Here is a 72,089-nt window from a genome sequence, read left to right on the forward strand (position 1 = left end):
CTCTTTGTTTTTCATTTAGTGCTTGCTTTTATAGATATTGAATTATTGGATTTTCTGCATCGAAAGCTCTTTATTTAATTTTTTTAACACTTTATCTTCAGTGACTCCTCCTCATGGCTTCTTGTTTTATTACTTTTGAAGCCATAAGCCTTTAGTTATATATTTTAGAGCCAGCACCATCAATATAACTTAAATGTTGACTGTTTTTTTAGTTAGCCCTCCTCATATAAGCCTTTAAATAAGACTTGTTCCTGTATTTTGTATTCGGAGAGCATAAAATATGATTTAAACATCCATGAAACGCAGCAACAGCACCAGAGGGGTCAGCACAGGTAAGATTTTCCACACAAAACAGTCTTTTGTCTCCCTTGATGTTAATAATTTACATTATAACTAACAGTTAACATATTTAGAGAAATTTTAAACCACATTTTCTTAAAGGCGTTTACTTTTCCTCGTGATTCATGCCTTAACAGCTTCTATGTGAAGATGAAGTTCAAATAAGGATCTCCGGTTCTTTGCCCGGCAACAGCTTCACATTTTTATGTTGCATAAATAAAGATTTCATTGTCGATCATATGTAGCCGCCAGTATTCAGTTCTGCAGTAAAAAGGCTTTTATCCTTTTTAATTTTAAAACTTGCAGATTATATGATTTGCAACCGCTGTAAAAGGAAATCATATGATATAAATTATGTGTTGTTTTATAAAAGTCCGCAGAGATTTAAGTTCCATATTCTTTAAAACAGTTTAAATGTCTACCTGACTTTATTAATAATAATAGGTTCCACAATTTAGCTGAAGAGTTGTCTCTACTTTTTATTAGTGCTGGTTTATAAAGAGATGTCATAAAGTCACTCTTGATGCTCATCAGACACATGCAGGAGGAGGTACAGGCCGGAGGGACTGCTCTGCATTTTCATGTCCAAAGTATTAATTTGTAAATTGTTTTCATTTGATATTTAAATTTGGTTTTAGATGAGGTGATGTGCTCGTTCGTTGGCCAGCAGTGGAGCTGTTGTGGGATAATTTACTTGTTTACTCCCCCTTCCAAAATAAAAATAAATAAATATCTATATTTTAACAGCCAGTAATGGAGGACTGCAGTACCGGGCTTAATCTGAGCTGGATCCTGACAGAACCATATCCAGGAACTTTTATTTTGACAGGGTGCCTTCCGGTAACCGTTTGCTTGGATCCAGTAACTCTCAGGCGTACCATTAATAAAGTTATGAACAAATCTGACTGTCTTGAACAAATAAAACCTAAACTGAATATGCAATCTTAAAATAATCACATAAACACTAATTTTAAACATAACAGCCACTTACAAGCTTCCTAATGTCACATCAGAGCTGCTAAAATAAGTATTTCTGCTTCTACCTTTCAAAAAAAATATCTGCACCTAAGAGTCCCTAATGGTCAATTTAATCAAAAACAAAAACTTATAAATAAACAGCAAAACTAAATTGCAATTCAGTTTTACAATTTAAGTGGGTCATTAATAGAATTTTGATTATTAAAATACAACGAGATAAATATTTGCGTATATTGCATAAACATATATACATTACGTATATCAAAACAATTGCGCCAATTTGTCAAAGATCAATTTACTTTCATTTTATAAGAAGAAGTCCTCATTGTACAACTAAACAACCAAAAATTGAAGCACATGAAGGCAGTGGAGATACTAGAGGAGCAGGTGCGAGGATGCTTGAGAGAAGCAGAGCGTGCTCTAATCACACAAGGGGAGCTGTTGGTCAGGATACTCCTTGTTGCTCTCTAAGATAGTTATTGAATAAAGAGTTTACAAATGTAGGTAAATGTAGCTGTTTAACAACCTGTTAAAATGGACCAGAATGCAGGAAATGGCATCCACTTTATTCAAAAATTTCTCGGAGATGAGTCCCCGACCCCCCACCTCCACCCCCCGGCCTCCATTTGCATTCCGGCCTCGTTTAGTTTTTAAATGAAGCACGGCTGCAGCAGTATTTGTATGTGTAGTTTGTCCTCTTGGTTTGTGATATTCTTTATTGACTCTCAATTTTGCCTCTGCTGTAAACAACAACAAAGACTATTCAAAACTTTGAGCACCTTTTTTATGTTGTCAACATTTTTTTTAATGCAATTTAAGAAGAACGTCATTTTAAAAATGGTGGACGTTTAATGGCAGTAACTATTATGCAGTCCACTTTGCAATTTTGTCATTTGGCCTTTAACCAACCCGTAGGCTACACGTATACAGTTCTGTCTCTAAATGTTGCTTTGACATTTTAAGTCACCTACATTTTAATTTTTTTTGTTATTTTGCACAGAACAAAAGTATTTCAGCTGCATCAAGCCAAGCAAAAGACCAAGGTGCTCCACATGGTCATTGTCAACAGATCCCTGATGGGGCTGAGCACAAGTAAGAACACACATACCAGCTGCTGATGTTGCAAAAGGCACAACCATATAAGTTTTATTTATTTATCTACATCTTTATAAGTTAAACTCAAAATGTACAAGTGATGAAATGTCCTGATGGTGAAAGTTAATAAGATGTTAGCAGTTAAATTTCTCCCGTTGTTTTTGTATCAAGTCTGGTTTTGTCCACCTTACTGTATTTGCAGCCAACCTTAGACTCATTCCTGAATACTAATGGTCATCTGCAGCTTGTTATTGCTACAGTACACTGCATTTCATAAGAAGGACCCTTCAGCTCCGAGGCGTGCGTTGCACAAATGTGTAAGATAATTATCGGCTGCTGCCATGCTTCAGGGCTTCTTCTCAGGTGGATTATTCAGCCTAGATTTATCTATTCCGGCTCATGTTGTTGCAGATAACGAATTCCCTGCAGTGAATAGAGTTGCTTTGTTGGGGGAGCCATATGGAGGCTGCTGATGTTGCCACAGATAATGGATTTCTATATAATAGGTGAACATATATCTATCATAAGCTGCATTTCTGTGTTGAGCATGCAAATTCTGTAAAATCACCAATAGCTTTATCTATGCAGTAAGAAATGGATGACTGAAAATCAGCTCATATGCTAATTTGTACAATTTCTTTAAAATTATGGAAGTAAGTTTTGGCGTATGCAACAGAAGTTATGAAACTAGTAGAAGCAGAGAAATGATGACGTATCGCTCATGATTAGTTGTGCAAGCTTCTGGCAGTGATGATAAAAAAAGATGATGCAGTCCTCATGTTCTGCAGGTGGAGAAAACAAAATGATCTGTTGATCGCTCTTGCAATGCAACTGTTTGAAATTGCCGTTTCCACAAAGAATAGCTGTTTGTTCACAGCAGGGAACTGGTGTTTTTCTCTGTCCTGCAAACTTGCAGCTACAGTTTATTTGCAACATATTTAAAGTAGAATTGGATCTTTTTTTTAAATTGAAGATCGAGTCATTCATAGAAACATTGCCGTACGTGAGGGGAGAAAAAAAAAGTCCAACCAAATATCGATGCCTTCCATAAAAAGAAGGACTCTGTTGTGAGTCAGCTGCAGTGATACTCTGCAAAATTATTCGTGGAACATTTGTTTGAAGCGAAGGCCAGGAGGAGGAGGAGGAGGAGGAGGAGGAGGAACATGGGAATCAAAAACCTTGTTTTGCTGTTTTCCTGCATGCCTTTGCCAATAAGAAAAGTCTTCCAAGGAATGAAACTATGTACATCAAGGCTGAACAGGGTTAAGCTTTTTATTTGTGCGCCAGTAAAGTCTGTGAAAGTTGGCCAGTTTTTAGTCTTCGTTGGGTTAATTTTTGTGATCGTCACTGTAATGTGCTGTAGAATAATCTGGAAACCTGGTTTTAGACGCTTGAGTTTTTTAATTCGACTTTTGAATCGTCCACATTTAAATTGTTCGCCCTGCATGGCCTGCACATGCATGTTTGCTTCAAAGCTTTTTGAATCATCTTTTCTAAAGTGGGAAGTAAAAATCTGAAAGGTGCTTTTCTTGCATTATCATAAGTGCCTTAATGAACCTTATACAGAAAAACCCAAGAAGACATTCAGCTGTAAAGAAAATATGTTGTGGACTACCAACTGTTTGGACCTAGGTCAACTGGGAGCCCAAGTCACATGAATTATGCATGGCGTCAGCTCTCAGGCATACAGCTCTGTCTGTGCTGCCACTGTTCATGCCGGCTGAGTTGCAGAGATCATAAGGAGCAGTGCAGGAAAAGACAACGAGGAAGGAGGACTATATAGGATGATGCTAAATATGCATGCATACAACATGCATGGCATGCTTAAAGAGGAAGGTCGCTCAAAATGTTTAAACTCTGGTATTCATTTATAAAAATGTCCATTAGTTTTTTTTATTTAAGGATGATTTTTGGAATTTGTTACACTTGTATGAGTCTAAGTTTACACAAAAGCCACAGATATGTTTCATATGAGGCTTAAGCAGTTGTTTAAAATAAGGTGTCATTTATTCTGTATTTACTATATTTTCTGGTGTATAAGTCACACTTTGTTGACTATTTTGCATACCCTGCGACTTATTTATGTTTTATTCCCCCTATTTATAAACTGATTTTTGGCTAGATATGACAGTTTTCATTCATTCTGACATGGAAAATATTGAACAGGGCCATTTTTAGCCGCTAGATGGCACTCGAGTAGTATGGCCTGCTGTTGTGTCATGTAATAGGTAAAAGTGGCTATTAATGACACAATCAGCTTGCCATAGCCTGCCACCTTCGTCCAGCTCTGGGATCATGCATGGAGCAAATGTCAAATCAGCTTCATTTCGCTGCGCCGCCCCGACGAAATGCACTAATTTGACCACTGAAGTGCATTTATTAAGTAAAAGTTCAACTGAGACATGTTTTACTATAATGTTGAGCAAACAAATAATTGTTTTAGGTGCTTATCTTGTTAAATTTCAAAGAAATGCTCTGCGTTCCTCCTTCCTGATTTCCTCTCTGTCTGCGCGCTCCCAAAGGACCGAGGCAGCGAATACTTTTTTTTTTTCTCTCTGTGCTCCGGTGAAGTCGGACGTGTCTCCCGGTGCTCCGTCCCCCTGATCATCTGGTCTCTCAACAAAATTGATCAACTTTTCCCAACAGGAGTCAAAGTAAGGAGGACCCTCGACATAAACAAATTGGAATCATGATGGCAACTAGAATTCTGCTGTTTGGCTTGGAGAAATCTGGATTGTCTACAGATTCGTCTGGATGTGTCGAAGCTTGGCAGCACTCAGACTGAATTATGTGGAGCTGCGTCAGAGCTGGAGCAGGCTGATATCAGAACTGTGAACTTTCTGGCAGCAAAAATACCGTCTCTCCTCGTGTTTTCATCCCTTTTCTCATCTAAGCAAAAATATGTATCCGCTTCGTGCACTCCGCTCATCTTTCGGACGACTGTACGTACATGTTCTTGTTGTATCTCGGTGCAATGATAATAAAGCTGATTCTGATTCTGAAATGTAGCTGATTTGCCCATTAAAGTACATTTATTAAATAAACGTTAAACTGAGACACACCTTTACTATAATTTTGAGCAAACAATTGTTTTCAAGTGTTAATCTAGTTAAATTCTTGTTAAAATCCTCCCATGCACGCTCCCGCGGCCGACATTTGGTAGCAAATCGATTTCTGGCACAACACCGGCCCACATTTCCAGGTTGTCAGCGGTGATGTGTAAAAACGCAATGCGTCAGTAGTGACGCATAATAGATGCAACTCATACGGCAGAATGACTTATTTGTTTTTTTCCATTTTATTAGACATATTTGGACTGATGCGACTTATAGGGCGGTGCAACGTGTACGGCGGAAAATATGGTAAACATAAATTCTTTTGTCAATATGGGTGCATAAAGAACAAAAATGTGCATGGTGATGGGAGGTTTCTGCCTCATTCTCTGTGGATTGAAGCTGCTTTGCATTCTGGTTGTTCTTGATATGACTGAGTGTTATGGTCTTCCAAATGGCTGGGGGTTAAACAGCACATGATGTGGGCGAGGAGAATTTCTAACAATAATGAGGGCTTTTCTTTGCATCTTTCAATGAAAATGGCCTCCAAGGATGGCAATGAATCCCTCTCTGACTCAGCCATTTTCATCATCAGGATCTTACTGTTAGTCTTGATGCTGTTTCTCTATAAAAATGTGATGTTGATTATAAGGAAGCTTTCAATAGTGCTCTGGTAAAAGACGGATGTAGGGGGAAATTCTCACATTTCAGCCTTCAAACAAAGAGCTGCTAAGAAATCCCAAGTGATGCAGACATTGCAAAAATTTCTGCTGCTGGGTCTCTACACAAGAAACACGGATGAGGGTGACATATAAATGACTCTGAAGTCACAATCAACTCTCGAGTTTTTCAGATATTAATGTAAAATTTACATACCAGCTCAATTGTTGCACCATTGCTTTGTAAAATGTTTCATATTTGTTGCTGTACATTTTAACATTATTCTATCATCAGCAAACTCAGTAAGGTGATTTATGCTCAATTTGGCTGTATAGCCATGTTGTGAGGAGAATACATAACAAAGGACTGAGTACAAATCCCTGAGGGACTCCTGTGCTCAGTTTGATGGAGTATCATCAGTTGTTTGATAGAAAGTCTAGATCCAGTCCTAGATTTTTCAGTCCCACTAAAGAGAGATTCACTGTAAAATGAGTAGGATTGTTATATTAAAAACTGATGATAGATTGTCACACAGAATCCTGACACCCCCCCCCCCCCCCCACACACACACACACCCCAACACATCAAGTCAAAATCATGCAAGCTCAAAACGCCATCTGATCTGACTTGGTTTGTTGGGGTGGGGGTGGGGGGTTGTCAGGATTCTGTGTGACAATTTATCATAATTTTTTAACATAATAATCTTACTCATCTTGCAGTGAAGCTTTCTTTAGTGGGACTGAAAAATCTAGGACTGGATCTAGACTTTCTATCAAACAACTGATGATATTCCATCAAACTGAGCACAGTCCCTCAGGGATGTGTACTTGGTCCTTTATGTATTCTCCTCACAACATGGCTATACAAAAACAAAATCATGCAAGCCCAAAACGCCATCTGCTTTGTCATTTATGGGCAAGTTGTTACCATTGTAGAGGTACAGAAGTTGGCTTTAAAGCATCCCATAATTGGGTGTCCAAAGTTTTTCATGCTGGCAGAGGTCAGTGCCACAAGCCTGTACCGTTTTTTTCTTTGTATAAGTTGCTGTTTTTTGCATAATTTACAAGCCCTGAGATTTATAGGCCGAAGCAACACATTTATGGATTTTTCCCCATATTCATAAACCATTTTTTCGCTGAGATATGACCGTTTTCATTCATTCTGACTGAAAAAAAATTGAGCAGTACCACTTTCAGCCACTTGATGGAAGCAGAGTAGTAAAAGTAGTATGGCATGCTGTTGTATCATGTAACAGGAAAACGAGGCTATAATGAAAAATTCAAAGAAGTTCAAAACAAAATCTACTAGACTTTATTCATTATACTTTATACTTTTTTTCCTTGAACTTTTTTGAATTTATCATGTCCTGGATGACTAAAAATCTTCACCAGCTTTTAATGATGCAATCGGCCTGCCAATGCCTCTCCACCTTGGTTCTGCTTGCTGCTTGGACTGACCGTCAATCCAGCTGCACTGCCCAGGCGAAATGCAGCTAATGTGACCCATTAAAGTGCATTTATTAAGCAAATGTTAGACTGACACACATTTGCTATTATTTCGAGCAAACAAATAATTATTTAGGTGCATTTCTTGTTAATTTTCAGAGAAACGAGCTGCGTTCCTTCTTCCTTTGCGCGTTCATGGAGCACCGAGGCAGCAAACTATTTTTGAAACGCGGCTGATTTGACCATTAAAGTGCATTTATTAAGCAAACATTAGATTGATACACATTTTAATATAATTTTGAGCAAACAAACATTTGTTTTTAAGTGTTAATCTTGTTAAAGTCCTCCCGTGCACGCTCCTGTGGCCACCATTTGGTGGCCTATTGGTTTTTGGCACAACACCGGCCCACATTTCTGGGTTGTCAGCGGTGACGCATAATAGATGCGATGTATACGGCGAAGCAACATATTTATGGATATTTCCACTTTATTAGACAAATATGAACAGATGCAACTTATAGTGTGGTGCGACGTGTACAGCGGAAAATACGGTAGTCACACAATCGAGGTTCAGTATTTTTATTCGTCACAGATATGATCAAGGTAATTTTAAACTGTGCAGGTACGGCAGTTTACTGGAGAGAACGATCTTGGAAGATTTATGTAAAAGCATCAGTCTTTCAATGTGTGACCCAGTATATTTGAAGCTCCAGCAGCGTTGTGTGGATTGATGCTTTGACTCTGCTAGTTGAGGGAAATTTAAGTAGAACATCCAGTTCTTAGTCTCGTGCTGCGTTTTTCTTTTTCGGAAGTTTGGATTCCAAGCGAAGCCATGGTTATTAAATTATGTTTGGGATTATTTAGAGATGGTTGCAATGACGCTTATCTTGTAATGATGACGAATAATTTTGTTCTTGTAATAAAAAAATATATATTCCAACTAAAGAAAATATCTTTATCATAGATCAAATTGAAATTCATTGCTTTCTGGCAGAAACCTTGCGTCTCTAAAAACTATTTTTGAGGAAATGGAAAAAAAAAATTTTTTCATTTAATTAACAGTGTGGTGAAAGTTCTCAAGCTTACTTGGACACTTCTCAATAGTTAGCCAATGAAACTGCAGAAGTGTGACCAGTTGGGTTGATATATGAGGAAAAAAAAAACTGAACTTGATGAAAATTGGAGAAACAAGGTCATGGGTCCAAAAGCAACAACTTTAAGGAACATCAGCACATTTACATGACGTACCTGGTGTAGATGTATATCAGCTCGTCTGTGTGGAAACCGCTTCTACAGTGAGTATAAAATCTGATATTCTGTTTATTTCCATGCAACAATATAAAATGAATATTCAAAATATAAAAATGAAAAGACACATTTTTGGGCACACACTGAATTTGTGGGTTTTTAAAAATACATTCATCTTAAACTGCTGCAAACGAAGAGCTCTGAAAAAGATGCACCTTATTTTTTAACCAAATGCTGTGTTTACTTTTTGGTAGCCGAGTGCGAAACAGCAGCCACATTGCTCGAACAGCTGACTGAAAGTTATATGAATGAAGTGATCCTTGAAGACAGGTGGGGGTGGAGGCAGGGACCAGACAAATGTCATGATAATCGTGGAAAAACTCAAATTGAGCAAGATGTGGGCGCCCTGCAGAGCAACAGAAAGAAAAAGCGAGGGAAAAGCTTAAAAGGAAACGGACGTAGGTAGAGGAGTATGCAAAAATACCACAGTGAGTGCTGGACAGATTGGCCATCTGGACCTCTGAGCTGACAGTTTGACATGTTCCAAGAGCGGCAAACATGGAGCAAATTAGCCAAGTCATGGCCCCCCTCCTGTGACATGCAACACATTGCGCAGGAAGCCTAATTAGAGGGCTGGTGGGACTCGCAGTGAGCGTCACCGTGAACAGAACGATCGAACAGAGATCAATGGTCTGCGCTCTAAATTAATGAGGCTAATGTTGATGTGACAGCCTTTTCATGGGGAGATCTACGGGGAGAACTTCCACTCTTGACTGGAGACATGGAGAAGTACACAGAACGCACGAGAAGCATCGTTGAATATTTTAATTTGACCAATTAATATTGCTCACCGGTAAAGTCATCGTTTTAATTAGAAAAGATTCGGTTGAAAGTGAACAAAGGATACGGCTTCTGACGTAGTATCAAGAAACTCCAAGCATACGTTTACATTAGAAAATTATTTTGCTTTTGTATAAAGATAACATTTAAAGGTTGAAACTGACAATCCACAACTCAGTGGGTCTCAATTACCAAAAAAAAAAAAAGATACAAGCCCACTCACAACCGTGAACAACAACACACGTAGTCCTTAGAGGGGAGGGCGAACTGGGTGATTATTCTAAGGCAATGGTTCCCAACACTTGTCCTTGAGGAACTCCGTCCTGCATGTTTCCTTGATATGACTCTCCTGATTCTAATTAATGGGTGATTAGCCAATCCTTAATTTGAGCTGGATTCTGCCAGAACAAGGTCTCTTATTTTGACAGGGTGTGTTCCAGTAACTGATTGCTTGGATCCGGTAACACTCAGCCTTACTAATGATAAAGTTATGAACAAATAAGACTTAGATTGGAAATGTAAACTGAAAGTATTTGCTTTTTTTTTTAATTCAGACGTTATTTATACAGGTTAGTCTCATTGAGCCACAAGGACTCATTTACAAGAGGGACCTGTTCAAGACAGAACACATTGTTTACTGTTTTTGTTGTCTGTACGTTACGTCAACAATAAACTATAGTAAAAATGCAGTTAAAATAAAAGTAGTGTATAAAACAATAAACCGGGGTGCGGTAAATGGTACATAAACACTCATTTTAAACACCACTTATGAGCATCTACTCTTAAAAAAAAATCACCACCCCTAAAAGAGTGGTGTGGGTGAGTGCTGAACAAGCTAACCAAGCAGTTGTATGTGGGCAGGAGCTCCCAGACGGGTGTCTGGAGTTTTTACATGTGGAGTTGGACAACAACGAGCAGGAAAAGAGTCTGGATTGGGTCCAAGCCCAACTTACTTGATGGTTCCATCAATTAAGGGGGAGGGAGCGATGATTCTTGACAGAAGGGGAGTGTTTACAAATGTAGTTCGATGTATATGTTTAACGACCCGTTAAAATACACCAAAATGCAGGAAATTGCATCTACTTTGTTCAAAAATTTCTGGGGGAGGACCCATAGACCCCGCCCCCTCCCTGCTGGCTCGCCCAATATTTGCGTTCCATAGATTTGCTTGCAAATTATGCCCTGTGATTAACCGGCTTCTGCAGAACTTGAAGTAATTAAATCACTGAATCAGGCGTGTTGGCGCAGGAAACAACTGAAACATGCAGGATGGTGTTCCTCAGGGACCAGTGCTGGGAAACCACTGTTCTAAGGAAAGTCAAGCGTGTATTAAAGAAAAAAGTTGTACAATATAAAGCAAAGCTGACGGTTATCTTTCAAACGAGCTTCCTGCCGCTGCAAGACCATTTATTCACAAAGACAAACATGTTGCACCCAAAAAGCCACTTCAGTAGCAAAGCACTGCTGGACATGGAAGGAGTTGAGGCGTCTTTGTGTTTTAAATGGATTTCTGAAAAAGAAATTAAATAAAAACAGATCCCGGATCAGTTCTGATGGACTTAAAGGTGAGCCAAAAGCAAACAAAGATCCAATTGGCTCTTTGGTATTTGGTGCTCAAACACATATTTATAAAGTACAACAACATTATAAACATTAGAATTGTAGGAAATTACATTTTCATCACTGATTGGAGCTTTTTTTTTATTCTTGCCTCGTACTGTCCTTCGATTGAACTGGATTGTTGATGTGTATTTGCATTTGAAAAGAATTTAGGAAACATTAAAGGGGAAAAAATAGCAAACAGCATTTTTCACAAGCTTCAAACAATATTTCCAGATGCTGCAAAACTTTCACCAGACGAATTGAATTCCTTTTTACCGATGGGTGCTTGGGACTCTTAGTAGTTTTCTGCTCCAGTGAGGCACCATCATAGCATAATTATAATGTTTTTTATTATAAAAGATTCTGAAAAATTATAGATTGAAGCTTTATATTGATTCAAAATATGGAAACTAACTTCAAATTCCACACAGTAGCACCATCTTTGATGCTTTTACTGGTGATGCGTTGCCTTCACGCTTATTGTACACTGCCAAGTGGTCCTTGAGGAAATGAAGAACCATATTGTTTTTTATACAAAAAGATTCCAGTTTATTATACTTGTTCCTTTAGGAGTCATCTTCTAAGGCTCTGCTGTTCTCCTCACATTAGGAAAACAACCACTAGTGTTTGTGATGTGAGCATCCTGGAACGTGCCAAAGCTGAGGGACCCCAAAACAACCAAAAACATAGAAAACTATTTAAAAAAAAAAAAAAAAAAGCTTTTTCTCCTCTTCTCATTGGTCCATTGTCGTTTAAATATCTTCTTGAATTGGAATGACAAGATCCAGGTTAGTTTATGTCTCTTTGATTTGTGGCAGCCTTGCAGAGGAAGTTCTTTCGGAGAATTAATGGATTGTAGGCACATCTAACCAGGCTCCAGGTAGCGGGCGCGGGCAGGTGTACTCATTCTGCAGAAAATAAAAAAAGATAACAAAACAAAGTTAACACAATTGAACAGCTGCTCTCTGCTAGTTGAGCAGTTGGTGGTAATAATGTCAAATTAATTGCGGTGCTCAGCGATTCATTAACGGTACAACGTGATTGTGACGGCGCCGCCAAAGCAAATAAAGGAAAGCAATTAAGTTGATAAAATCCCAAGTGGTTAGACATGTTAATGGGCTGTGGTGGTTGCTTCACAAAGCTCTTATTATTAATTTTGAAAACAATAATTAATTTAAGGAGAAAATCGTTCAACTTTTTTTTAGGTAAATTTGCACACTTTCACTAAAAACTACTTTCAGTTAAAACCTGAAAAGACAAAGTGTGTTAGTCGTTGCACCAGAGAGCAGTTTTACACACATGGGTCAACAAATGGGCCGTTTAGACCAGTCAGGTCTGAGGAACGTGGTTGTTTTTGGTCTGTTAGTCTCACTCGACTATCATAAAATTATTATTTTCCTCCTTAATACTTAAAAATTAAGAAAGCTGGCGTCAAAACCTGAAATACAGTTATTAATCCATTATGGTTTGACTGTGTTCCTATAGAACTAACAAGAAATCACGAGACCAGTTGCAATTAGGCCTGTCGTGATAAACAATAAATCGATTAATCGCATGATAAATGAAAATTATCAACTCATTGTAATTTATCAGTTTTATAATTTCTTCGTGTCTCTCTTTCTACTGAAGACACCGGATGAAAAAAGCTCAACTCCGGTGCTCGTCACTGACCCCTTCCTTTCTCTTTACTCTTTAAAATCCATTTTAACTGTTCAAAAATCACATTTTTGGATTATTAAAAGCAGCTAAGCTGAGAAGCTAAGCTAAGAGCTAAGCTAACAGGCCGACCTCGAGGAAAAAACCTCCATCATGTTGAAGCTCCAAAACTTACAGTTGAAACCCTTGCCTTTGTGTAAAAAGTAGTTTTTCTCTGCAAAAAGAAACTGAGAACTTGTTTACTTTTTTTTTTTTTTATTATTATAAAGCTTTGTGTGGAAAATGCTGTGCTAAAGAGCTCAAACCACACCGAGCGTCCGCCATTTTGAGAACCAAAGAAAGGAAGCACAGCCCATGTCACGTCAAGGGGCCTCCCTCCCATTTTTGTTCAAGAGACACGCTGCTCGCTCCCTCACTATCCATCCTTCGGTTCAAACAGTCTTGTACTGCCATCCGGTGGTCGAAAAAGGTACTTCACACAAAACAAATTAAACATTTCTTCTTAAAATTGTCAATAATTACTAATTATTGTCAAATTTCAAACAATATTATCGTTTATCGGAATAATTTCTGAGACAATAAATCGCCCAGCAATATTTGTTATCGTGACAGGCCTAGTTGCGATATGCGGTTGACCTGACTGTTGGGGACTTCTTGTTGGATGTCCCTAAAGCTAGGTTGAAGACTAGAGGTGACGGAGCCTTCTCTGTGGCAGCACCCAGACTGTGGAACAGCCTCCCTCTGTCTGTTAAGATCTCTCTGTCAGTAGATCAGTTTAAGTCCAGACTGAAAACACATCTGTTCTCTCCGGCCTTCACTCAAATTAGTACCTGACCGACTCGAGTTTTGGGGAAATCGCAGCAAATATGCAATAGTTGTCTTGGTTTTTATTAGTACTATTGTTTTATTGGTATTTTACTGCTTCTTTTATCAAAGTTGTATTTTTATTAAACTCAATTTGATTTCTTTTATCATATTTTTATCTACAATGTTGTGATTCTTGTGAAGCACTTTAGTCAGTCGTGGTTGTTTTTAAATGTGCTATATGAATAAACTTTGAATTGAATTGAATTGAAACCTTTAGAGGTTTTAGAGTCAAGTTTCTCAGAAAATTTCAGACATGTTAAAACCTCACACACCACGTGACCTTGCATCTAACCAGAAATTATTTCCTAAGATTTGACTCAAAAGGATCGTTCCTTAAAGCCGTCGCACCGCAGCTAAATTGCCAAAGTGGCCGGTTACTAGAGGATGGATTTGTTTTTCAATCATTGGATAACCATCTACCACTGTTTAACTTTTAGTCTCGATATAGCTAAGCCACCTTAGTAAACACAAAAATGGCAAGTATTCAGCTGATTTGACAGATACTTGGCTAAAGTTTAGCATAGCAGTAGCTGGGAGTAATCCTTGAACTATGCTTGGAACTCTAATTAATGATATTTGTTAAAATGTGGCCATTGACTAACAGAGTGAAATGTGTCAGCAAAATATCACATAGATGATGTCAAGGAACAGTAGGTTCTTTATTATTTGAACATCCCTGCTTTTTGTTGTTTTAAAAGGAAAGCACACCGTGATTTTCTTAATTTGCAAATGACAGCTCAAGTAAAATATTTTATGTCCATATGCATGGCATGCAACTTAAAAAAAAAGAAGTTTTATAGCAATATCTTGATATAAATGTGTAAATCTTTAAAGGTGAATGCATCCAGTAAATGACTAAACTGTAAGCTGTTTAGAGTAAATGCAACTACAGTTTAGTCTAAATGTAATAAACTACATCACCAGTAGAGCAAACATTAAAGTAATTTATAGTAACCACTTTATAAGCAGCGTAGAATAAATTTCACAAGATGAATTTAGATCACAGACCATAATAAGCTAACCATGGTGGGTGAATACATCGGCACCTTCAAATGTCAGAGTTTGCCCACAGAACAGTTGCTGAAATGTTGCAAATTAGTGAGATTTTGACATTTTCTTTTAATTTAAGAGCGCCGGGCTTTGAACTAAAGTATGCAGAGGCACAGTCAACCTTCTCATTCAGGTCTACTTCCAAGTAAACCATTCCTTTACTTTTTATGAGTTTTTATGTGTCACAGGTAGAGGTCAACCAAAAGTAGTTTCACCAAAATAAGACCAGACTTTTGTTGGGACAAGCAATTTCTAAAGATTTCCAAAATAATCCTGGCTCAGCCTTTTTTGTCGCTCGAGCCGAGATTGTTGTCAGTTTGAAGCATGTCTCAGCAACACAAAGCTCAGTCAAGTGTGCCCTGAGCAGAACTTTTGATTTAAGCGTTATCAACTGGGCTGACAAGTCTTCAATCAACTCTTTATCTTCCTCTCAGGTGGATGTGAGTGAGAGAAGACTGCTGCACAAATTGTCATACCTTAGACAATTGCAACGGAGCACAGAACTGTAACAAACCGCAGCCGAATCTCCGGCTGTGCTGTGAACACGAACACACGAGAGCAGAGGCACTAAAGTAAAAGTACACCGCCCACTCGGAAGGCAGGCAGACACAATTTAAAATAAATTGGGGCAAAACGGTATCTATTCAGCGTTTTTACCATTAAAATACCTAAAAACATCATTAGTAGCATTGTACCTGTAATGGAGCATGCACTGATACTGACGGACCTTTTTATTTTCTATAATGGAAATAATGTAATTATACTTTGTATTATAGCTTTTAAAGTAAAGCACTAAGATAAAGATGGGCCTTGTTGGAGAAATTTATGGACAAATGTATCCTCATTCATGCTCAATAATCCAGGTGGAAAAATCTAACAAAGTTAAGTCAGGTCCTCAGGTTGGATTAAAAAAAATTGTTGAAACGTTTCATCTTTTATTCAAAAAACTTCGTCAGTCTGAGGAGCTGCACTAAACTCTGCCTTATAAATACGTATCACCTTCTTCATAGTGGATCAACCAGTCTGCTGGTGACAGCCATTCACATGTAAAGGAGGACCATCAGCCTAATGACCGATCGTTAGTGCCCTGATGTAGAGTTACACTCGGGTCCAAATAATCTGAACCAACTTGGCCCCAGCCAATAGCCATCATTTCCAAACCCCACCCAATCCGACAAATTAACAGTAATTACAGGTCCGACCCCCCCCCCCCCCCCCCGACATTTTTAATTAAGCGTTGGCTGATTATACTACTGACTATTATTAACAGTTGGTGGACGCGTGCAGCTGAGGGGGCAGACGATCGGAGCTGAGGAGCCATCAAAGCGCATGAAATGCTTCCCCTGCTTCTGCCTGCATTGGACCCTGCTTTGACATGTCAGATATTTTGTGATCTCACCTGTTTGGCCGCGCGCGTCTGCTGAGTGCAGAGGCTGAATGAACGTCCATTTGGGCTGATGGATTTCTGGCAGTGGTCCATCTGAAGCATAACTGAACCTTTACCTCTTTCAACTAGCCGGTCAGCGTGCAGTGTATGCCAGGTGTAGTATGGCAAGCCATGTTTGCATATATTGGATTGTCGGCTGTGCGCGCCCCTGACGCAATAAAAAGCCAGACAGTGACCCAGCCCGCACATTAAGCACATTATTATGGCCCGGCCTGGTCCAAATCCGGGTTGGGCGAGGCTGGGCTCCAGGTTTGGGTTAGAAATGACAGCTCTACCCTGATGGCTGCTTGCTATTCAGAGGGCTCAGTGATGCTAGCAATAACAGCATTGTAAGAAGGTGAAAATTGGACACGGAGGCCTCCGCTCCGTTTAATGATGGACGGTTTCTCTTCACAAAGATGGTTCCTTCACTCCTCTCTCAAACCAACATTCCTCTCTATCAAGGATGTGCACATCATCCTCCCTGAAACAGTGACTGCTGGCTTATGCCTTAAGCCAGCAGTCCATCAGGGCACTAATGATCGGTCGTTAGGCTGTTATCTTCATCCCTGAAAGAGGGTTGGTCCACTATGTTAGATGTTAATTATAAGACTGAGTTTAGCGCAGCTCCTCAGACTGACAAAGTCTTTTGGATAAAAGACAAAACTCTTCAATATATTTTTTTAACCCATGCAGAATACCTGACTTAACTTTCTTAGACTTGTACAACAACGCTTCTCTCAGTATTATCACAGTTGTCCTGGGCATTGAAGTTGGTCAATAAAATATGCACATCACAGAATACAGTTTTACATATCTACACACAAAAACAGCTGCACAGGTTGCAAGTCACTTGTTTGGCGACACTCAGAATTCAAGGAGACTGCAAGTGAAGTTTTACCTTCACAGAATTAAATCAAATGTAAATGACACTCGTCTCCTACATTTGCAGCCCAGTGAGGTATACTCCCGATATCAAGTCTTTTCTCCTCCAAAGATTTTTTTTTCCACAGTTCTTTTAAGCTTGCTTTTGATTTCCAGAAACAAATCATGGTTGTGTTTTAGCAAAGATAATTATTTCCTCTGCAGGATGAAAAGTCTGGCATTTTTCCTGGTGGTTTTAAACTAGATTACTTGACAGATACATCTCCCTAGTCAGTCCAAAAACACATTGTCACAAATAATAAAATCAAAAACTACTTGTAACTCTTTTTTTTTTTCTTTGAAGACAAGATTTATTTATAGTGTCTTTTATTTTGTAAGGGTATGTGTTTATGGTGCTGCCTGAAGGGTAAAGGGCTGGAAATTAATAGCAAATAAATAATGCCAAACACAGAATCAGGAGGAACATTGCAGGTTCCCGTGGAACCCTGAACCAGCTCTTTAACCTTACTAGGGTCCTCAAGGGGGCATAGGAGTTTGCCCAATTATGCTACATGTGTTATGTGGACTTGGAGAAGATATTCAATCATGTCCACAGATACTCATTGTGGGGGTGGGTTCTTGGTGACTATGGGGTTGGGAGTCCATTGCTATGGGCCATTCAGTCCCTATACAGGTGGTGCAAGGGTTTGGTTCACATTGCCAGCATTAAATCAGATCCCTTCAAGGTGATGGTTTGACTCCACAAGGGCTGCTCATTGTCACAGATTCTGTTCATAAATTTTCTGGATAGAATTTCTCGGTGCAGCCAGGAGGTGGAAGAGGTCCGGTTTGGTGGCATCACGGTTATGTCTTTGTTGTGGTCCTATTGGCATCATTGTGCCGTGATCTCCATCTTACTGGAGCGATTCACAGCTGAGTGTGAAGCGGCTAGGATGAGGATCAGTACCTTTATATTTGAGGCTGTGGTCCTCAGCTGGAAAAGGGTGGATTGCTCTCTCTAGTTTGGGAGTACGGTTCTGCTTCAAGCGGAGGAATTTAGGTATCTCAGGGTTTTTGTTCATTAGTGAGTGGAGAAATGAAGTGCGATTGACAGACTCTGTGCCAGTTCATTGTGGTGAAGAGGTGCAAGGCAAAGTTTTTGTTTACCAGTCGATCTACATCCCTACTCATCGATGGTCATGAACTCTGGGGAGTTACTGAAAGGAGAGTGCAGATGTAATCAATCAAAATCATTTTCTCTGCAGGGTAGCTGAACTCTGTCTTAGAGATAAAGTGGGAAGTTACGCGTCAAGAGGAACCAGTTGTGGTTGTTCAGGTATCTGGTAAAGACCTGGACACTTCCTTAGGGACGTGTTCCGGGCGTGTCCATCTGGAAAGAGACACCAGGAAAGACCCAGGACAGGCTGGAAAGACTGCCTCTCCACTGGCTTGGGAAAACCTTGGAATCTTCACAGAAAAGCCGCAAAAGGTGACTTCATAGAATAATAGCTAAAAGCTTAAAAGAAGCTCAAGTAGACACAAAATTGAACAAGTAGGAGATGAGTAGACAAGACTAAAAATATTCAGAATGGCACCTCAGGTTGAGATGGTTTGGACATATGCAGAGGAGAGATAGTGGGTATATTACAAAAAAATATTCCAAAGAATATGGAGCTGCCTGAGGAAGGAACGAGGAAGACAACTGAAAGTTCATGTAGTGATGGAGGATCTGCAGAGGACTTTTCTAAGATGCTCTTCTGTGGAGAGTACTTAAGGGAGCTACTACAAGAGGTATTTAGTAAGTTATTTAATGCATAGCAATGCTTTTTATATGGGTTACTATTCAATTTTGAATTCCTTTTTTACTGGTAAGGATCTAGGCTTCTTTTTTCTCTCTCCTAAAAGTAAATATGCATGTTCAACATCAATCAGAGTAAAAAGTAAACCAGTGAGATGAAAAAAGTGAAGTTTGAACTACTTGCTGCATGCGCCTACTTTTCAATCTCCAGCACTTAAACTCCTGTGTTAACAAAAAATGGCTTTTATCACCGTTGAGAAAACAATCTATAGAGTGCAAAGTAAAGATTACCACTTGGTGAGGTAGCTCTATGGGCAGAAGTAACTCTGAGTTAGGTACTGAAGTCATGAAGGACAGACATGCATCAGCTGTTAAATTCATGCTCGGTTAGAAAGAAGTCCTGCACAGCGTTAAACTCTGCCAATATCAAACTGCAAAGACAAATAAACAGAAATAGAAATAACCTTTACTGTCCCTCAGTGGGGTAATTTAGGTGCACCAGTAGCAAATGGGCAGGCAAATCGAAGCACGCAGATTCACACAAAGGTAAAAATATAAAAACTGAAAGTATGAATAAGATTAGAGGCAAATGTGCATCATAAGAACAAAAATACTGTGCAGTTATTAAAAGTAGTTTACTCATATTCAAAGAAATGTGCAACTGAGAAGGATAATTTGTGTATTTTTGCAAAGAGAAAAAGAAAATGACTATTTACAAGAAATGGAAAAACTGTGCTAGTGACAGCAGGGATGTAAACACAGTTTGCTGGGAGGGGTGATGGTTTTAAGAGTCAGACAGCTGCTGGGAGGAAGGACCTGCGAAAACGGATTCTTTTTCAACATGAGAAGAAGTAGAATCTGTCCAGAGGATCTGACTTAACCTTGTTAGATCGACGATAACACTCCCTTGTGCACCTCAGATGAAGCAGTCTGTCACTGAAGGAGCTCTCCAGTTCTGCAACAGCTTCATACATGGGGTAGGAGACACTGGCAGTAAATTTTTATTTATTCCAACCTAATTAATCCAAGGAATATGACTGTAGTACAGTGAGAAAGAGGTCAAATGTATTATCAAATTAATTGTGCAATGACCGTGCTGACTACAAAATTTGACAGTTTTTACTCTATGAACTGTGCAGTAGACATTAAATCTGTGATTAAATATACTGCAAGTATCACCTTAGCCTTTATAGGCTTGATTTTTTTTAGCTAATACCAAAATTTCAACCCAGCTCAACAGAAACCAACAAAATTACAAACACTGGCCTGCTTCTGAGAGAAATAAAAAAAACTTTTAACACCTAATTCTGCTCCTTTTAAGAATCCATCTTGCATGTCCAGAAGAGTCACTCTTCCACTCGAGCAACTTTCATGTGTTTTAATTACAGTTGTAATTAGTAAAGCAGCAACGTGGTGTAATTAGGCTGCTCTGCGTCAGGACAGCTGGAACTAATGCAGACATATTGTGTGTGTACTTTCGTTGAAGAGATCACAGCTTGTTCCACTCTGCGCTCCGATCCCCCTGTTCTACTTCTCCGCCCCGTTTGTGTGAAGCTACCCTTCCCCACAGAGATTGTGAAAAGACACACAGCCAACACAAACTAGTGATCAGTTCTGAGTAAATTACATTTATATTGGATAAGAAATTCAGCTTGACCTGAAGTCATGAACAAAACAAGGTCTGGGGATGTGATTAAATAATTACCCTGTAAAGCAGTGGTTACCGAACACTGGTCCTTGAGGAACACCATCCTGTTGTTTTTTTCTGCTCCAACACACCTGATTCAGTGATTTCATTACATCTTCCAGTTCTACGAAAGCCTTTTAGTCACCCATTGATTCAAATCAGGTGTGTCAAAGCAGGGAAACTACTAAAACATGCATCATCTTTACCGTTTTTTTTCCTTTTCGGGTCACTGATGCTCATGTCCAGTTCATTTTCATCTATAAATCCCTCCTTGGTCTGCTACCTTCTTATATCTCCTCCCACATGTCACCTCGTCAGTGCAGTTACAACATGCGCTCTCAGCCAGGACATCATTACCTGCAGCGTTCCCTCAGTGTGGACTGAACTTGGCAAAAAGGCCTTTTCCTACTCGGCTCCTGCACCTGGAACACCTTCAACAGGAACTGAAGTTGTCCACCTTGATTTCTTTAAGGGGTTTCAAACATTTGATAATGTCTATAGAAAAATTAATGCAGATATGTTCTCGTTTTTAGTATTTCACCCTGTTTTTACAGCACCCTGATTTATTGTTTTATACACTACTCTTATTTTAACTGCATTTTTTCTGTATTTTATTGTTATTATTGTTTGTTGCTATTGTTGTCTGCACTTTATGTGTTCTGTGTAGAACAGGTCCATCTTGTAAATGAGTCCTCGTGGCTCAATGAGACCAGCCTGTATAAATAAAGGTCGAATGAATGAAAAAAGTAGTCACTGTGTGAAAGGTGGGGGACACCCTGGACAGGTCTCCAGTCCATCACAGGGACACATAGAGACAAACGAGACAAACAACCGTTCACTCTCTCACAGCTAGGGACAATTTAGAGTTATCAATCAGCCTAACATGCATGTTTTTGGTCTGTGGGAGGAAAACGGAGTACCCAAAAGCATGCACGGAGAGAACATGAAAACTCCACCCAGAAGGGTCCTGGGCTGGGATTCAATCCGGCGACCTCGTCACTGAGAGGCGGCAGCTTGACCAACTGCGCCACCGTGCTGCTTTGATGAATACCAAATACCTTGATTTGTTTTGGGGTTCCTTGTACAGATAACTCTAATTATTATTCAGAAAGATACTCAGTGGGACTGGACTCAGTGCAGTCATTCATACTTTAAAACTTGAGCTTATTATTTTTATTATTATTATAATTACAACTATTATAGTTTTGGGGTTTTATGAAAGAACACTAAAAATGTTCACTGCATTTATTTATGCATTTATATGAAGAGATCCTGCAGTTTTTTTTGACACCACAAGATATTACAAATTGACAGAAAATGTTTTTTAATTTAAATAAAGCTGAACAGCTGATTTATTAGTCAGAGTTACAGGAACCAGGCTTGAGTACAGATTATATCATATTAAAGATCAATATTTGTATCGTGGGGAAACTTCATTTGAATTGTCTGTTTTTAAACAGGACTAGACTTTACGTGGTTACCTCTCCAAATGTTTTAAAGCCAGTAATATAAAATGAAACGCACCAAACGCTCTCCTCAGTTGGAGCATTTCCATTTCTTTTATAATACATAAATAATATGTACCCAGATTAATACTGGTGCTCAGAGCATGAATACATGAATACATAATCTTGACAGCTTGCGCACTATTTCACCTCGAGCCATACTTTATGACTGAGATTTTTAAACGCTAACTTTGCCTTGGCGGTGAAGTTTGCAGGATATCAGCGAAGGGGAAAAATAGATATGAAAATCTCACTAATGAATCATTAGTGTCACATGAAACTGCTGCATGTTCAGCAGAATAAAGGCTGAACTGTTTATAAACCCATTCATCCAGTTAGATTTGGATTTAAGTTTATTTACTGCAGAAAAACACAGAAAGTGTCGTACAGTTGGGTAATGATTTTATATCAAGGTGAGGAGAAAATGACAGTCCGTCGGGGAGTTGCCCTTTACGCTCAGTGTTTAGCAGCAGGATTTACTAAACCACAGCTAAGTGGGCCAGTGAGAGTAAGCTGCTCTTTATTTCTTTGAAGCTAAAACGAGAGCAGTTTTCTGTGTGCGCATTAAAGGAGACATGAACACTGTGGTCTAAAGGTAACGCTCCGGAATGTCCCGGAGGAAATCTGGTCCAGTGAGTTGCGGCTGAGAGCAAACCGAGCGCAGCCCTGATGAAACGGCTCGCCCTGTGAGCATATTTATGAGTGCTTGCTCATGAGCGTTTATCTGCGCTTGAGCATTATGACTTACGATGGTTGTGATTTATGTTGGTGATGGATGACACCATTAGGAGCATCGGATATTTCCTATAAGTCTCTATCTGTATATATCATCTCGGATGCAATAAATTCTCCCTATCGTCTTCAACATCGTGCATGAAAAAAACTAGGTGATCAACTGTTTCTCATTAGCATTTGTTATCAAAAAAGACTAACTTTGTGCATATCTTTAAATTTGCACACGATTTATTCCATTCCTTGTTTGATTTAATTAAAAAAAAACATACAAAACATGATATTTGAAACTTTTTTTTTGCAGTGAAAAGTTACCTGAAGTTGTACTTCTTGGTTAAAATTTGCTGCAACCTTTTAATAAACCGATGAAAACTGGACTTATTTTTTCTTCTTGACTGCTTCAAATTTGAGTCTTTTTCAATTCAAAACTGAAAATGATGCAAACTTTCAAGTTTAAAAACTGCTCGGCTATTCATCTCATGACTCATCTGTTAAGGGTACCCGAACAACCCTCAGGAGGAACGGGAGTGACAGTGATTTGCATGCGAGTGCAACCACTGCATGATGAATAGACCACAACTGGTTCATAAGCTTGAAGCAAAGCATCTATCAGCTTTATATTGAAGGCTGCTTGGATGAGAAAAGTCTTTGAGAATCTCAAGTTGAGTTGTCTTTGACTGAACTTGTTTACTAGAGGTATTTACTAACACTTTATTTCCAGGCTGCTTCTTTTTGTAGCTTATGCCCCCGCCCCGAACACTCTTTGGGAATATTAAACATGTTTCTGTTAACTGGCTCTTGTGTATTAGCACAATTATGCAAATAATGAACAAGTTAATAAAGATACGTGTTGCTTTTAACCTCTTTAAGGTTCAGTCTAGTTCTGGAAACAACTTCAGGAAGTTTAAATTAAACATCTTGGACAAAACTTTTGGTAAGGGCTAAAACTTTTGTTCTAACATCATTGATATAAATGGGATAATTAATAATAATAAAGGGGAGTGATGGCACAGAGGTTAGAGAAGGTGGGCCTGTGATTGGAAGGTTGCCGGTTCAACTCCCCGGACTGACATCAAAATATGGGTGGAAAAGGTGAAACACCCACACCTGCCTCCACCCTTATTTTACCCATTCTGAGCCCTTGAGCAAGGCCCTTAACCCCCACCTTCTGCTCCCAAAAACAGGTCTCTCTTTTAAAAATGAGTCCTCATGACTCAGTGAGACTATCTGTATAAATAAAGGTTGAACAAATTAAAAAAATACAAGTTTTATTGAGTTGTTTTCCTTTAAATGAAGATTTTTGGGGGCTGGATGGCGATTGTCCAAGGGCCCCTTTTGGCCCTCGAGCCATTTGTAGCCCACGTCTGATCTTCATCTACAGCAGCTGTTAGCTGAATCAGTTCAAAGCTTCAGGCTACATTAAAAACGTCAACAATCGTGATTCTTGCTGAAATATGGTAGAATCATGGTTTGGACCTAAAAATGATCCTTTCAGTCTCCACAAACCAACACCAGCCCTTTTCTATGTATGACTGGCTCAGATCCTAAAAGTCTTAATCACCTTAGAGCCCAACGAATCAATCCCACTGAGTTTTCACACAACATGAGGAAAAGACTGCATTCAGGATGATTTGTAAGCGTGGGACACACCTCACCTTGCGCTGGTTTAAAAACAGTTTAGTTGTCAAAGACAGAATAATTCAATATTCTAAAGGACTCCCAGTGTAAATCTGCCCAGACTGGTGAGCCAAGGCCAGTCCAAGTGAGGCCAAAACCAAAGAGGACTGCTGCAAACAAACATATTTTAGTCAAAACTGTTAAATGGTAGTTTATTTAAGTGCTAAAATGTTTACACTACTGTCAGTTTTGCAGAAATACCATGACGATCCTGCACAGATGGGGTCATAGCGAGTACTGCTACTTGTGCAAAGTACCACAAGCGTGCATGCTAATGACTGCTAATGTTAAAGTTTAGAAAATGATATTTGCCTTTATTGCAAATATATAATTTTTATCAGTGTTTTTAAAGATGGCAGCAATCCTCTTTGTTCTTGCTTGACGTTGCCATTAGCTTGTCTTAAGAGCTTACTGCATCCAATAAGCTTAATAGTTTATAACCTTTCTGCAGAACTCGTCTAAAGAGCTGCTTCTTACATAAAGACTGGATTTGTCAGACAGTTCTCACGTGTAACTTCTGCCAGTAAAATTACATTACTATGCGATCGCACGAGTCACATTCCAGCTGCTGCACTTTGCTATCAAAAAGTCATCAAGGCTCTAAACACGAAATTCATTTTCCTGAACTTCAGTCCAGGGATTAAAATGAACATTAAGCAATGCCCAACACAATCAAACTGTCTGATTAAAGCCGAATGCGCTGCAACAGTGTAAAACTGAAGATGGCCGCAATGCACACAGATCTGACAGGATTTGATCAGCTGCAGTGATTTTACGAAAACACGTGTTATTTCTTTGGGCATGTTTATGTAACACAAGACAAGTTTCCTATGCAGTAGCATAACTTTGCTTTTAACGTTTGTGAGGAGTCAGACATCCCCACGGTGATAATCAAAGTTTGTGAAGCATCCATTAAAGATGAACCAGTTATTACACCGCCACTTGTCTCGTCCGACACATATAATACCCCAAGTTGCTGATGTGGGAGAGGGAGGGACACGTGGTGCTGGTAAAATCCATGACGCCAGCCAAACTGGTGCAGTTAAACATTAAACATCCACTCTGAGCCAACAGAAAGGTGTGCTCATATGGATCATTAATTTTTTAGGCTCGTCTCCTCTGTGGGTTCATGTAAAGCAAGTTTTTATGATGATCTAAAACGCCTTGATGTGACGATTCTTTTTAAAACTAAGGCCATGTGCTTTTTAAGAAGATTTGAAGTGCAGAACAGGCATTTCTCAGGCACGGTTGGTGCTTCAGGGCTAATTCAAAATCCAGCGGTCCAAGTTTCTTGGTGAACTTGCCCCAGATCCCCCGGAGAATTCCAGCCGTCTTGGTTGCATCTATCGTTTCATGTGATGTCAGACAGACTTCATGATGTGGACTTGGGGTCCCACTTGGTCCGACCATCTGTTCTTGTTGCTCAGGAGGAATTTTTTTTCTTTTTACTATTTCAGCCCTCTCACTTTCTGACAAACTGAAGAATACGCATGGATTTGGTTCAATTCAGTTTATTTATAAAGCGCCAAGTCACAATAGAAGTAATCTCAGGGTAACATTCACAAATATAAAAAGTAAATTAACAACATTAATTATCTGAGGAGCAGACTGCTTTGAATCACAGAACTCTCATCATGAGCAAGCATGAAGGCGACAGTGGAAAGGAAAACAGCCATCTGCTTCAACCGGCTGGGTTTGGTAGGAATAGATACACAATGGCAGGTCAAGATTCACATGTTAAGAGAGAAATAGTATCAAATGAAAACTGTTCATTTTTAGCAAATCATTTAAGGAAATGTGGTCAATGTGTCCTCAAGTAGTGTAAGCCTATAGCAGTATAACAGTCCAACCCTAACTATAGGATTTATCAAAAAGGAAAGTCTTAAACTGGACAATGTGTCAGCCTCATAGACAGAAACTGGAAGTTGGTTCCACAAGAGAGGAGCCTGAGAACTGAAAGATCTTCCTCCCATTCTGTTTTTGGAAACTCTAGGAACCACGAGTAAGCCTGCAGTCTGAGAGCGAAGTGCTGTGTTGGGGAAAAAAATGGAGCAATAAGACCTTGAATATAAGATGGAGCTAGGTTGTTGAGAGCTTTGTAGGTTAGAAGTAAGATTTTGAATTCGATTCTGGATTTGACAGGGAGCCAGTGGAGAGAAACTAAAACTGGAGAGATATGATCTCTCCCAGTAACTCCAGTTAAGAATCTGGCAGCAGCATTTTGGATTAACATTTTGGATTTAGGGAGTTTTTCCTTTCCACTGTCGCCTTCATGCTTGCTCAAGATGAGAGTTCTGTGATGGAATTAAACTCAAAGCAGTCTGCTCCTCAGATAAATAATGTTAAATTATTATTTTTATAAATTAATGTTTCTGTTCAGTGCCCTGAGGTGACTTTTGTTTGACTTGGCGCTTTATAAATAAACTGAATTGAATTAAAACTGAATTAACTGAAGATTTTGTAAAGAAGTATTTGGACACCCAGATATTACACCATTGCAATAGTCCAGTCTAGACGTGACAAATATATGGACCAGTTTTTCTGCATCATTTTTAGATCAGATGTTTCTAATTTTAGTGGAAGAAGGTGGTTCTGGTAACGTTTTTAATGTTGGGGATAAAAGACGTGTCCTGATCAAAAATAACACCAAGATTTTTAACATTAGAGCTGGAGGCCAGATTAATGCCATCCAAGGAGGGAGAAAGACTGAAAAAATCATTCCTAAGATGCTCAGGTCTAAAAACTGAAACCTCAGTCGTGTCTGTGTTCAAAAGCAGAACATTTAGGTTCATCCAGGTTTTGATGTCTTTAAGACATGCTTGTAGTCTTAATTAGCTGATTGGAGTCATTGGGTTTTATGGGCCATTATAACTGTGTATCATCAGCATAACAATTAACATTTATCCCATGCTGTTTAATACCGTTATCTAATGGAAGCGTATACAAGATCAAGAGTATTGGTCCAAGCACTGAACCCTGAGGAACTCCATGATTAACTTTGGCGTATGATTAATTTTTTACATTTACAAATTGGAATCCATAAGATAAATACATGCGGATTAAACCATTTTAGAGCCGTTCCTGTAATCCCAATATCATATTCAAGCCTCTGTAGTAGAATTTAAATGTATGAATCTCAACTGACAGCTGTCACTGTGTTTCCCCTCTTAGGCTGGAAAATGTTTGTTTGTGCAGCCCTGCTGTGCATTGTACCAGTACCAAAAATATATATGTAAGGTTTTGGGGCAAAATAAATAATCTGTCTTTTATCATGTGTCTTCTGGGCCGCTGTTAAGAATAATCAACACAGGTTCTGTTTTTGATCATAGGCCTCCTGCTGATCCCTTATCTCAGCATCGGACATTTCTTCTGCACCTAATGACTAATGCTCAGTCTATGAGTGAATATTTGTATTTTCCATCTTGAAAAACAACGGCCATTGTATCTTACTGGTGGTATTTTCTAATTTTGTACCAGCGACTTCCATTTTCCCATTAGAAATTGAACGGATATCTTAAAAAATAATTACACTATAGCTGAAATATAATCATAAATTAAAATGGTAAAGTATTCAGTGAGGAGAAAGTCACCATAGATTAGATTTCATGGGTTGTTTGTGGTCAGAGCCAGTTCAATTAATCATTTTTTATGAGTGTGAATAACTCATTTACCAAAGTGACACGAGGGAACCAACAGACAGATCGGTTATTTTGTTATATGGTGCAGCAAGTCCTCAGTGCCTCCTGTTTATTCCTATTAAATAGATCCAAAGCCAATAATGTGACAAATTATAACTTATTTTTCTTAGTTTGTGCGTTTCCTTCAGATGCCGTCTCATTAAATCCCTAAAGGAAATCGAAATCTGTATACGCTGACTTATTGAAATTAACTGCAGTCCTGTTATGATGCTGTACAAAGCATTGGGAGATGATTAATATTACAGGCGAGTATAAATAGTTCTGCTCCCCAAATATTTTACTTGGACAGAATTTTGGCCACAGGTTGAGTAAAGGAAGCTTTAACAACAGCAGGAAAAATATTTACATATGAATGGGCCATTTATTATTGGAATAATCAGGATGAAAGTCTTTTCAGTGATTCATTACTATTTGTTAATGCACATATTATTTATTTATTCGTTCATAATGTAGTTCTGCTGCAGTTTATGAAAAACTTGAGGAGTTTTCAGTCATTCAATTAAAGTCTTCGTGAGCCGTGGGGCATTTGGCAAAACTTCCACTGTAAATAACAGAAATATTTCAAAATAAAGTTTGATCAAAGTACTTTGCCTTCCTTTGTAATTAGTATATATTTTTTGAAGTTATCAGTTTTCTGACAAAGTTTGAGACAGACCACTAACCAACAGAAACTTTCACTTGTTTATGGAGCAATCACACTATTCGGATCCATTTTTCTTCCTTATGTTTTTCCCGCCGTTTTCAGCTTTTTCAACAAATCATAAATCAAAACATTCAGCTCTTTCAGGATAATCCTGCTATGACTTTTGGTGCAACTTTAGCTTTTTGAAATATTTAGCTTTTTCTGCCTTTTTTTCCTCATAGAAACTGAATTGAGCTCATTTTATATCCTTCAAATCTTTAAATCTGTTTACAACCTTTTACTGCTCCTTTCGCATTTTGTTATGGTTCAGCTTCTTTCAGCTTCCTTGTACAAATTTAAACTTTTTTCAGCTACTTTCAGCTAATTTCAGCTGTATTTTTCCAGCTGTTTTGTGCTAGTTTCAGATTTTTTCTGCTAACTACAACATTTTTTTGCTTCTAACTTCTTTCTTCTCCTTTGAGCTTATTCATGCAAGTTTCAGCATTGTCTGCTATTTCAGCTACTATTTAGCTGTTTTTATGCTAATTTAAGCTTTTTCAGCTAATTCCACATTTTTTGCACTCATTAAAACTTTTTTCAGCCTGTGCGCTCTCCGCTTCCTTGTAATTTCAGCTTCTTTCTGTGTTTTTAGCTACTTTCAGCTGCATTTTTGCTTATTTAAACTTTTTCAGATAATTTCCACTTTTTTTAGCTCATTTCTGCTTCTTTCAACAAACATGTTATTTCTGCTTTCTTCTGATAATTTAAGCTTGTTCTAATTTTCAGCTACCTTCGTAGCATTTTTTAGCTAATTTCAGCCGTTTTCAGATAAATTGAAGTTTTTGTGGTGATTTCTGCTACTCAGCCTAATTAACTTCATCCATCCTTCCATTATCTTTTACCCGCTTCTTCCATTTTGGGTCACGGGGGTCACCAATGCCCATGTCCAGCAATCACTGTGCGAGGGGCGGGGGACACCCTGGACGGGTCTCCAGTCCATCACAGGGACACATAGAGACAAACGAGACAAACAACCATTCACTCTCTCACTCACACCTAGGGACAATTTAGAGTTACCAATCAGCCTAACATGCATGTTTTTGGTCTGTGGGAGGAAACCGGAGCACCCGGAGAAAACCCATGCCTGCACGGAGAGAACATGCAAACTCCACCCAGAAAGGCCCCTGGACCGGGGTTTGAACCAGGGACCTTCTCGCTGAGAGGCAGCTGCTCTACCAGTTGTGCCACTGTGCTGCCCTAGTTAACTTATTTGTTAATTTCAGTTTATTTTCATTTTAGCATTTTCTACTAATTTCAGCTTTATCTGCTATTTCAGCTAATATTTAGCTGTTTTTATGCAAATTTTAGCTTTTTCAGCTAATTCCACTTTTTTAAGCTCATTTCAGATCTTTACAACTTCTTCTGGTAGTTTAAGCTTCTTTCTGCTTTTTCTGCTGCTTCGATGTTTCTTTTTGCAAATTTTAGCTTTTTTAGCTGATTTCTTGATTTTGTGCTGATTTCTGCTTATTTATACCTAATTCAGCAAATATGTGTTATTTCTGTTTTCTTGTGATAATTTAAGCTTGTTTTAAATTTCAGCTATCTTTGTAGCATTTTTTAGCTAATTTCAGCCAGTTTCAGGTAAAGTCAAGTTTTCGTGGTGATTTCTGCTACTCTCAGCCCCATTAACTTATTTATATGTCAGCTTATGCTCCTTTTAGCCTTTTCTGCTATTTTCAGCTTTATTTGCTATTTCAGTTATTATTTAGCTGTTTTTAAGCAAATTTTAGATTTTTCAGGTAATTCCACTTTTTTAAGCTCATTTCAGATCTGTTCTTCTGATAGGTGAAGCTTCTTTCTGCCTTTTTGGCTACTTAGATGTGCTAATTTTAGATTTCTTAGCTGATTTTTTTTTTTTTTTTGTGTGCCGATTTCTGCAATTCAGCAAACATGTTCTTTCTGCTTTCTTCTGCTAATTTAGGCTTGTTCTTCCATTTCAGCTACAATTCAGCCTTTTTTTTTAGCTAACTTCAGCTTTTTTCCAGCAAGTTCTTCTGTAATAAGCATTCACACTGCTTTTTTGCACTAAATACAATTTATTTTGTTATATTTTTTTTCTTCTTCTTTCAGCTGTTCCCTATTTTAGGGGTCACCACAGCGAACTAAGTCGCTATATATATATCTATATATATATATATATATATATATATATATATATAGTGATATATTTATTTATTTATTTTTTTTTTCTAATAATGGCTCAAAATTCTTCCTCTTTGATGCTTCCCAATGTTGTCGGATTTGAGAAAATGTCCATCTGCAACAACCAGATCTGGTAATTGAGTCATTTCTGCCCATACTGAAATTGAAAACCCTTTCAGCTGCTCTGAACGCATTCTGTCTTACTGAGGGGTGAAATGCTGTTAACTGCACTCGACTGAACCTGAGCGCACACCTCTGCATTCCTTGTGCCGCCGCCCTCAGCAGTGAAACCTTCAACAAATGCCAGCTTGACGGTTCTATTTTGGGCCAGACATGTCCATGTCATAAAAGAATCACCTCCATGCTTGATAGATGAGGTGGTGCAACATGCTTTGGGCCATGTCTGGTTCCTGTTTGTTTAGTTACTCAGAATATTGAGATAATGCCAGGAAATGACAGAATTGGTATCAACTCAGACATGATTGTATTGTGCAGCGGCACCACATCCAGGATTAGGAAAACTAAATGACATTTTTCAACATGGTCAGTCAGGTGTGGTGGCTGCCATACTTCAGTGGACCTCAAAACATCCTGGTTCATGCTCAATTATCCAGGTAGAGAAACCCAACAAATTTAAGTCAGGTCCTCTGTACGGTTTCTTTTTGTTGAAACATTTAGTCTTTCATCCAGCAACATGAAAGACGAAAGTTTGTCCTGGCCATCCAGCACCCAACCCAACCAGTTTGAACCATCTGAGCGTCATCAAACTGGTTGACCCACTATGTGAAGGTGCTATTTATAAGACTTAGTTTGTTGCGACTCCTTGGACTGTTGAAGTCTTTTGGATGAAAGACGAAACGTTTCAACAAAAACAAACCGTCCACAGGACCTGACTTAACTTTGTTGGACCTTAAAACATGTTTTATTTTGTCTTCTTGTTCTGGGAAGCCCAGACTTCTTTCCACAGTCACCTCTCAAGGTGATCCCTGGGGTCTCCTCTCAGTTGCACATGCTTGGAACACCTTCCTGTGGAGGTGCCCAAGGAGCATCTTCACCAGATGTCTGAACCTCCTCAACTTGCTCCTCTCCATGTGGAGAGAAACGTCTCTACACGGAGTCATTTCTGTATAAGTGACCTTCTCACCCTATCTCTAAGGGAGAGTCCAGCTACCCTGCGGAGAAATCTTGTTTCAACCATCTGTATTTGCAGTCTTGTTCTTTCGGTCACTACCCAGAGTTCATGGCCACAGGTGAGGCAAGGAACATGAACAGAGCTTTGCCTCTGAGCTCATACTGCAGAAGCCCCATCATGTCACTCTCACGCCCCGTTCTTACCTCACTACTAAAATGTCAAGATACCTGAACTCCTTCTCTTGTTTCACTTTCATTTATGGTCAGCCAAAAGACCAGAGAAATCTATCGAATTATATTTTTTCCAGCTTAAATAACTGGCCAAAATGCACATTTCATAGTTAACGTCCCTAAATGCCAATGAAAACCATAAATTATAAATTCTTATTATTGAAGTTTCTCATTAAACATGTGCTTATGTGCTCCAAATTAGGTTTGACTGACTTTTATAATATGCCTTAATATTAACAAAATGTCAAAGAGCTGCAGGATGTATCATTTTATTTCCATTCTCATCTTCGTGAGTGGCTGTTGACACTTGCCAGAGGGTGATATGGTGCAATTAGTGCACTTCTGCATCTGCTTGTGACAGTGTCGTATGCAGCCGTTAACAAACGATGCTAGCAATGTGACATTCAGCTGAAAACACCATGTAAGGGATACAATGATCAGGATGGTAAGACTTTGAACTCCTCTGTTAAAAAAGTCGTCAACCCTCGTACAGTTTGTAGCAGAAGATTGTTGTATCGTATAAAGTTACAACAAAGAAATGCTTACTTTAATTTTACCTGCACAACTAGTTGAAACCATTACATGGACTGGATAATTCAGTTGTAATTATTTGCCCACAGAGCTCAGCATTTACAGCTTACATACCTCAAAGTGCTAATTTCAGTTTTTAGAAGTGGGGATCTGTGGAAATGTTACATTGTTCCTGTTGTAGAGAACTCCATCAATGACTACAATTTGGAAAACCGAAGCTGAATTTTGCTCCAGTTGATGATTTAATGGCCAGTCTGAGCTGGGGCATGACCAAAATGGAGTAAACTTCAAACTTAAAAATCCTATAGCAGTTCTTGCAAACACTGTTCGTGTTTATATTGTTGTCATTTTTGACTTTGGTCATTAACGTCAAATTCTGGAAATGGACTGCAGAAACAGGACATCAGCTTTGTATAAAATGAGATTGTTGGCTGGATAGAAGTTCATAAACCAGTGTTTGTATGAATTACTTGAAACTGGACCTTTCTGTGTGTAGTTTGCATGTTTTCTCCGTGCATGTGTGGGTTTTCATGGCCTTTGCTGAAGTTGAGTACAGTCATACATTTCCTGATTCAATTATATCACTTAAATTGGTTTTAATTCAATTCAGTTTATTTATATAGCATCAAGCTACAACAGAGGTCATCTATCTAGTATCAAGCATCTATCGACTTACCTACCTACTTACTTCCAGGTATCACTACAAAGATGTAAAGCTAAAATTTGGTGTGGTAGTAGCTGAGCCATTCCCATCAAATTGAGCTCTAACTGATTAAACTTTAACACTGTGGCATCCAAGGCAGTGATCGATGTGCATTTCTTGAAAGAGTGCTAGTTTCATTCCATATAGAAGTCTTTAATTGTGAAATCTACTTTTTAAATTTCCTGATGCATGCTCAATAATCCAGGTAGATAAATCCAGTTTGTTGTGGGAGTTTCAGAGAAACTGAGATGTTTATTTTCTAAACATAACGTCCCAGTGGCTTTCAAACCCCAAAATACGTTACGGCAAAGACTGGTTCATCCCAAAGATCCAGTCCCCCGGAACAAACAGAGTAATGTTGTGTATGCTGTTCAGTGTCAGGAGGGTGATCAGTCTTACATCGGGGAAACTACACAGCCACTAGCCAAAAGGATGGACCAGCACAGAAGAGCAACATCATAAGTCCAGGCCTCTGCAGGCTACACTCATCTGCAATCCAGCGGTCACTCGTTCAGAGATGATGATGTTCATATCCTTGATAGAGAGGAACGATGGTTTGAGAGAGGAGTGAAGGAGGCCATCTTTGTGAAGAGAAACCGTCCGTCATTAAACAGGGATGGAGGCCTCCGTGTCCAACTGTCCCCCTCTTACAATGCTGTTATTGCTAGTATCACTCAGCCCTCTGTGAATAGCAAGCAGCCATCAGGGTGCTAACGATCGTTCGTTAGGTTGATGGTCCTCCTTTATCATGTGAACAGTTAGTTCTGGACGTCACCTGCAAACTGGATGATCCACTGAGAAGGTGCTATTTATAAGACTGAGTTTGTTGCAGCTCCTCAGACTGATGAAATGTTTCAACAAGAAGAATCCATCCATAGGATCTGACTTTTTTTTTTTTTTGATACTTTTAAAATTTATTTTTCTGGTAACATTTGGTGTGTTTGTAACCAAGTCAATCCCAACACAAACTGAGTGCTAATGGATCGCATGAAAACTTCAAAACGTTAACATATGTTGGACTCTTATTTTCATACTTTCAATATATTTGTGAGTTGCATTTGTGTTGTGACTGAAACCCTTTGCAAAGCCTCTAAATGAAAATGATTTCATAATTCAGCTCTAGGCAAGATAATTTACAAAACAGTTGTGAGACCAGGTATGTTGTATGGTCTGGAGACAGTGGCATGGACAAAAAGACAGGCGACAGACTGGAAGTGGCAGAAATGAAGATGCTGAAGTTCTCTTTAGGAGTGACAAGGATGGATAAGATAAAGGTCCCTGGTTCGATCCCGGGTTTCGGCACCATTTTGTGAGAACCTAGACCAGGTCCGTCCCTGAAACCGGTCCGACTTCCCACCACCAGCATCTGGTTATTTAATTCCCAGATGGGGAGGAAACTCACTCTAACTCAAATAAATCAAGAGAGATAATTTATTTTTTTACCAATTTAATGTTCAACAGGCAGGAGAAAGTTAGAGGTTCAGCGCTGAGGCGTCCGTCCAAATCGTCTTAACCCGGAAGTGGAAGCGGAGTGCCCCGTGTCACATAATACCCCTGCTTATATTGTCCCTTGGCGCTGCCTTCACATCCAGGAGCACAGCTTATCAGAGTGTATCAGTTGGGTGACTGTGTGACGTCATTGATCTTATCTGTTTCTGATGGTGAAAAATGGGTGAAAGTGCAAATCTACGTGACGGAAGCCAGCCTGGGTAGCTCACTCAGAGCAGCTGGGCCCGACTCATCCGTACAGAACCGGGTCATAACTGGTCCGTCTCTGGGCAGAGAAGACCAGGGGTCTCAGCATGATGAAGTAAGATAACTCTTAATTAGCTGAGATCATGAGAGGCACAGCACAGGTTGAACAACTGGGAGATAAAGTTAGAGAGGTCAGACTGAGATGGTTTGAACATGTCCAGAGGAGGTGCTGGGATGCAGCTGCCTGGAAAAAGACCAAGAGGAGATATATGGATGCAGTTAGAGAGGACATGGAGGTAACTGGAGTGAGGACAGAGGATGCAGAGGACAGAGTGTGATGGAGGAGGACTCGCTGTGGAGACCCCTGAAGAGGGAAAAGCCAATAGAAGAATTCAGCTTTAGACGAGGCAGCCTCAAGCACATTATTACTTTGATAAATACAATAGAAACACATGGCCACTATCCTTTAAATGCTGTTTTAGGACTGTAAGAGGCCGCTAGTATACCCAGAGAAAACGAATGAATACAAGGACAAAAGGAACCATTTTTATACAGAACAGAGATTCTATTTGAAGACATCGCCGTGGAGCAACAGTACTAATCCTACAACGCTTAAACTCGTTTTTCTGTTGATTCATTACTAAGAAGTTCTTCTCCCACTCTTGTGCTGTATTAATTCATTGCTTTCTATGTACAAAGTTGCAGGGAAGAACATAAAAAGCCTAGATCGGCGTGTAGGCTGCTCATTTTTAATTATTCTGACGCTGTGCAGCATGTGTCATGACACAACGAATTTGTCTTAGTCACATCCTCTACAGTTGGGTACATGAATGTACATGCACTTTGAAGTTCTTAAAACTGTGACAGAATAAGATATTTGTGTGCTTTTTGACAGAACAAGTGGAAGTGGGTGGGTTGATGCCACTGTTATCTGAGGATAAAGTATACAGCGACTGCCAAAGCCCGAGGCAGGAGGAACAAGGAACGAGGGGGCAAGTAGCAGATTAGAAAATTCAATTTAGGGCAAAGAGGGGGTGGATCTTTTATATAAGGTGCCACTGAGATTTTATTTTTCTTTCTCCGTTTCTGTTGAGGATACAGCACACACACATTCAGACACTTTCAAAAAATCTGCTGTAAAATCTTTTCTCTGCCTGTTTTGGTCGTGTTATCCGGTAACACAGAGGATCCCTATTTGTCTTTGCTGCAGGGTCGAAGCGAGCTCGAAATGCTGCTAATAATACACAACTCACTGGGGTTTGTGCTGAGCATGTGTGACTGTATTTTTGTGTTAAGGATGGGGCGGAGCGCCTGAGGGGGAAAACAAGCTCCGTTACAAGTTTTTAGTACATGCATCATCATCCAGCGCACCCTCAGCGGGATGTCTTTTTGAGAATGACCCTGCAGTCGAGGGAACAGGGCATGAAATTGGCCTTATGAGGAAGTGAAGTATGTCTTTTTCTAAGAAGTAGTTTTCACTTAAAGGAAGTTGTGTTTTTTTTTTTAAGCGAGATTCACTAAAAAGGTTATGAACAATTGATATCTTGCAGCTTATCATAGTTTTTCCACTTTATATTATTAGTAGTAGTAGTGTGGTGCAGATGCCCCCACAATTGAAGTTCTGTTATTGCTCAGCCAGCTGCAGTAAAATGTCACAATTCTACATTTTTTATCTGGTGAACTGAGGAGTGGGGTGAGCCCCAGTTGGAGTCACACGCTCAGCCTGTGTTGACATCCCTTAACAAAAAGTAGTACATCTGAAGTTCATTTTTGCAAGTATACTTTAAGTTAAGTATAAGTATATCAAGTATACTACACCCATACTTGTAGTGTACTAGAAAGTATACTGATTTAATACTTGTTTGGACTAAATTGGGACATTTTTATACTATTTTTAAGTATATCAAATAAAGTAAACTTCAAGTACACCTCCTCATTTTTAGTGTAAAATAAGTATATTTGTAGTACACTTAAATAAACTACTTTTTGCTAAGGGCTGATCTGCTCTGGGGACGCCGTCAGGAGGGGAGCAGTGAGACACTGACTTACACCAACTCAAACCTAAAAAAATATTAGTGGTTAATGTGAATGCATTTGAAGTATATTTTTATCAGAATGATACATTAGCTTACTGAAATGTGTGGTTATATGTAGGCCTGTCACAATAAGCAATAAATCAATTACGTGCATGATAAATGAAAATTATCAACCTCATATTTATCGGCTTTATTGTTTTTTCATCTCTCTCTTTCTACTGAAGACACTGGATGACAAAAGGTTCAACTCTGGTGCTCTTCACTGACCCCTCCCTTTCTCTTCTCTTTAAAATCTATTTTAACCGTTCAAAAATCAAATTTTTTGATCATTAAAAGCAGCTAAGCTGAGAAGCTAAGCTAACGGGTCGACCTCGAGAAAAGAACCTCCGTCTTGTTGAAGCTCCAAAATTCACTGTTAAAACCCGTGCCTTCATCTAAAAAGTTGTTTTTCTGTTTTGAGAACCTAATAAAGGAAGGAGATACAGCCCATGTCACATCAAGGGGCCTCACTCCCATTTTTCTTAGAGACACGCTGCTCCTCCCTCACTATCCATCCTTTGGTTCAAACAGTCTTATACTGCCATCAGGTGGTCACAAAACGGTACTACACGCAAAACAAATTAACCAACATTTCTTCTTAAATTTGGCAATAATAACTCATTATCAAATTTCAAACAATATTATCGTTAATCGCAATAATTTCTGAGGCAATTAATTGCCCAGAAAAATTTGTTATTGTGACAGGCCTAGTTATATGTGTTTGTTTATTTAGTTATTCATTTTTATAGTATATTGTTAGCTATTGTTCATGTCTGAAGCAGGCTCAGGAAAAGTGATCGTCATCCATTTCAGAAGGTTTATTATACACGCATGTAAGGTACAAAAATTACCAGCCCCGGGCCATTAATACCTCCCCATGTGGTCACAAGCAAAATGGCCCTGAGCATAGACGGAACACGCATCTTCTTCAGAGCTTGGCCATATCTCCCAGGAGGAGTCACCACCGTTGACAATGGGAAGCCCTATCCTATCATGTGACCCATTGAAACCTCGCCATCTTCTAAAATGGTGTGTGCATGGACGTTTGGATTTGTAGGCGTGGAACTCAAAACTACATTCACTACCGGAAACTGAAATCAGATTGTGTTTCAATACGATATCATACTAAATAAATAAAACAAAATACAAATATCCACACATTTCATTAAGCTAATATAATATTCTAATGAAATAATATTGTGTTAAAATGAGGCAGATCTGATTTCCGGTTTCGTTTCTGGTAGGAAATGTAGTTTTTAGTTCCACGCCTACAAATCCCAAAAAGCCACCATTTTTGGAAAACAAGATGGTTTCACTGGTTGAGAGCTGGTCACATGAAGTAGAATAGGATTTCCCATTCGTCGACGGTGGCAACGACTCCTGGGAGGTGTGGCCAAGCACTGACGAAAATGTATGTTCGACTGACGCCCAGCGCCATTACTGTGAACGCATGGCGGAGGCAGTTGTGACCCAGTGCTGGTTATTTTGTACGTATGTGTAACTTAAAGTAAACATGGGACTGTTGCCTGTGCAAGTCTTCTCCAGATCCTTAGAACACAGAAATACAGATGCATTCTTTCACCTGTTGCACAGTTTTATGCAGAAATGAGATATTTCTGCTGGTTGTCCCCCAAGCTATGCTTGAAGTGCTACATGTAGCTGCTGCTGTTTTGCACTTTAAAATAACCACAGAAATTCATGTAAATAACCACGTCTAGCAAAACTGATGGCATTTTAGAGATATACTGTACAAACAATTGTTTGCCTGAATAGTTACACCACGGCACTGCATGGCTCAGCAAGAGGCAAACAGAGCGCTACCTCTAGCTTTTTAGCTAGCATGTCTGTATTGCATACCACTAAGTCAGGTTCGGTTCTTTAGGTGGGGCGCCCTGCTTGTATAATGGTAGGGGAAATACTGAAGGTCATGCAAATACAGCAGTTGTTCACAACCTTTAAAAAAAAACTCAATTTAGTTTGCTTTTATACTTTGCTAGCCAATTTTCCACCCTTTTAGTGATGGTACAAAGTATAAAGAAGCACTAGAACAAGGCAACGGAAAGCATTGTTGTGCCTCTGTGAGCTGTCCACCAGCTTCTCTAGCAGTTTGATGATTGGCTAACAGAAAACTGGTCTGACTGCGTGTATAAAAAAAAAAACCCTACATTTTGCAGACACAGAGGAGTTCCAATTGATGATAAAACGCTTTTAATTATTCAAACTTTTAAAACTCCATCTTGCTCGATCACAGAAGTTCTGGATGTAATAATTTATGACCAGCGAGGATTTTATGATACACATATCAGAAGCTGTTTTGGCATAATGTTGGGGAGAGTTGGGGTGGGAGCAAATGAAATAAAAGGAGTCTGGAGTGAGAGGCGTGCTGTATATTCTGTCTCCAGAGTGAACGCCTTCTTGCACTTAATCCCTTCATAGCTCTAATGAGGGAAAGCAGAAAATGAAAATATACTTTTAAGTGGTTTTTGGAGCAACGCCTGTCAAGTGGAACAGGACTGCAGGGAGAATTAGCCCGGGGTCAAGCAAAGTGACTGACTGTGACATTTTCTCTCTAAAGCCATTTGAGGATGGGGATTTGTGTACGGAACAAATTCTCCCAGCTGTAAGGAGCAGCATCGAGCAGCGACAGAAGAAGTTCTAAATCGACATTTTTTTCTTCAACTAACAGGACAGACATTAAAATAATGAGCTGATGCCGATCTGGGGTAATTCATCACCTGCTGATATGAAGGGAAGAACGTTTGTTTCCGTTAGCAAAGTATCTGATAGACAAGTAAATATATTTTAATGAAACTCTCGAAGTTATCATTAGATGTACATCTGGTTTACGTCTTAGTCAACCGGATTCAAGATGGCCAACTTCAGCGGGTTTTAATGGCAACGTTTTAAGCAAAGCTCTCGAGGAATGTTCCGTCCTCCGAATCCTCACCAAATTTGACCTTTGTCTGTAAAACACGCTTGACGAGTTATATAAAAAAAAATAAAATCTCAGGTTGATTACTGGTGGCAGCCATCTTGAAATTGATTGACTATATAAGTTAATCAGCTGTGGATGTATACACAGTGATTACTTTATAAGACTTTCATTGGGAGGCTGCTGTAGCTGAGTGGGTAGAGCAATTGTCCTGTGGGACATGAAAAGTGTCCCTGGGCAAGACGTTGAACCCCTCATGTGTGTCCCATCAGTGAATGACTGCAATATAAAGCACCGATTTGTCTTTATAGAATGATTTACTCAGCTTAGCTCTGTACAGATGTAGTAGGGGACCGTATGGATGTGTGTGGAGGTAAATTAGGGTGCAGATTGTATTGTAAAGAGCTTTGAGTACCTTGGTTGGATAGAAAGGTGCAATACGAGTAGTAGTAATGCAATTAGTACAATAGACATTCTCTTATCTGCTACTATTCCAAGTTTTACCTCAGTATTTGCCCAACTGTATGATTTATAGCCATTTTTGTCTGCACTAATGTTGATCAGCTGTAGCAGCCATCTTGACTTGACTCCAAATGTTAAGTTTTTATTCTAATGATTACATTGTGGGAGTTTAATCAAAACACGTTTGCACTATTACGAGATCATGTGCCAACAGCAAGCATAGAAATATCAACAAAAACACACAAACTACACAAAGTTTTTGTTTAATATAATATCTGACTTATTACTTCCCGCTAATCAACTTACATATTTGACTAACAACTACATTTTCTTGGAAAGGTTGTAATTAGTGTCTACATGTTTATCAGGCTACAAGGACAAAGCTGATTATGTAGATTGCAATTAAAATTGTAGCTATTCAAATTTAAAACTTCAATGAAATCACTACAGTAACAAAAATAAACACTTTTCTTTTCTACCAAGTGAAATTTAACCTGGTTTTTCACATTTAGTTTGCGTTATACTTCTCTTAATCGGCTAATTAAAATATGTCACCTCTTGGTTTGTTCTCATTTACCCCCTCACACAGACGCTTTCTCCATTATCATATGTAACCTGATCTGACTGTGGCATTAGCATAAGAATTCTGGTCATGTCAGCAATCTCAGCACAGTTGCACATATCTGGATCTGCAAAAGTTTCCAAGTTTGGAGTTTCCTGTCTTAAATCTTTAGGACTGCAGTAAAAGTGAACAGTGAATGGTTTCTCGCTGTGCACAGGAACCATTCCGTGTCATTCTATTCAATACCTCACAGAAATCCTGCCACAGCGGGGGAAATGTGTTCTGCCGCCTTTTGTTCTTCCACATTGCCGTCCGCAGGGATTGATGGCGCTACACTGAGCCATAATAAAAAAGCCACACCGCCAGCTGTGGGTACTAGCAAAATGGCACTTTCATCAAACTAAACAGGGCTGGCGCCAGCTTCTCAATTATTTAGTACTTGAAATAAGCAACAGTATAGAACACTTCTGAATCGATGATTGCGAGAGCCATCGATGGTGTTAAAGAGGGTTTGATGTTTTTCAGATGATGATTATGTAGAGGCAGACAATCCTCTGATTGCTACTGAAATATCATAACGCCGACTTTTATCACTGAGGCGTTGCATTCCTTGAAGGCATGCATATTGCCTGCCCCCTTCCATTTCAGAGTTTTAGACTGAGAACATCTTATGCTAAGATATGACTGAGTTGTTGCCGTTTCTGTCCAACATCATGCACAAATCTCCTGAGATATCCCAAAAAGTTTTCTTCCTGTGTTGTAACTCTTTTACTACACCCTACTCCTAGCAGTGGCTATAGCTATTTAAGTACTGGGTCATGTTCATTAGCTGTGGTGGTTTTAATGGTGGGCGGCACAGTGGCGCAGTTGGTATAGCTGCTGCCTCTCAACGAGAAGGTCGCCGGTTCAAATCCTGGCTGGGGGCTTTTCTAAGGGTGGAGTTTACATGTTCTCTCCATGTATGTGTGGGTTTTCTCTGGGTACTCCAGTTTCCTCCCACAGACCACAAACATGCATGTTAGGCTGATTGGTAACTAAATTGTCCCTAGGTGAGAGTGAGAATGGTTGTTTGTCTCTTTTGTCTCTATGTGGCCCTGTGATGGACTTGTGAACTGTCCAGGGTGTCCCCTGCCTCTCGCACAGTGATGGCTGGATATGGGAGGCAGTGACTCAAAAGGAAATAAGCAGGTAAAGATGATGGATGGATGCAGGTATGGTTTTAATGGTGACGCTGTTCATCAGTTGTCAAAGAACATCCCGTAATTACATTCTGCAGGTTCCATTAATTTTTGTCCAGTAGTTCTCAATATTTTAGTAACGGACAAATATCCAAACTAAGCAATGCAGGCGAAAACAATTTGATTCTGCCTAACATTGTAAAGTCAGGTCCTCTGGATGGATTCTTTGAATATAAATGGATTGTAAATGGACTGAGCTTATATAGTGCCCTTCTATCTAATCAAGACACTCAAAGCGCTTTACACTACAACATGTGCCCATTCGTACAGTACTCTACTACGTCTCTACAAAGCTAATCTGAATCCTTTATGATTGTCCACTGTTGTCACCACTTTTTGTTAAAATCAGGCCTCTCTTGTAAACGAGTCACCGAGGCTCAATGGGATTAACCTGTATAAATAAAGGTTGAATGAATGAATGAATCTGTAGAGACTAATCAGTGCTTTAGGTCACGTTTATACGCCAATGGGACACACATCGAAAGCTATAAGGGGTTCAGTGTCTTGCCCAGGGACACCTCAACATGTGAATGCTGGTGGAATCGAACCCCCAGCTCTCCCATTAGAGGACGACTGCTCTAACCACTCAGCCACAGCCGCCCCAAATATGACATTGTCTTCACCATTTGGCAGTGGGTGACAAAGATGCATGATGTATCCGTCTACCTCCTTCGTACAGAAATTAAACTAACTGAAGTGTGTCTTATCAAACAGTCTGCTTCAAACTCACAAAAGGCTAATCTTGAATTAATTGACAATTTTTTTTTTTTTGCTCTGATTCAAATAGTATAAAAGTTTGTTTTTGAAAGAATATTTCAAGAAACCGTTAAAAGAAGCAACCTCAAGAAAATCATAGCAGGTAAGGACGTGTCAGACTAATTTGAAACTGTAACATTGGCAAAATTGCCTTTTGATAGTCAGATTCTCCATACTGGTCAATGAAAAAAGTAAAAGCACATTTTTCTGCCAAAAAAGCTTTTGGAGATATTCTTCTTGGTTAAGAAAAGTTGATAAAATTAACTTAATGAGCATACACTGTATATTTATGCCATGGCTACTAAGTCTTTATACTTGGAGTAGTTTTCATTCTACCAAAATCCTAGGAATTTTTATTTTCAACTTTTTAAAGCTGTTGGTCTTCCACCAATTTGCAATTAAAGGCTAAATAAATCAAAAACAATATTAAAGCCAATCAAGCTAGTAAGATAAAAGGTCATGTCTAAAGTAATGTAGATGTTTTTTTTTTCCCATTTAAAACAGCAAAGTTCAGAAAAAGTGCTTGTTCTGGCTAAATATTAATTACATCGTGGAACAGGCGTAGTTGTCATTGGAAACGAACTACATCATATTGTAGGACATTTGCGTACATAATACAGTGATAATGAGCATTCTTATTTTATTATTTTATATATGAGCTCAAAAGAAAATAACCACATCTACGTTAGCAGAATCAACTTCACAGGTTGAAGCTGGTGCTTAAAAGGTGAAAGCAAAAAATGACCAATGTGTGGCCTCAAATTGCCCTTTATATGTGAAAATAATTTAAATTAATTAAATAATGCATCTAACAATATTTACTTCTTAATCAGGGTTAACGCGGTTGATAGAAACTAACTGCAATGTTGATATTTTCATAACATAGGACTGTGCTTGAAGCTTTTCTTGTCCCCCTCAGAAGAACTTTAACTTTATACAGTAGATATTCTTGCAGTACCAACTGTGCGGCAGCATATTAGTGATTCGGCGCTCATTAAAATAAAATCTACATTTTTACAGTCTACATGGAAATGTTTCGATATTAGAAAGCTTTTAAAAGATCTTTAACTCGTGAATAACTAAAACTTGCATGCAGCAAGAGGTGCAAATGCAGAAGAAAATCTGTGTAGCCAGGACGGGAAACGTGTATTTTCTTGTGCTGAATCAGAGCTAGCATAGATATTTTGGTTTTCTCTAGCAGTGACCAAGTACTTTATTTTAACAATTCCACTTTTCATCCTAACAAGAAGATATTGGTCCAAGATCAAAGCGCTCAGGGATGTGGTTACCTGCTTAGCAATTGTTCAATTATTTTGTGATTGAGAATAATTAGTGTCCTGTGGCCATTTCATAGCACATAATGTTTTTTTTTCTTTGTTTGAAGAAATTAAATCAAAGGTTGTCAAGTGTGCTTTTGTATAAAAATAAACATAAAAATAAAAACCACACTGTTGGACTGATTCTCATCCTAATTGACTATAAAGCAAAAACTGGTTCTACCCTGCAGCCACCACTGAATAATGACTTATAAAGTGCCCCTTCACCCCGAGAGCACTTTGTAGATCTAGTCACTGATTGATTGATTACCTGTTACCTCATGATGTCCTTTACATGGAGACAAACGCACAAATCGGTGGTTTCTTTACAAAAGTCTGTCCATGTCAGTGGATATTTTCATTTTTCTCTGTGTAACAATGCTTTCACTGTAGGTTAAGAAGCAGAGTATATCATGAAAGTAGACCAACTGTATTATAACCCCCCCACCCCCATATCCTTATTTGAACATGGGGTGATGGTCATTTAGATATTTTACTACTTCCCTGTGAGAAATATAGACTGTGCAGCATGATTGTTTATCCCTGAAGTTATGTTTCATTTTCAAACTACGGAATATGGATGATGGCAGTGAAGTTTTATTGTAGTTTACAGTTAAATGAAAATTTCTATTTTTTTGTTCTTGGTCTTGTGCAATTCTATTTAGCTTTTATTAATACACTAAAACTTTACAAAGATTAGAACAAAAGTTTCTGAGCGGTTGTAGATGTTTTAGTAAAACCTTGAAAATGATGATATGCACAGTCTTGTCGAAGGTCTTATGAAGTTTTACTTCTTGATGTCTTGACTCTCAGATATTACCGTACCAAATTGAGTTCAACAGCTGGCTGAGTTGGTCATTTTTGTGCTTTCTAAGATCAGTGGCTGTGGCTGTCTTGATTCGGGTTAGCTCCAAAGGTTAATGAATCGTAGATGTACAACCCATGATTATTTTCTGAAGGTTTTAATAAAATTAATCCAACGGTTTAGATTTTCTAACAAACACACAACAGACACATGATTGCCCACCTTTTGAGGTGGCAGATGATTATGAATTAACAAGAAAGATTACTGCGCTGCTGCCTTCATCATCCTAGCCAAGGCCTTGGGCTCTATAGACCATCTTGCTGGAAAGGCTGAGACATCAGTCTGTCAGAGTTCAATTGCTTGGTTCAAAAGCTACTGTTCTGGGCAAACGCAATCAGTGAGGGCTGAGGGTCACCTGTCAAATCCGCTACCTATCAGCAAAGGCATCCCCCAAGGCTCCATGCTTGGTCCAACACTTTTCAGCATATACTTCAACAATGTAACAAATTCTGTGAACTGTCTTGTTCACACACATCTGTACGCCGATGACACTATTATGTATACCGCTAGTACCTCTCTTACCTCTGCCCTCTTCACACTACAAATTAATTTAAATAACATTGGCATACTTTTTAATCTTCATTTAAAACTGAACAGCAGCACAGTAGTCTTTCTGAAAACAAAATGCATGATCTTTAGCAGAAACCTCCCTCAAACAGTTTGCCCAAAGAAAATCCTCTTCTTGGATGGCTCAGAACCAGTTTGCCAGCAGCTACAAATACCTTGGCATTTGGCTCGATCCTTGGCTTTCAAACGAAACTCACATCTACACTCTGCTCTCCTAAATCAAATCCAGAATAGGATTCCTCTTCTAAAACAAATCCTCACCAACTCAAACTGTTAAACAGCTTTTGGTAAAAATTACAATACTTCCGATCTTCCCCTGTGGCGACATCTTCTGCAGAACTGTTTCCAAAACTCTGGTCCACAAACTGGACACTCTTTACCATGCAGATATTAAACTGGTCATCCAAGCTCCCTTCAACACTCATCAATGGTCTCTGTATTCCCTGGTGAACTGGCCCTCTCTTCACCCCCACAGAAAAACAAACTGGTTTCTGCTGATCTATGAAACCCTCACTGGTAAAATCCCATCTTACCTCTGTTCATTACTCACTATCTGTAGCAACATGCATACCCTCCACTCCAGCAGCTACATTTCCATACTTGTCCTTAAAGCACACACCTCATTTGGTCGTTCATCATTTCAATTTTCTGCTACTAATGATTTGAGCCATCTACAACAAACTCTAAAATGTGCTTAGTTTTTCCCATTTGCATTGTTTAAAAAGTCTGTGAAAGCATCACTTGATGACTGCTGCACATGCTTTTAGTATTTTTTTTCCTCAGTCTCTGTTGTTACTCTCTTTTATCATGAACGCTGTCCTAGCTCCTTGTTATAATTTCACATGGTCTCTAGAACTTGATGTTTGATTGTCAGATATTTATACGTTGCCTGTCTGGTGTTCTCCCACTCCTGTATTTGCTGCCTCTTGGCCAGGTTGTCACTGTAAATGAGAATTTGTTCTCAACTGACTAATCTGGTTAAGTATATGCCAAATAAATAAATGACCCCAGTTCCTCTATAAAGAGCTGGTCAGCCACTCTCAGGCATGGTAATCCACCTTGACGATGACTTTTGAATGATTCTATTTAACCCTGAGAGGGAACTGTTGAATCAGTGTAAAATTAAATCACAGCATGAAGGTGAATAAGATCTTTACATGGCCTTATAATGACCCTCTGTTAGTATGGAGTTTGACTGTGTCTAACAAAGCTCCACCCTATACCCCATCCCCTCACTGTGGGTGTTTGGATCCAAAGTCTTCTGTGTACTTGCCCACATGTCAGGAGTATGGTGACAAGTGATTTATATTTTCTTTATGCACCACTGAGCTTTCAAAAGTTCATTCATCTTTGTAATGAACAGTTTATGTACTGCAGCCCTACTGTATAATCCCTCTCAATATAAGTAAGTGTCCTTGTGGACAGTCTGAGCATGTCTGACCTGCAACGTTTTCAGTCAACCGAGGAAGATTTGCTCTTCTGCTCTTTCCTGCAGGTTGCACAAATGAATAGGAATCATAGTTAAAGAAAATGTTGCGAACTCTTAACTCGCATTCACAATGGACTTTCACAACCAATCTGGTGTCACAGCACCTTCCCACAGGATGTGGGGACGTGCAAACTTTCACTGTGTTTTACAACATATGTCACAGCAGTAGGCACCGAGTGTTCTTAAAACTGTGCACCTTCAAATATAATTTCCAGCCCACTTTGATTGAAAGGCACGCCAGTTTATCAGTCTTTCAGAGTAAAGCTGCCAACCGTGTCCCAACATGGAGCCCTCCTTTATAGTCAATTAAGCATTTTCATAAAAAAACTCAGAACTGATGTAGCGTGGAAAAATATTTAAATCCAACAGAATATGATTAGATGTTAAGTTCTCTTGTCATTTATTTATTTTTCAGCCCTCATTTCTTTTGATATTTTATATGGCTTTTGTCGCATGCCTGCAGATTTCAGGGTCAAATACTTGAGATGGTCTTTTAAACTCTGTTGCCCAATTCTTTACTTTTACCACTTTTTCGGATCTATTGGGAAGTGTGCATTCTCTCTGCAAAACATTTCACCATACTTGTCTCAAGTGAAGAGGCCTGGCTGTACCCGTCAGCCTTAGTGCAACGCAAAAAGCCAGTTGCAGCACAGAGAAACCCAAGACCACACAGACCACAAACCTAACCCACCCTGAGCGTAGAAAAGTTGCCCAAAAGGGTTATAAACAATCAAACTTTTGCAAGTTTGGAAATATTTATTCCCAGAGACTCAAGTTTAGTTGGAGATTCCTCTCCCACAAACTAAAAAAGACACCAAAAGGGACACATGCTGGGGGAAAGTGAGGACTACAAAATACTTAGACATGTCCAATTATTCATAGTAGTTTAAAGTCCGTTTAAAATTTTGTGTAATTTTAAACAATACAGGGAAGTACTTGGATGATTGCATGGATATAAAAGGCACACACCTTAGAGAGCAGAAATTATGAGTTTTAATCCGGTTCGTTTTCTTTTTCCGGATGAGACAAGTCAGCATTTTGCTTCACACTCAGTTCACCAGTTTTAGGTGGAATAATTGGAGACATCTAACATTTGTCATGGTGTAAATCGGGATCAAGGTGCTAGAGTACAATAATGTGTCTTTTTACAGGGCATACTTGATAAAGTATTTACCTCTCTCTTGAGCCTTGTGTTTAGTTTTAGTTTTTATTTTTAGGCTGATGCGATGGGTCATACCTCACACTCCCTGGAGCCAGAAATTGTGCAAGTGCAGGAGCCAGTGCCATTGCCTAGCACCTCCAGTGCCTCTGGTGTGGCAGCAGGGTTGTAGCTCATGTAATACTCTTGAAGTTGGGAGCTGAGGTTTTGCTCTGGCTCTGGGCTCTTTTTGCGACGCCTCCGTCCCACCATTGATCGCTGCTGCAACAACCGGGTCGCGCCTGGGTAACGCCGCCACAGCACATAAATAATTGTTAAGATTAGTGACATGGTGAAGAAAAGTGCCACACTGCCCACCACTACTTTGTGCAGAGTCATGTGCTCTATCACTGGGGGCGATATGTGCGTGGGTCGAGCGTGAACCACTGTGTTTCTGCTGTCTTTACTCATATGCCCTGGAAAAGTAGGATGCGAAATGGGTCGAAGTCTGAATGGTGGGATAGGGCCAAAGGTACTAGGTGGGAGAGAAGTTGGAGAACCACTTGTAGGAGCATAGGTTGGTTCAGCAGTTGCTTCAGAAATCAGCTCTGACATTGGAGATGGTGTTTCTGTCATAAAGTAATCATTTTCTTCACAAATACCATGGTTCCGAGTGACTTCCATAATCTTTTCTCCTTGGAGATGCTTTGGGCTGCTGCAAATCATAGTGGTGTCCTTGGTTCCTCGGAAATTTCTCAACCAAGCTACGAGGGGGCAAATTCCCATTCCACAATCCCACATGTTGCCAGCAAGGCTTATTGAGGTGAGGGAGATCCATGCCGAAACTGCCTCCTGAGACACGTTGGACAACTTGTTGGATTCCAGGTTCAAAACTTGAAGGTTTGGTAAACAGTGAAACACGGCTGGGTCAAGTGTTTGGATTTCATTTCCAGACAGATCCAGTTTTTGAAGTGTATACCAAGTCCATGGCAGGCCCTGGTTCACCACTCTAATGCGATTCCACTGCAGATAAAGGGATCTCAGATTGGCCAAGCGTGGAAACAGAAAAAAGTTGATTCTTGAGAACTGGTTGTGCTCCAAATGCAGCTCCATCAGCTTCTGTAATCCCAAGAAGGTGGTACGGGTAAGAGCTTTGATTCGATTGTACCCCAAATCCAGGAACTCTAAACTTCGGCATTCTAAAAATGCTCTGATTGGAATGTTTGAAAGTCCATTGGAGCGCAGGTGAAGGTTCTGTAATTTTCGCAAGCCATGGAATTGACCCGGCTGTAGAATTTCCAGTTTATTATACGACAAGTCCAGACTGCGGAGATTGGGAATGCCGTGGAATGTTGAATTATGCAGAGATGTTATCCTGTTAGAGCTAAGTATTAGCTCCTTTAATCTGCGGACTCCCTGAAATGCTCGACTGTCAACAGCTGATATCTGATTATGGTCCAAGTATATCCAGAGGAGCTGGCTGAGATGAGCAAACTGATAAGGTAGTAGGGTATGCAGTTCATTGTAGCGCAGAGAGAGGCCCTGGCAGCCTACGGAGATGTTTTCTGGGACATCTAGAAATCCTGATGAGTCACAATGAACCGTTTTTCCCTCACAGCGGCAGTTGTTGGGGCAGGTGCGCTCACCAAAGCTCAACAACAAGGGTGCTCGCAAGAGGAGGAGCAAAGGTAAAAGGAAGTGCGTCATCCGTCCATCACAGATCAATGGACCTGAAAGCAAGCATAAATGAAATAATGATTAGCTAAATTAGATGCTATACCAATTACTTTATATATGTGTCACAGAATAAAACCCTATACATCAAACCTGCTTTCAAGATTGTTCAAATTAACAATTTGATTGTTGAAAAGTACCTAAATTTGCACTATTATTGAATTTTTAGGTTATCTGTTCACATGATGGGTGATACTCATGCCTGTCTTTCTCATTTCTTGATTTTATTTTCACTTTTTCCTAAATTATTTTAAACACAAAGAGAATGAAGGTTGCATATATTTTGTTCTAAGACTTTTTCACAGTAATTCATAGATTAAATTCTCCACTTATAAGTTTCAAAGACACACGACTGGAATTTAGGTGATTGGTTTCCCCAAAAGACCTTCGTATGAAGGAGTAAGCCCTCATCTAGACAAAGCATGCTTGTGATTCTAAAAGGCTGTAATTTATTAGGTTTTTATTTTTAGCTGGTTTCATGTTGATTTATTTCCATGCAGGCAGCACAGACTACACACTGCTTTGACACTGTGTTCAGATCTTTAACAGGAAATGGAATGATGATGCAATGACGAATCAATGCAATTAGTGCAAATGGAGACATGAATTTACTGTGACTTACATGAATAAAATGTTTGTGTGAGCATTATTAGGAACTGCGTTTTTCTATACAGTATGATTACAGTATTTACTGTTTGCTGATTTATGTACTTAAAGGGCAATTGTCCTTGGTGAAACAGAGTTCTAGCGGTTAACATGGCTTTTAAAATTGTTTTATCAAACATGGTAAAACAAATCAATACAGAGGAGCTGAAATTTGAATTTGCACATTGTTAGGTAAAATGCAGCTGTGGCACCTCCATGTTCTCATTGATAATGTCAGTTTAAATGTTACAATTAGGATTTCAAAACTGTCATGTCTGACATCATTTGGTCCATTTAGTATTAATTCTATTCATTCATGTTTATACAAAAAATCTTGCACTCAATATAATAACATGTGTTCATCGGACTACGAAAGCCACGTAGGAGACTGTGTTTGTAGCACGGAAAGCTTCAAACAAGAAGCCTCAAAGCCTCGATGTCAGTTTCGTTACGCTAAGAGTTCTAGCCCTCCTAGACCCAGGGGTATCCACCTCCCCACAGTCCAGTTTTCACAGCTGAGGCCATGGACTGACATTTTCCTCACAAGCATCTTCTGCAGGAAGGATCTGAAACTGTTTCATCTCCAGGATGAGATGATCATCCTGTTCACTGTTGGTAGAACATGCCAGAAGCAAACACTAACAAAATGTTAACAAAACTTTACAGCTCTTGTTTCATTTTCTGTTATTATGTTTAAGGTAACATTGTTTTTAAAAGACCGCTTGTGACAAGCTACAAAAGTTAGCTTATGTATTGTAAAATAGTCTATTTCATTATATATGTTATGTTTGCTAAGTGCTGACATTAATATTTAGCAAATTGCTTGTTCTAAACATCACTTTAAAAACCAATGATTTGCAAAAAAAAAACAAAAAAAAAAACAAGATACATTGCATTTCCTGCAAAAATGAGGTGTAAATGCTTATTACAGAAGAACTTGATAAAAAAAACAACTGAGATTAGCTAAAAAAAACATGCTGAAATGTAGCTGAAATGAAGAACACACCTGAACTGGCTGATGAAAGCAGAAAGACACATATTTGCTAAATTAGATTTAAATAAGCAGAAATTAGCACAAAAATTGGGAAATTTGCTAAAAGAAATGCTGAAATTAACAAACAATAGCTGAAAAGTAGATGGAAAAAAAATAAGCTGAAAGAAGCAGAAATTACCATGCCAAAAAAAAAAAAAGAATTTCTGTGATAACGGCTTAAATTAGCTAATAAAAATGTTTAAAATGTAGCTGAAAATGTAGAACAAACTTAAATTAGCAGAAGAAAGCAGAAAAACACGTTTGCCCAATTAGGCTGAAAGACGTAGAAATGAGTACAAACAAGGGGAAATTATCTGGAAAAAAAAGCTGAAATCAGCAAATGACACCTGAAAAGTAGCTAAAAAGGCAGAAAATAAGTTTAAATTACCAGAATAAACTGGAGAGAGCACTTTTTTTTGCTGAATTAGGCTGAAAAAAGTTTAAATGAGTGCACAGAATGTGGCATTAGCTGAAAAAGCTAAAATTAGCATAAAACAGCTAAATAGTATCTGAGATAGCAGAAAAAGTTAAAACGCAGAAATAAGCTGAAAGGAGCATAACAAGCACGAAGAAGTTAGAAGAAGGTCAAAAATGTTCTAGTTAGCAGAAACATCCTGAAAACATCTGCAGTTAGCTGAAAGTAGCTGAAAAAAGTTTAAATTTGCACAAAGAAGCTGAAACAGAACGTGAAAGGAGCAGTAAAAGGTTGTAAACAGAGCTAAAGATTTGAAGGATGTAAAATGAGCTCAATTCATTTTGTATGAGGGGGAAAAAAAAAACTGCTAAAAGTTTAAATATTTCAAAAAGCTAAAGTTGCACCATTATAAAAAGGCACAGCACCCTTCTCCTGAATGAGCCAAACGTTTTGATGCATAAATTGCTGAAATAGCTTAAAAACTGTAGGACGAGAATCGTACGGAATAGGGATAGAAGTAGGAAGAATGATGAATATAAACAGGAAAACAATAGTGTGGATTTTTAATAAGCATTCGCACAATTAAAGTTCTAAACGACAAATGTTTTAGTATTTAAATTTGGTAAATGTATAGTTTTGCTTAAATTTTACCAAATAGCTTTGTATGTTACATTTGTGCAAAGTTGCTTCTATGAAGGATCAGTTATATCATATTTACAAGAAGCTGATAAAGATACATTTATCTACTTACTGTAAACGCTTGCCATTTATTGAACCAAAAATATAATGCAGTGTCCAAATAATATTAACAAAACGAAGTCCAGCCAGGATTACCAACAATAAATCTCTGTCAGATCAACCACTGGAGCTCACGTTGCAGCACCGTGAAGTGAAATTTAATTTCTGATTTATGTTTGGAAAATGACATCCCTGTTGATTTTTTTTTAAGGCCATGAAGATGACATTCCTCTGTCCCCATATTGGTCACATCGATGACTTCATTAAGGAAAAAGGGTGAAAATTAATACCTGGAGTTTAATTGAACAAAAATGAGTATATTTAAGGCTTTACATCTAATTATAGCTTCTTTAAAAAAAAGACTGTCGATTGCCTTATCAGGAACAAATGACTTCAGGTAATGACACTGTAACGACTTCTGAGAAGAAATTATCCCATCCGACACGGCGTGACTTCATTTGATACCTGTCTATAATTTCTTCCAACTCTTGTCTGTTCCTGGTCTTTTTGACAGCTTATGATAATTAAAAAGTCCATCACATTTATCAACTCTTTAGTATTCAAACACACTCTAAGGTTGTAGCTATCTAGTCATAGCCAAGACTTATTTAATAGATGTTACTATGTTTATGTAGACAATTTGTTTCACTTCACTTTACCATACTTGGAGGCAGCTGTCACAACAATCTCTAATTTACGTCTTCATTTTCAGTCCTTCAGTCCTAAACATCAAGACATTGGTTCCTGCCTAAGCTCACTTGGTAAACATTAGATCGTAAAGGTTCAAAACATCTGAAGGAACACATCTGGTAAGGTTACAGTACTGGGATTACTCTTGGAAAGTTACAGAAAGTCAGACTTCATTCTGAAAATGTTTTAAAACACGTGGCAGCACGACGGCTCAGTGGTTAGCGCTGTTGCCTCACAGCAAAAAGGTCATGGGTTCAGTCCCCAGTTGGACCTGGGGTCTTTCTGGTTAGAGTTTGCATGTTTTCTCCGGGTACTCCGGTTTCCTCCCACAGACCAAAAACATGCATGTTAGACTGACTCCAGTCCTCCCTTGCAAAAGAGATCTGTGACCTCAGTGGGATTTGCCTGGTTCAATAAAGGTTAAATAAAAATTTGCCATGCTTTATAAGTGCATGTAAAAAATCATTAATGTATCTAATCCTATTTGTGTTTGCCTTGACAAACGTAGATGGTAAATGGACTGTACTTTTATGGCGTCTTTCTATCTTATCAAGATACTTAAAGTTCTTTACAACAATCTGTGCCCTCATTCATACAGCACTCTACGATTTCTGTACAAAGACTAATCAGAGCTTTATCACATTCATACACCGATGGGACACGCATCGGAGGCAATGAGGGGCTCAATGTGTTGCCCAGGGACACTTCAGCATGTGACTGCTGGTGGAATCGAACCCCCAACTCTCGCATTGGAGGACGACTGCTCTAACCACTCAGCCACACCCAACATTTTAGACAAATGTCTAAACTTATACACATGTAGAATACTTCTAAGTTTACTTGTTCAGTACATCAAAAACAGACTGGAAACAATTTATTATAATATTCTATTGTTTAGTTAAAACAGAAGCAGCTTTTATGAACAATGCAACTATTATTTAGATCTAATTATCTTTTTTTTTTTTTCCGTTTAGCTCAGTAAGAATAATAATTGTGCTTTTTATTTTTTAGAGCCTTTCAAGACTCCCAAAGAGACTTTACAGAAATCTGAACAATATCGTAAATCGCAACACAAACGCACAGACAGAAAATTAAAAGTGAGGACAAACGGCCAAAAATTATAGCGAGAAAGCCAACTTGAGTCGGAGGAATTTTGAGTTATTTAAAGGTAAGAAGAGAATCAATGTTGCAGATATTCTTCTGGAGGAAGAGAGTTCCAGAGCTGGTGAGCAGAGTGGGGAAAAGCTCAGTTTCCCATGGTGCTGTGGTGGTCAAAGAGCATGGTGAGGTGGATAGATGAGGAAGAACAAGGAAAACGTGAATGGATGGTGATGTGCAGGAGAGCAGAAATATAAGGAAGGGTGAGGTTATGGATGGCCTTGAATGTTTACAGCAGGATTTAAAATTGAATCCTGAATATGACCAGAAGAGAGCAGAGCTGCTGTAATTCTGGGGCGATGTGACATGAAGGGGTTTAGTGATGGTTGTATGATCCATGATGGACTTGGTGATGATGAATTTTAAACCATTTCAAGCTTTAGGAGGGATTTGTATGGGAGAACAATTTGAAGCTGCGACTTGTATAAAAATACTGATGACGTTACCAATGCTGATGACATTTGGAGCAACTTGAATTTGTTTAAATAGACATAAATAACAAATGTTTGCATAGATCTAAAACTGATCTCTTGGAATTTTTTTAAAAATCTAACTTTCCATCTGATCTAAAAAGAAGTCGACCTCCGGACGGATTCTTCTTGTTGAAATGTTTCGTCTTTTATCCAAAAGACTTTTCACAGAGGGCTGAGTGATACTAGCGATAACATTTAACCGCTAACTCAAACCAGCGGTCACTCTTTCAGGGATGAAGCTGTTCACATCCTTGATAGAGAGGAACGATGGTTTGAGAGAAGAGTGAAGGAGGCCATCTTTGTGAAGAGAAACTGTCCATCATTAAACAGGGGCGGAGGTTTCCGTGTCCAACTGACAGCTTCTTACAATGCTGCTGTTGCTAGCATCACTCAGTTCTCTGTGAATAGCAAGTGGCCATCAGGGCACTAACGATTGGACGTGAGGCTCCTTTATCGTGATCAACTAGTTTTGGCTGTCACCAGCAAACTGGTTGATCAAGGTTCTTAATTTGTCATTTGCATCTCATGTGGTACACGTGGTGGAATGAAATTGTGTACACAGGGTCCCAGTCACATCCAACAAAAGTATAAATTGTTAAAGAAAAACAGTAATAAGGTTCAAGATATGAGCTAAGACATACGCTAAACACGTAATAGTGCAAAAATAATATGTTGTACAACAGCAGCACGAACATGAGTCCATGTGAGCGGATGAGTACGAATGAACACAGCAGCATGAAATAAATCAGCAGCATGAGATCAGCAGCACATATCAACAATCAAGTGGCATTACAAAGATTTTTTTTTCACAGTGATTTTCCTGGTTAGAGATTCATGAGTCTAACAGCTTCGAGGTAGACGCTGTTCCTCAGTCTAGTGGTTCTACACTTAATGCTCCTCAACCTTCTGCCTGAGGGGAACAGGACAAAAAGTGTGTGTGCTGGGTGAGTGGGGTCCTTCATGATGCATGTGGCCCTCTTCCTGCATCTGGAGGTGTAGATGTCTGTGATGGTGGGGAGACCGACTCCAACATCTTCTGTGCAGCCTTCACCACCCTCTGCAAAGCTTTTCTTTCTGCAGCTGTGCAGCCTCCATGCCACACGTTGATGCTGGAGCACAGGATGCTCTCCACTGCACACCTGTAGAAGGAGGTGAGGACTGAGCTTCCCAGACCAGCTCGCCTCAGCCGCCTGAGGAAGTAGAGTCTCTGATGAGCTTTCTTCATCAGGCTGGTGGTGTTGTTGCTCCAGCTGAGGTTGTCATTCAGGTGTACACCCAAGTACTTGTAGCTGGAGACCACTTCCACTGCAGATCCTCCTATGTTCAGGGGGATAGGTGTGTTTGTTCCTTCTGAACTCCACAACCATTTCCTTTGTCTACTTCATCCACTATGAGAAGGTACAATTTATAGATCAGGATATTTCCATCTGATCAACAGAAAACTTAATCTTTATGCAAATACACTGAAATCTTTTAGATTTCTTATGTGGCATCATTACAGGCTATACAGCAGGTTTCTTGGCAAATCATTGGACTGATATTGACTGTGTACCTTCAAATTAACCTTGACAGACCTCTCCCTAACCTTTACAAGCTTCTTTAATCCACATTCTACATCAAACAAACATGACAAATTCATGACTGTCCTAACGCGTCCTTTACTTTTTTTAACTTTTATGTTACAGCAACAGACATAATGGCTATCTTTTATCAATCTGTTAAAGCAAGGCCATCCAGCTATTAAGAAAGTTTTCATTATAGCCTTGTTTGTTTTATGGTTTAAGCAATGGAGAGAGTTACAGCGCCCACGCAGTAGTTGACACTTGTGTGGGATTGGACTGTAAATCAACAGCACAGATCATTAGTCCTCGCAGAGTCATGGTTTCCTCGCGTTCGCCATTACAAACCATATTTTCATGCCAAGCCTGAAGTAGTTGTCACACACAGCAACAGTGAATGGAACGAGTTGAAAATCTCACTTTTCTTTTGCAAACTGAGCAGTCTGTTTTTATAATTGTGGGGATCCAGACGTGCCTTTCTGTGGCGATGCAGTTATCAGTTCAGGATTAAAATGAACACGGAGGCATATTGGACCGTCAAAATTATTCTCTGCTTTTCCTGTTAGGTGGTTCATAATCACTGCCTCACAATGCTAAACAACCTCAGATCTGCATGCCAAATCAGATTTTACGTTGTGGCATTCAGTAGTTGAATGTTTAATGGATTTTACGGGAATCTGTTGGGAGAATCTAGACGTTTCTTTCCATAGTATGCTTAACCAAGCCACGCCATTGCCTAGTCCAAATTATAGGGCAATGAAATGGCCACTCAAGTAGATTACACAATTGCATAGAATTACTGGAACAAAGCACACTGTCTCTAACCTTGTAAGTTAAAGTTTTAGCTTCCATGTAACAACAATTAGGCCACGAGTGCCAGAGCAAAGCACTGCACCGTCCAAACTGCTCTGTTCCGATGAAAATTAACTTGCGACCACTACAGCTGAAAGCACTCGAAGAGCAAAAAGGCTCCTCCGGGGCTGTGCAATCCTACAAGTGTGGCATTTAAGTAAAATGTCAAATTCTTTTTTTCCTGCATGTTGAAAGTAAGCAGCTAATGATCAGTATAAAAAAGGCAGTGTAACGATTCGTGTAACTGCTCATTTCTTGCTTCAGTTCGTCTTAAGAAGTTCCTCAGCATGTTTCATGTTCGGTGAGTCACGCTTTCATTGGTCTTGACTTGGTGACCAAGGTGGGGGTTGTTTAAATGCATTGTTGCTTTTTTAACAGCAAAAACGAGTTGTGAACTGTGTTTTACACCACGATCTACCATCCATCAAAACTCCGTCATCAGGCTGTCCTTGCAGTTCTCCTGTATTAGATTTTCTTCTCGTCTTGTACGATACACATGGGAGTAGAGGTAGGGTCAAAATAAGTTTGATAAATTACTTGGTTTGGACTTTATATTTAATTTACAACAGGAAGTCCCACCCCAGATCAGTCAGAGTCAGAGTCAGAGTCAGAGTTTCTTTATTGTCATTCGCACCTCATGTGGTACATGTGGTGGAGCGAAATTATGTACACGGGGTCCCAGTTACATCCAACAATAAAATGTATAAGAAAAACAAATAAGATCCAGGATTAGTTGTGTTTTTGTCTTTCAGCTGCTCCCTTCTTCAGGGGTCGCCACAGCAAACTAACTCTCACAAAGACGTGGTGATTGTTTTTACACCGGATGCCCTTCCTGACACAACCACAGACCACCGAGCTACCACAGCCCTCTGTGTGGAGCAGGGGGCTGCCATTTGTTGCACCCGGGGGAGCAGGTGGTGGGGGTTAAGTGCCTTGCTCAAGGGCCCAGAGCGGGGCAAATGAGAATGGAGGCAGGTGTAGGTGTTTATCCTTTCACCTACATTTTGATGTTGTCAGTCCAAGGGATCGAGCTGATGACCTTCCGATCACAGACTTGCCTTCTCTAACCTCTGATCCACCACTTCCCACTTTAATCTTAGTACCAAATGAGGTTCATATTTTAGTTTTTCCTCAGTCATAAAACAACTTTGAAGCTACATTATTACCCTGAATGTTTTTCTACTACTAAATTTGGGATTTCAGTGAAGAACTGTAGTGCAGTGAGGCAGTTTACTCAAATTGTCTCGTGGTCATGAAACATGTGTTAGATTGATTTTAATTGTAAATATTGATTTAAACGACATTGTAGATCATTGGTTTTACAATGGCGTTTATAAGTATGAATCAAAGTTGGACCATTTAAAGGAAGAGGCTTGTTAGACCTGAAGTGATGTAATGTCATCATCAGTCAGTATCAGCAGTGACTTCAGTCATAGAGCACCGAGTACGGAAACAAAGGAAAAGTCTTTGTTCAGGCTAATCTATAGCGAGGACCATATTTTATAAATTTTCAGGCCTAAGAAATAACTTTTAAGCCACATGCCAGTGTGAAAGAACACTGCGTTGGCTAATAATAAACTGCAACACTTTAGCATGTCACCGTTTTCTCAATTTGTTAAGAAACAAATTCACGAGTGCTGAGCAGAGATTGGTTGAGCACATTGAGCTGATGGTGCTGAGACAAGCTGAACATATAGTTTCAGCCACAAGTATCGAGTTTTATATTAAATAAAGCATTATTTTGCATTGGCATATTGTTTTTGAGAGTGCTGTTTTATAAGCCTGACATAGAATAACTGGGCCCTCATTTGGCTAGCCGTTAGCCTAGCCTGGATGAGCTATGAGCTATTTGACAGAACATCACTTCAAAAATGACCAGACTACTCCTTTAAAGTTCTAAAACCCCTGCTGGTGATATTTAAACAAAACTGCTTAAAAGTAAAGTTGCCATTGCCGTTTATAAATTTAATTAACTAACCGTGATTGAAATTAAAACTGTGGCGTGTTGGATTTTAACACCAACAAAAAGCTAAAAGAATCAGTGCTAATACAAAATTCTAATAACGATGAATGTCTGAGTTTTCTTTGTTCTATTTTTTTTTATTAAATCAAAGATAAATTGACTTTGGAAGCTTTAAATATGACGCCACGTCCTTTTTCATCACTGTATTTTTCAGCCTATAAGTCACGTTTTTTTGCCTAATTAGCATGCCCTTCGACTTAAACGCCGAAGCGACTTATTTATGAATTTTTCTCATATTTATAAACCAATTCTTGGCTGTGATACGACAGTTTTCACTCATTCTGACTGAAAATATTGAACACTACCATTTTCAGCCGCTAGATGGCACTCGAAATATGGCATGCCGTTGTGTCATATAATGGGTAAACGTGGCTATTAATGACACAATCGTCTTGCCACCTTCGTCCAGCTCACCTGGAGCAACCGTCAAATGAGCTTCATTTCGTTGCGCCGCCCCGGCAAAATGAAGCTGATATGACCGTTGAAGTGCATTTATTAAGAAAAAGTTCAACTGAGACAACTTTACTATAATTTTGAGCAAACAAATAATTGTTTTTAAAGTGTTAATCTTGTTAAATTATTGTTAAACTCCTCCCGTGCACGCTCCCGCGGCCATCATTTTGCAGCCAATTGATTTTCGGCACAACACCGGTCCACATTTCAGTGTTGTCAGCGGTGACGCATAATAGATGCGACTTATTTATGGATTTTTCCACTTTATTAAACATATTTGGACTGAAGCGACTTTTACGGCGGAAAATACGGTAGTTGCTGGTCTCCAGCTCATTAAAAAAACTTTAGTCTAGACCAGCAGAATGTTGGTGATACTCTAGCAGCTGTTTTTTGGTTGAAGCCGGTGCTTTCAGAGTTTGAAACAAAACTAATTCCTGAGCAAATGTGGCCCTGGTTTAGGTTGAGCTTGTGTGATGAGCTTTAAAGCCGTGTGTGCCAGAGCATAATGCCGTGCTGTTTTAACGAGTTCCACTCTAATAAAAATTAACTTGCCTTTTACGAGCCTCCCTCAACAATCTCACAAGTTTGGCATTTGAGTAAAATGTCAAATTTCTCCAAATGCAGACAGATGAATAATTTCCTTTCTTTTGGCTCAACGTGCCGTTACTGTATATGTCCAACGTGAATGAAAACACAACAAGTAAATTCAGTCTGATTTTATCGTGTGGTCCATGAGCGTGCCGGAATGTGAGCCATAAGTAAAGCAGCGGAAGTGGAGAAAACAATGAGTAAATGAGGTGCGATGGTAAGTATATTATGGGCGAAGACGAGCACAACGTGAGCACGTGCGCTATAAATAAGTCCTCTCAGCAAAAGATGCACGCCACCTCCATTCCCTCCAATAACGACGAGGTTCCACAGCGCTGAGCACAGCCATCATTTAGCTCTAAATGCTAATCCGATTGAATCATTCAGCAGGTCCGTCCTTGGTGGAACCTCACTTTCTTAATCTGCTCAAACTGTATTAAGGATTTAATTTGCATGTGGCCCTAAAAAATAAAAAATACCAGGGCAGACTTTTTAGATAAACGCACATCGACAGCCACAACATTGAATCAGTGGCTCGCTGACTCCTCCACAGGACAGGGTTAAATTAGGAAACACTGCTTCAGTATAGATTTTGTGTGTGTGTGTGTGTGTGTGTGTGTGCGGACATAACAGTAATAAAAACCAACAACGTGTGCACGCTGAGGTCCCATAGGAAGCCAAAAAATGAACAAAGCAAGACTTTTACGCAAGACATTGATTACCAAATCAATAAATGTGGTGTTATGTGTGATCATGACTCAGCACTCCTACACCTTTCATGCATTTATTAGTTTCTGACATATTTTTATTATATTTTTGTACAGCATAATACCTAAACTGAGGGAGGCATTTAGATGAAGGAAAAAACCTGAAGAAAAATCCTTGATTTTCAGATATAAATAAATGAAAGTAACTGCAGGCCAACACGGCTCTTATGCCCACCTGAGCTCATGCAGTGAGCTCGACATCTGTTTACCTGACTCCCTCTTCTTACTGGAGCGTGACCGATCAGAGCTGGGGGGCTCCTGGAGATTTAATATCACTCCTAAATCTGGGATATCTGAGCTACAGCAGAGAAGAATCAAAGATTTACACTATAACTACAAATTTAAAGTAAATTACCCCCCACCCCAAAAAATATTACTTATATTCATTAAACATTTCAAATGAAGGATGTTTGTGTTTAAAGGCTGTATTTAGGTGCAATACTCTACGTGATTTTACTTTAAATATAAGTAACGTTTCTGTTTTATAAGGGCGAGTTGAAGCAAAACACAACGGTCAGTAAGTGCATGCCTGACTGCTAATCCATAAAGACCAGAGAAGTCTACGTATGAGAGCAGCACAATATATTCAAAATGTATCAATATCACATGATCAGTGTTGCAAAGAATTGTGATAAAAATCAGACACAAACTCAGATGGAGCCCCTACACCCCTAACTGCCCAAGGGCTGCACGAAATGTTGAGCTTCATAGAACAGAACGTGGTTTATTGCAAGTGATGACATCATCGTAATGATTTATGATAATATTCCAATTTACTTTTATCTAGGGGTGCACAATAATATCGGCATGGTATCGTATCGGCCGATATTAGCGATAAAGTTAAATATCGGACATTCCACCAAAATAACTCTCTGATATAAAAGTTTTCTGTTTTAATTTTTAATTTAAGAAACTGTCAAGTATATCTATTAATGCACTACTACTTAGGCGATTTTCACTTGTCGCCCGTGAACATGTTGAGTTTAGATTTGTGTAAATTTACAAATGTGCACTGTTCGAGTGTTGTCATTGTGTTAGAGTAAATGTTATGAATAAATTTGACATTAAACATAATCCTAGTTGAAGTGTTACATCATTTTCAGCCCCTTTTTGGCATCTGGTAGCAGGGCAAATTCTCAAAGACCATTCAGAATAATGTAGGATTTTAATTCCATAGCAGAGAAAGCTACGTAGTCTCTGTAAGTTGGTCTAGGAAAAAAATATTGGAATTGGTATCGATTATCGGCCAAATAAGTTTTAACATATCGGCATATGTGGGGGCGAGATGGCGTAGGGGCAGGGCAGCCCACTAGGGACCCGAAGGTCCCGGGTTCGATCCCTGGTCATTGCACATCTCGTGGTGTCTCTGAGCAGGACACCTTATCCCTAGTTGCTCCCTGGGCGCTTTCCATAGCTGCCCACTGCTCCACTTGGTGGTTGATGGGTTAAATGCAGAGAGCCAATTTTGCCATTGTAAGGGAATATACAATGATGACAACACATTATTATTATTATTATTATTATTATATCCGATATTGGCCAAAAATCCAATATCGTGCATCCCTACTTTTTTCCTAATTTGCTTTATGGTGCATTTATTATTGAAATAGATTATTAAGACAAGGGTTTGTAAATGCAAACTACTGCATGCTGCCATAAAAAGTGGGTGATAACTGCCAGTGTTTGGCGTATTTAGGTGTTAGAAAAACATCTCAATGACCACTGGACAGATGTGAATAAAACTCACAGTAATCAATGGATGCTCATCTACAATTAACTAACTTTGGAGTCTACCTAATTGTAGGATTTGGCAAACAAAACAATGTCTAACTCAACGAGGTTTACAGATATTTAGCTAAACTTTGGTGAGGTAGTAGTTGTGAATGATTCCTAACACATACTCCAAGCACCAACAGTGTGTGTTAATATTTCCTTCAGAAATTGATGGTTTTATGAACAAATGCTGCTGTGATTGCTTTATTAATCACATTTCATTGATTTGGCGTTCTTCAGCGTGTAATCAGAGGATATAAATTCTCCGGATTAACATCAAAAGTCAATAATCTTCCCATTTGGTCACTGCTGGGTTTTGTAATGCAGCTTCTTTCAGGTTAAACATTCAGCAACATTTATTGAATAATTTACTCACTTACGTTAGCCTGCTGTTTGGCATTGAAAAGAACAGTTCGCTTTATTCACAGCGTCTGCAGAGCTGAAACGTATGGACAGTGTTTGAACTAAGCATCTCTATCATTTTTATGACAAGAGAAAGTGGCGCCATGGAAAATGTACTCAAACATGACGGCTTTGAAGGCAGAAAAAGCACAAATACGTTAATTAGAATTTTTTTTTTTTCTGCCAATTACAAAATTGTAAATATGATTTTACTAAAATGAACATGCTTTGATTAAAACTAAATAAAATCATGTCAAAATAAACACTCAGCACACTCGGTTTGCACTTTTTATGTTACAATTTTTGCAAACCTCATTACAAGGCGGATTTAAAGCCCCAACTCCGGTAAATTCTAACCTTGCCGTGCACTTCATCCAGCGACATTATGCACCTAATGAAAACCAAGATGTGTAGAGGTTATTTAAAGCCAGCTGGGGACGGTTACTTTTATTGCATGTCTGAACTAATGTCTAAACATGGTTTGCATGTGATAAGAAAGCAATTGTGCACAATAAATATCAATTAAAGAACATAGCGTTCCGTGCACCAGTATCCTCGGGGTTTAACTACTCCCCAGAGCGGAGTCGTTAGCTGAAGTTCGGTTCAAATTTACACATTATGTCAACTAGAACAAGCTTATAAATGACCTCATCAAAAAGTTTTACATAATATTCAAAACTGTATCTTTTGTTGCAGTTTTTGAGGTCAGCTTTTAATAGCAAACTTTGTGAAATGCCATAAAAGAAAAGACCGCTCCTGCCCCACCCCGCTGGGAAAAGACTGTTCTGGCAGACCAAACAGAGTCGGCTGTCGTCGTCTTTGGCCGGGCGACAAGTTGATATTTCATCTGAATGCACGGCGCTCCGAGCACTGATGCAAAAGCTATTACCCAGAGTGCCCAAGTGGATTGGCCAACAGTGCTAATACTGCGCACCGAGGCACTTCAAAGAAATGAAGTGTTCAAGAAAACAAAATGCAGCTCCTATTTCTCATAGACTGTCCACATTACATGAGGATAACACACATTATAAGGAGGGAGGTGTTAAATCAGGATTTAGGTGGTATGAATGTAAAATCAACCTCCAAGTCAAAAAGATTTGTTTCCACTCTTTTTTTTATACGTTGGTAGTCAAAAGATGCAAATGGCTTCATATTCTTTTTACATTACCTTTCCATGCAAATAGTTAAGATATTCTGATAACCCATGAGCTGAACGTTCCCTTTCGTAATAATAAGCTTTAAGGCAAAGTGGATCAAAAATGTAGGGCAGGGGTGCCCAGACTTTTTCATCATGCAGCTACTTTTAAAATGACCAAGTCAAAGTGATCTACCTGCTGTAAGGCCCCGTTTACACAAGAACAACCTCTGGAAACGTTTGTGTTTTTTCAATGTTCATTAGGGGTAATAAACAAAAAACGAGCGGGTTTACACGAAAACGCTGTAGCTTCCATGTCAGTTGGGTTGCCAGATAAGAAATTATGAACTGTGGCTTTAAAATGATAGTATTTTGACCTAAACTGTCATATGTGCTGAGTACAGATACGATGAGGTGTGTGTTGTGTTTTTGTTGAACTAAATAAGACGTTTTAAATTTATCTGGCAACCCTGATGCATGGCTCAACTGCATTCATCGTGCATGCAGCGTCTGCATGATGCATTACGTTCAAACTGGTGAATTACACTAACGTATCTTTGGAGCCTGGATTTTATTATTTTTTACATGGAATTAAATTAGTCTCAAATAAATAATCGAACCGAACCGAAGCAGAAGGCTGCGTTTCAAATGGGGCCTCAGACTGGCTGCCCTGTTTGTCAATCAAGTGACCCATAATACCTTTTGAGATGGACAGGTAGATCACGATCAACGTATTGGGCACCCATGGTGTAGGGAATGCACCAATCAATTGGCTGGTGACCAATAAATTGGCTAGTTTGCCAAATAACTATCAGATGCAACAATTAACTCACCCCCCCCCCCCCCCCACTGGTTTGAGAACACACCTTAGCTTAGTGGCTTTAAAGAATCCGATTCGCCCTCTGGTTTATCGTACCACAGCTAAGTGTTATTTTGTGCGAGCAGTAGCACAACTTTGGTAGCAACGTTTTTAGCAAATGAAGCAAATTTAAAATAAGTTGTAATATTCACAAGATATTTTTTATTATTGAAATTGCAAGAGATGTGTGAGGCTGTTCATTAAATGTTATTGAAATATCAGAGTTGGCCAGAATCAAGTGTAGCTCCAATACCACGTAGCTAAAGAGTTAGCCAATAGGTTAGATTGAAATGTAGTACATTGGTCGGGGCCCTGGGGACATTATTTTAAAGATAGCCGTACTAACAGCTTACAGCAGATACAACTTACTGTTTATATTTAATTTAATGGCAGTGCCTCCACTTAGCAGGAAATTATGACGTTACACTTTGTTTAACCCACTAAGAATTTAATTTGATTCACATATAAAACTAAACAAAACAACAACTTTTCAAACATAAAATTCAACCCCAAATAACCTGGTGCAGGCCTGAATCGATGCTTGTGTGGGTGGGAGCTCGTTCGCTCACTGAGCAAATAAAATAAAAAGTGCGTGCATTGGTTTAGTTTTGAACTCACAAATCCTTCGGTTCGAGATTGGATCAGGAGAAAAGTTAGATGTGGAGATCCCTTTTAATATGGCACTGAGTAAAGTAAGTAGGCAGGTGATGTCACACGAACACCGAGGTCCTTCCTGGCAGGAACCTCAATGGTGGGAACCCAACGGCTGAATGGGGAACTTCTACTCGTCCAGGAAGTCCAAAGATTAGCTCCTGGTCCACTTTCATATGCTTCTTAAAGTCCGTTAGAGTTGGCAACTCTGCATTAACCATTGTAATGGACAGCTTTACTCTGTTATTGTCCCATGTCTGCGATGCTGTGCTCTGTGACTTGTCTGGTTTTTCACACTGAACCACGTTTCATGCAGCGTACCATTAATCCCACCCACTCCCATCTGATTGGGCAAAATAAAATGCTTAATCCAATACAAAACAAAACTGAACAAGATTGACACTTGGCACAACTCAAAGAGTAGGTTGTAATTCTTCCATACGTCACCTTGTGCGTCACTCCTCAAACAAACTTTTATGTAACATTCAAGGAACGTAGTAAAAATGACAACTGCCTGTTTTAGTCGGCTTGAACTAGATTTTCTTGACCAAATATGAACTGTTTTTAAAATTATACATTTTTAAATGGCAAAAGAGTTCCACTTTTATCACTTAGACATTGTTTTTAAACTCAAATGATATTACTATGAACCCAGTCCATTACCTTTGTTTGTACTATATAGCACAGTTGAAACTGGGCTACACAAGTATGGCAAGTCAGAGCTTTACAAAAATCAGGAATCTAAATTGGCCCAATTTTGCACTAACTGATTAGTTCAAGTTCACAAGAAGCTTGGATATTATGCACAACATTAACACACTTTAAAATACAAAATTTTTCTTTTTCTCAAGATGCACTCAACAATAAATATATAAATCAAGAGTTAGAAGTATATATGTTACAAGCTACCAAGGCCCCATCATGAACAGTGACTATTATAATAAAACACCTTTTTTACACACTTAAAACCCGTTATCTAACACCCATAAATTTGGAGATTGTAGTCAGCTGCTGTTTTGTTTCCCCTGCAAAAGCATAAAACACGATTTATGACAAAAGCTCACTTCATCACCACATGAGCGGCACGTACATGCAGGAGGAGCAGCCCGTCCTGAATACACGCTGTACCGCACATCAGAAACAAGATTTGAAAAGTGGAGCATGGCTGACTAATCAGAGCGGTAATGGCAAAATACAGCTTAAATGGGGCAGCCTATTAAAAATTGAAATAAAATGAGAAGTCATTTCTGTTAGCGCCGTTATTCTAGTGGGGGATGTAGGAACTATAGTGAACTAAAACTACTTGAGCAGAACAAAAAAGGGCAGAGGTGATCCTGTTGTGACAAGATTTTAATAAAGTTAAAAGGAATGTTTATGTTTATGCACATTTTGGTGAGGATTAATCAATCTGTGCCTCACAACTACAGTAAATGGTACAATCTGCTGATTTTTGGCAGACAACTGGTCTTATGTTTGCCATTTTAAGATTTCTTCCAGCTTCCTTATTTATCATTTACTAGGGACATTTACAACAGAGAAAATAATCCCCCCAAAGCTTTGTATTATTTCAGTTTATATGAGATACAGTTTGACCCTTTTAGTTGGGTACTATTTACATCCCAAAAGTTGTTGAAAGTTACCATTAGACTGAGACGTAGAGAGAAATCCCAAGATCACAAGTTCACAAATTGTTAAATGTTTTCTCATATCATTGGTTTTCAAGCTACTTGTGAACTTCTGCCACCAGTTTATTTACTTATGGAAACAGCCAAAAGGACCAATAATAGGTCAAGAGTAGTGAAGTCCATGGAAGAGCCATTTGGGAAGTCAATTTTGATGTATTTTGAAGTATATTTTCATCAGATTATATATTATCTTACTTAAATGTGTGATGATTTGTATCTTATAGTATATTTTCATTTGCTAAAACAAAGTGGACCATTTCCTACAGACGTTCTGTTTCCCATAGGAAGGACTTTCAGATACACAACCATACAAATACGACCATTTTTAGCTCATGGGTGGAGAACTGGTCAAATGACGTAGTACAGGGACTTCCCATACGTCAACGGTGACGACTAGTGGGAGGTGCAGCCAGTTCTGAAGAAAAGTGTGTGTTAACTGAGCTTCAGCGCCACTTTTGGCTGGGACCGCGCGGTGGTGCCAGGGTGGCCCTGCGCTGTTATGAATTTGTACTTTACATGTGTAGTTAAAGTAAACCTTTAACTACACAATCGCCTCCTCCGTGCCTGCTCCAGACCATTAGAATACAGGAGGTAAAATCGTACATACTCGTACAAATGTATTCTCAGATTTGCTGGACAGCCAGTATATCATATATCACAGGCTGGAGATAAAACTTGGGTTAGAAATTTTCGAAACATTAGACGAGTTGAAAAAAAAATGATGAAATGGTAAATTTACCAATCTAGCAGAAGTTGTACAATAACTGTGTTTGAATGCCAAGTTCTAATGTTATGGTACTCCACTGCCCTGGTTCATACAGTTGTCCTACGTGTGCTTAAAATACATATTTTAAAGGCAAAATGGGATTGTAAAATAAAATTGGAAAACAAAATGACTGCCAATAAACTTGGCTCTGCTTGGTCCAGCATGAAAGCCACAGCTGGCATAAGTAACGCAAAACAAGGAAGCACTGTCACTTTAGAAGGCTTCGACTCGGACGATGAACCAGCAAATGTCCTTAACTGTTTTTATTCCACCCGCTTTGGATGTTATCAGCCATTAAATGGCCGTTATTAGTTGCTGTCATCTCCATATGTAGCGGTCAGACTGCCCCTCCTGTACCTCCCAGTTAGGTTTAGAGTCTTGGTTGGGTTTAGGCACAAGGGTAAGGGGGTTAAGTTTAGGGTTGGTCCTCAGGGTCAGGTCAAGTCAAGTCAAGTCATCTTTATTTGTAGAGCACAATTTAAAACAGATAAACTGTTATCAAAGTGCTTACAAGGTGTAAGCTTACGTTTAGGAAAAGGGTTACATATGCTGAAAACAACTAAAAAGACACTTCCTGGTTTACCCCCGTGTGACGCTGCCTATTATCAGCGGTAATAACGTATCTTTAAACCTACTAGGAGGTAGGTGGGACAGTTTGACCGCTACATATAGGGATAACAACTAATAACGGCCACTTAATGGACTGATAACATCCGAAGCCGCTCTTTTATTCTCGTTTTGATTTTAGCAAAGAGGAGCAGGAAGTGAGACAAACATGAACACAGTCTAACGTGGATATTGTGAAGACTTTCTCTCCTATAAGCATTAACAAGAGTCGGGGACTTGACGACATTTGTTGTCGGCTGCACAAATCTCGTGCCAAATAATCGTGCCCGATCTTTTATCAGATTTTCAACAAGTCCTTGCTGACTCGGCATGTCCCAAAATGTTGGAAGGATGCGGTGATCGTCCCTGTCCACAAAACAAACTGCCCTAAGACCCTAAATGATTTTAGATCCATTGCATTGACGTCCATTCTGATGAAAACTTTAAAAACTGGTCAAACGGAAAACGACCTGGATCCTCTGCAGTTTATTCATAGACCACGCAGAGGAGTCGAGGACGCCGCAGTCGCTTTTTAAACACCTGGAAGGAAAGGAAACGCATGCATGGCTTGTCTTCATCCATTTGTCATCTGCTTTTAACACCATTGAACCTCACACTTTAGCAGCGAGGCCTTTAGAACAGTTTGATACTGGTTTGAATCTTGTGGATTTAAGGAACTGGACAAAGGGAGTGAGAGTGCACGGCTCTCTGTCGGCTCAGGTCCATTCCTCCACCGGCTCCCCACAGGGTTGACTTCTGTCACCGCTCCTGTTCATCCTCTGCACAAACGTGTCATAGCAGCAGGGATGGCAGACTTATTTTAAAGTATGCAGATGACGCCATCATTGTTAGTCCGCTTGATGAAAATGGACCGTGCCACGGCCTCGTGGTTCAGGACTTCATCCAAGTGTGATGAATCGCTTGTGCAGATGAATATTCTAAAAACTAAAGACGTGCCTATTGATTTTAGAAAACACCCTCAGGCACAAGAAATGACTTGTCAAAGGTTCAGACAGTGGGACGAGTTGATTCATACAAATATCTGGGTACAGTTATTGACAGTAAACTGACCTGTGAGACAAACTGGGAACCAGCACCAGTTTTGTCCTCCTTTTACATCGACTGTTGACTCTGTTTCATCGTGCTTTCATTGAATCCGTTTTATTTTCCGCTTGGCGTCCTGGCTCGACAATGTTCCTAAAATAGGAACTGTCTGAACCAAATAGTGAAGTGGTCCTGCAAGAATCCCTGAACTCCAGGCCGGTACAGAGGTAAACCTGCACTGCCTCGTTTGAAATAGTTTATAAACTTTTGTTGTGTTAATTTTTTTAGATTTTGCAGTGATTACCATTACAAAGATACTGAAATTTAATTAAAGCAAAATCTGCTTGTCATAGTTAATTTTATGTGTGCAAGTTGAACCAGCAGTGATGTCTAAGATAAACCATTGAAACAAGGTAAAAAATAAAAAAACTGGACCAAGCTAAATGTAAAATGAGTGACAAGGAGGCAGTAGATGCTGTGTCACTGATGGATCCAGTTTCCTGTGAGTACTGGTCAATTAAACAAACAAATCAGCTGGCTGAGTGTTTGATTCAAACGGGAAGTATAAAACTGGACTTTTCTGACAGATACCGTCGGAAAATCTGAACCGTGCACCATAAACTGATGTGCAAGTTCATGAATTTGATTTCTACTCCCCTCACCATAAACGGCTGCAGACACGACACAGACTAATTGTTTAAAACGCAACGTCTACGCTGAACACAATTTTAAAAAAGCACAATTTTACCTAATATGAAACTGATATGTGATGTAGCAGAACTGATGTCTTATCATTTAGTAGTTTCAGTTCTGGGAAAACAAATAATAAACTGTTGAATAGGGAATAAATCAGTGGATTTAAACTGTAATCGACTGTTTGTTCAGAGCAAAAGGAAGAAAAATAATTTTAAAAAAAAGATTGAATCTGCTCACACAAGGACACCACCAGAGCTACTGAAGGGAAACCACTTTCTGATGCTTTATCTGCAGCGCATGACCTCACCGGCTGACGGCCCAGTCTAAGGTCAGGAGGGAGGCGCAGATGGAACAAATGAGGCATGGCATGTTTACCTTCCTTAAAGTAGCTTTAGCCTATATCATCCAACTATCATCCTCGTCTTTCTTTCGTTTTCTGTACCAGTATTTCTCAGGGTTGTGGATTATTATAGACGTAGCTGACAACCCAAACAAGATGTAAAAGGTTTCTAGAAGCAAACACTGAGGAGAGACGCTGGAGTACTCATTACAGTCAACATGGAGGATGTGCAAACCCTGCAGGCAAGAAAATCAAAATAAAGTCAAATT

General features: G+C 39.2%; 1 protein-coding gene across 1 annotated transcript; it reads right to left on the minus strand.

Moving 5' to 3' along the window:
• Window positions 1-12,001: 12,001 nt before the first annotated feature.
• lrrtm4l1 (leucine rich repeat transmembrane neuronal 4 like 1) lies at window positions 12,002-50,669 on the minus strand. The gene is made up of 4 exons (XM_037692066.1): window positions 50,666-50,669; window positions 49,272-50,465; window positions 48,835-49,211; window positions 12,002-12,168 (listed from the first exon to the last, which is right to left on the minus strand). The coding sequence occupies exons 1-4, from the start codon at window positions 50,667-50,669 to the stop codon at window positions 12,106-12,108; spliced, it is 1,638 nt and encodes a 545-aa protein (XP_037547994.1). The 3' UTR covers window positions 12,002-12,105.
• Window positions 50,670-72,089: the final 21,420 nt, after the last annotated feature.

Source organism: Nematolebias whitei, chromosome 18 (assembly GCF_014905685.2).
Source record: "Nematolebias whitei isolate Nwh7 chromosome 18, NemWhi1, whole genome shotgun sequence".
Taxonomy (NCBI): domain Eukaryota; kingdom Metazoa; phylum Chordata; class Actinopteri; order Cyprinodontiformes; family Rivulidae; genus Nematolebias; species Nematolebias whitei.

Bases quoted from the DNA above. Each gene is read 5' to 3' on its own strand.
- lrrtm4l1 (XM_037692066.1), bottom strand. The intron at 49,212-49,271 runs GTACCTTTGGCC...CTACTTTTCCAG, and splicing joins TCCAACTTCTCTCCCACCTA to GGCATATGAGTAAAGACAGC. The intron at 12,169-48,834 runs GTATGACCCATC...TATTTTCTGCAG, and splicing joins CTGGCTCCAGGGAGTGTGAG to AATGAGTACACCTGCCCGCG.